Source organism: Physeter macrocephalus, chromosome 9, assembly GCF_002837175.3.
Source record: "Physeter macrocephalus isolate SW-GA chromosome 9, ASM283717v5, whole genome shotgun sequence".
Classification (NCBI taxonomy): Eukaryota; Metazoa; Chordata; class Mammalia; order Artiodactyla; family Physeteridae; genus Physeter; species Physeter macrocephalus.
The window spans coordinates 23,638,143-23,710,231 of record NC_041222.1 but is presented as its reverse complement, the minus strand read 5'-3'; the positions used below and the strand labels follow the sequence as shown (position 1 = coordinate 23,710,231).

The 72,089-nt window shown below is 42.5% G+C and overlaps 2 protein-coding genes across 8 annotated transcripts in view; both read left to right on the top strand.

Annotated features, from left to right (window-relative positions):
- Window positions 1-18,650: 18,650 nt before the first annotated feature.
- MSANTD3 (Myb/SANT DNA binding domain containing 3) lies at window positions 18,651-44,698 on the top strand. 4 transcript variants are annotated; one of them, XM_024126480.3, is made up of 3 exons: window positions 18,651-18,775; window positions 34,026-34,476; window positions 43,528-44,698. In XM_024126480.3, exons 2-3 carry the CDS (start codon window positions 34,059-34,061, stop codon window positions 43,935-43,937), a joined length of 828 nt encoding a protein of 275 aa, XP_023982248.1. In that variant the 5' UTR covers window positions 18,651-18,775; window positions 34,026-34,058; the 3' UTR covers window positions 43,938-44,698. The 4 variants fall into 4 exon arrangements, with proteins under 4 accessions (XP_023982248.1, XP_028349553.1, XP_028349552.1 ...); XM_028493752.1 differs by lacking the exon at window positions 18,651-18,775 and adding an exon at window positions 18,867-18,955; XM_028493751.2 differs by lacking the exon at window positions 18,651-18,775 and adding an exon at window positions 20,054-20,165.
- Window positions 44,699-64,742: 20,044 nt separating this feature from the next.
- TMEFF1 (transmembrane protein with EGF like and two follistatin like domains 1) overlaps window positions 64,743-72,089 on the top strand; it is a 98,162-nt gene continuing 90,815 nt past the window's right edge. For 3 of the 4 annotated variants that reach the window (XM_028493749.2, XM_028493750.1, XM_055087067.1), the window contains exon 1: window positions 65,127-65,371. In XM_028493749.2, the coding sequence (XP_028349550.1) occupies window positions 65,173-65,371 (199 nt within the window). In that variant the 5' untranslated portion in view covers window positions 65,127-65,172. Of the gene's footprint in view, window positions 65,372-72,089 lie in introns of all 4 variants that reach the window. The other variant, XM_024126479.2, reaches the window with a different exon arrangement.

Sequence of the window (72,089 nt, the reverse complement as noted above, 5' to 3'; positions counted from 1 at the left end):
GAGCTCCCTCTAGCACTAGTGGGTATGGAAGCATTTTACATTAGACTGTGGTGATGGTTGCTCAGCAGTATAAAATTACTAAAGTTTATCCAACCGTACACTTACAATGGATGGATTGCATGGTCTGTAAATTATATCTCAATAAAGCTCTTAGAAGTTAAAAAGAAGAGAGGATTATGAATAGCTCTGGGGGCCAATCTATAGTGTCTACCACAGGTTTTTTTCCATAAATGGAATTATATTTTATGTATTTTTGGCAAATTGTTCTTTTCATATAATAGGTACCAGAAGAGATCTTGCTGAATAACACACATATTTCATCAATTTTAAACATACAATTTTTCACATTTTAATGTGAACATCTCTTACAACTGACTCTACACAGGTGTCAAAAGCTTAGAATGGGTGTCAGTGGCTTGGTAGAAAATCCTAGAAACTATAATAGAGGAACACTTTTTAAAGAAATGCTGATCAAAACTACAATGAGCTATTACCTCACATTGGTCAGAATGGTCAATGTCAAAAAGTCTACGTTTAATAAATGCTGGAGAGGGTGTGGAGAAACGGGAACTCTCCTACACTATTTGTGGGAATGTAAATTGGTGCAGCCACTATGGAAAACAGTCTGGAAGTTTCTTAAAAAACTAAAAATAGGGTTACCATATGATCCAGCAATCCCACTCCTGGGCATATATCTGGAAACGTCAAAAACTCTAATGTGAAAAGATACATGCATCCCAATGTTCATAGTAGCACTATTTACAATAGACAAGATATAGAAGCTGCTGGGCATATATCTGGAAATGTCGAAAACTCTAATTTGAAAAGATACATGCATCCCAATGTTCATAGTAGCACTATTTACAATAGACAAGATATAGAAGCAAACTAAGTGTCCATAAACAGATGAACGGATAAAGAAGATGTGGGATATATATACACACAAAGGAATACTACTCAGCCATAAAAAATGAAATATTGCCATTTGCAGCAACATGGATGGACCTAAAGATGATCATACTAAGTGAAGTAAGCCAGATAAGAAAAATAAATATCATATGATATCACTTATATGTGGAATCTAAAAAAATGATACTAATGAACTTATTAACGAAACAGAAATAGACTCACACACTTAGAAAACAAACGTATGATTACCAAAGGGGAAAGGAGGGAGGGGTAAATTAGGAGTTTGGGATTAACAGATACACACTACTATGTGTAAAATAGATAACCAACAAGGACCTACTGTATAGAACAAGGAACTATATTCAATATCCTGATAAACCATAATGGAAAAGAATATGAAAAAGAATATGTATATATATATGTATAACTCAATCATGTTGCTGTACAGCAGAAATTAACACAGTATTGTCAGTCAACTATACTTCAATAAAATAAGTTTTAAAAAAAGACGGTCTTACAATTTTTTTTTAGAAGGACAATACCATTTATAACAGCTCCAAGAAAATAAATACTTAGCTATAAATCTAACAAAACTTATATAGGATCTGTATGCTGAAACTACAAAATGTGATAAAAGAAACCAAAGATGTAAATAAATGAAGAGATATGTCATGTTCACGGATTAGTAGACTCACTATCATAAACATGTGAATTCTCCCCCGGGTCTTAGAATTGATGTCATAGTAGATTTAATGTAACACATTATTACTTAGTATGGTTACTTTATAGCTTTTTAAACACCGTTTATCAACATGAATGTTCCAGTAACTCCCTCATATGTGCCTTTTGGTGCACATGTGTAAGTATTACTCTAGAATAGATACATAGGAGTGGAACTTCCAGATTGAAAGGATTGCATAGTTAAAATTCTAACTCTTAGGTACTGGTCTCCAAAAAGGTTATATCAATATAAACGTGCACTAACAATGGACTGAGGTATCCATTTTGTCACACGATGGGTGTTTTTGATTAATACATTTTTGCTAATCTGGTCCTGAAAAATGGTATCTCATTGTTTTAATTTGTTTGTCCTTTAACTTTGCTTATGATCTCATGCAGAAGACAATTTTTACATAGTTATTGTCAGTCTTTTGTATTTGCATAAAGTATTAATCAAGATTATAAACAAATTTCTTATATTTGCATTTAGTAGTTGTATAAATCCTTATTGTTAAGCTCTATAATCCATACAGAATTTATTTTTGTCTTAGTGTATGGTAAGAATTTTATTTCTATTCTAAATGGATAGATAGCTGTTTCAATACCATTTATGGACTTGTAAAGCCTTTCCCCCTGGTGCTTAATATTTCTATTTATGTTTGAACTCTATTTTGTTCCTTTGTTAAAATTGTCCATTTCTTCACAGAAATGTACATTTTAAATTACGTATCTTTAACATCTTGTAGAGCAAACTCCACCAATTTGTTCTTTGCAAAAGTCTCTGGACTATTCTTGAGCAAGTCTCCTTTCAGACAAACATTAGAATCAGCTAGTCAAATTCCATGTAAAATGCTGTTGGAAATTCAACTGGTGTATATTGATCCCTCCTCTCCTATCTCTCTACACTCTCTCTGCATGACTTTATCCATTCCCAAGGCTTTAAATATGCTCTGAAGATTATGATTACATGTACAGAATTTTAGGAAAGGCAAGTTTAATAGGGGTATAAATGTGAAAATAAGCCTATAACGTTTCTAGGAGCAAACATAGGGAAATGCCTCTTCATGACCCTGGGGTAGGCAAATAAATATTTCTTACAATGCAATTAACTAACTGGACAAGAAATAATTGATGACTTGGACTTCATGAAAATTAAAAATTTCTTCATGCTAAATGGTACTTTAAAGAAGTGAAACAGCAAGCTACAGACTAGAAGAATATGTTCACAATAAATACATCAAAGGACAGGTTAGTAGAATACATAAAGAACTTTCACAAATCAGTTATAAAAATGCAACACAATTTTTTAAATGGGCAAAAGATTTGAATAGAGACTTTACAAAATAAGATATCTGAATGACTACTAAACTTATAAAAACATGCTCAACAAGTTGAGATCATAATGAGATACCACCCCATACACACCAAAATGGCTAAAATTTGAGTGGTAATTCTAAGTATTTGTTAAGACGTGGGGTAGTGGAAGAGAGCCTAAAATATAACAACCACTTTGAAAAATTGCTTGGTAGTTTCCTACAATGTGAAATGTGCAGCATAATAGAGACATACCTATGATAAAGAATTTCCTCTGCTAGGCATATCCCTGAAAGAAATGAGTGCAAAAGAGGACTTGTACAGGAATGTTCATAACAGTTTTATTCATAATAGCCCAAACTGGAAACAACCCAACTGTCTATCAACAGAGGAATGGACAAAGAAATTGTGGTATATTCATACAGTAGAATACTACACAGCAATATAAAGGAATGAAAAATGGACATACGTAACAGTACAAACTGTATGATTCCATTTACGGGAAATTCAAGAACAGACAAAACCAAGCTATGAAATCAGAAGAGTGGTTATGTTGTGCCATGGCAGGGGCTCAGGGGAGGGAGGTTTCAGGGCATGGAAAGACAGGAAGGCTCATGAGGGAATTTTCTGAGGTAAAGGACTATTGACTGAAAGAAAATTGTACAACGTAAGAGTTGTGAGCTAAGTTTCATGTAGGTTCTTACTGAAAACACTAGCCTGGGAGACAGTCTTTCAGTAGCTCTGAAAAACTGCTCTGAAGAGATAGCTGGCAGGCCAGTTTATATATGATTTTTGGCTGGGGAATGCATGCAGTCTACTATACACCTTGGCAACAGATTACTGCTAGTCACCCAGAACAGATATATATCGAGTTAATGATTTTGGTGCTTTTCTATGTATGGGAACATGCAAGAAGCCTCATTCATTAAAATTCTTTCTGAGATACATCTAACTATCTAAAGGCCTGTTTGTCCAGAGCATAGAGCATCCTGTTATAATTTTAATTTCCTCTGTCTAAAGCACAGAGTGCACTGTCGGTCAACGACTGCAGCGGGTTAATCTTTGCACAACTGGGTGATAAGCAACGCTGTCTTTCTTTGTTTATAGGACATTTCTTTATCTTGATCTAGACAATGGTTGCACAAGTATATATGCTTGTCAAAATTCATTAAACTTTACACTTAAACCTGTTCATTTTTTTCGTATATAAAGTATGCTTCACCAAAGCACTGTTAGGATAAAGAGTTGGAAAAAGGTGACAATAGATGTTTGTGTGATTTCTGAAGGGGAGTACAAGACATGTTAATGGGCTCTAAAAGTTGATAGCATTCATTCCTTTTTAAATTTAATTTTACTCTGAAACTTTTTGATTTCCTTTTACTGTGTTCTAGCACTAGGACTCATTCCACCCGATTAGTTCCACTTCCAGAACAAAAATAGAACTGAGACAAGGAGAGAGAAGAAAAAATTGTACATGATGTACTATGATAAAGATAGAAATAGACTTAATTACTTAACACAAAGCCTGTAATAGAATTAACTAAGTTGTGAGTAGTGACAAATACAGGAAAAGAAGTATTTCTCCAGAGGGAAGGAAGGATGTCTTGGAGGAAGTCTTTAGAGAGAGGGTGACCTGAGAGCACTAATTAGCTGTATATGACCTCAGGGAAGTCACTTAATCTCTCTGGGGATGATTCCATTTTATACATTTTCTTATATGCTAAATGATAAAATTGAACTAACTGAGCTCAGAGCATCATGCTATTAAAGAACAATATAATGATTAATATTTCTGAGTCATTCAGAAAAGGCTAATTTCTATTCTCTGTATTTAGTTTCCTAAGGCAGAGAAACACGTAAAACATGATTTGTAATAATAAGTTATAATTGACATATTGAATACCTACTCTGTGCCAAGTAATAGGCACGTATCCTAGGCAATATACTTTGTCTTATTTAACTTTCATTTTAATTAATTAGTAATTTTATAATTTGTATTGGATCAAGTAAAATGTTTTAAAATAACATCTATATTTCATCATCATAATAATGTAGCATTATTACAGACAATGGGAAAAAATAGAAAATCATAAAGAAAAAATCCTGTCACTCTGAAAGCAACTATTACTATTTGGGAACATATCTGTTGAATCTTTTATACACACACATTTGTTTTAGTTTGTTTTCTTTGGTTTTATAAAACTGAGATCAAATTCAATATATGCTTTGCATCTTGTTTCTATTTTTTTTTTTTTTTTTTTGTGGTACGCTGGCCTCCCTCTGCTGCGGCCTCTCCCGTTGCGGAGCACAGGCTCCGGACGCGCAGGCTCAGCGGCCATGGCTCACGGGCCCAGCCCCTCCGCGGCACGTGGGATCCTCCCAGACCGGGGCGCGAACCCGGTTCGCCTGCATCGGCAGGCGGACGCGCAACCACTGCGCCACCAGGGAAGCCCTTGTTTCTATTTTTTGAAAACATGATTTTTCAATAACCAATAGCATTCCATTTTGTAACTATAATAGATTAGATAATCTCTTACTGTTGACCAGAGGAAAAGTTTTGACACCAATGATGTAAATTTTAGTTACTTGAAAAATCCCCAGGGGCAATGTCTCTAACAGGATCCCTGGGGGAAACAGATGGCACACTTTGAGAGAGTAATTTGAGGAGTGCTTAACACAAGATCTGTTTACAAAAGAGTGGGCAGGGATTAAAGAAGCCACAAGTAATAATGTAGTATGTGACCCCACTGCTGATGGCACCCATTGGCCTGAAGTGGCAAGAGGAGGGAGGAGGGGTAGTTAAGGGAACCTGGAAACCAAGAAAGCTCAGAGGAAACCTCTGCCTGACAGAAGCTTAGTAAGTACATGGTCAAGGGAGCAGCCAGTCTGCAGGGACCCCAAAGGAGGAGGCAAGGGGATAAAAGCCAAGACACCCCCTGGCTCTGAGCTCCTGCCTATGTGCCCCACTCAGACTGTTCTCCCCAATCAGAAGCCATAAGGCCAGGGAGACTTTGGTGTGGCCCACACAGGTTGGCCCCCTTTGGTATAACGCATGGTAAAGAAAAGTGAAGAGTGCATCTGGAAGAGCAAATGCAATTCCAAACACATGCACTTTCTTGATTTAATCATGCTTACTTGCCAGAATTTATCCTTGTAATGACCTGGTCTGGGAATCAGAGAAGTTTTCTCTTGAGAAGTGATGTTGAATCTGAGATCTAAAGGATGTGCAGGTGTTTAGAATGTGATGAGTTCAAAGAAGACATTCAAATGGTTAATAGGTATCTTAAAAGGTGCTCAACATCACTAAGCATCAGGGAAATGAAAATCAAAACCACAATGAGATATCACCTCACGCATGTTAGGATGGCTATAATCAAAAAGACAAGAGATAACAAATGTTGGTGTGGATGTGGACATAATATAAGCTGTTGGTGGGAATGTAAATTGGTATAGCCATTATGGAAAACAATATGGAATTTCCTCAAAAAGTTAAAAATAGAAGTACCATATGATCCAGCAATCCCACTCCTTTGGTATATATCTGAAGGAAACAAAATCGGTATCTCAGAAAGATATATGTATACCCATGTTCATTGCAGCATCATTCACAAGAGCCAAGATATGGAAACAATCTAAGTGTCATTGATGGATGAATGGGTAAAGAAAATGTGGTCTATGTAGACAATGAAATAATATTCAGGTATGAAAAAGAAGAAAATTTTGTCATTTGTGACAACATGGATGAACCTGGAGGTCATTATGCTAAATAAATAAGCCAGAGAAAGACAAATACTGTATGGTATCATTTGTATGTAGAATCTTAAAAAAAACAAAAGCCAATTTCATAGAAACAGAGAATAGAATGGTGGTTGCCAGGGGTTGGGGTGAAGGGGAAATGAGGAGATATAGATCAATGAGCACAAACTTTTGGTTATAAGAAGATTAAGTTCTGAGAATGTAATGTGAAGCATGTTGACTATAGTTAATAATATGGTATTATATACTTGAAAATTGCTGAGAGAGTACGCCTTAATCATTCTTACCAGAAAAAAGAGAGTTAATTGTGTGAGGGGATGGATGTGTTAATTATCTTGATCTTGGTAATCATTCCAATCATTTGATACAATGTATCAAATCATCTCATTGTACACTGTAAGTATATATAAATATATTTGTCAATTATTCCTTGATAATACTGGGAAAATTTTTTAACTAAAAAATAATGTTATAAGTAAGGAAAAGAACACTCTAAGCAGAGGGAATAGCATGTGCAAAGTCCCTGAGGTGGAAGCATATTCAAGGAACTAAAAGAAGGCCAGTGGGTGTAACAGAAAGACAAAGGAGAGAACAGAGTCAAAGAGAGTAAAGATTTTGGCAGGACCACATTGTAGGTTGCACTAAGGATTTTGGTTTTTATCCTTAAAACAAAGGTAAGCCAGTGCTCGGAATCCAATGACAGATTACATTTTATGTCTCAAGCAAATCACTCTACTCTGTGGAGAATGGATTAGCAGGAAGGGAAAAATGAAAGGGATGTGGGTATACCAGTAATTCATATGAAAGCTTGAACTAAGGTAGTGGGTGGACATGGTGAGACAGAGAAAAGTTTGAGAAATTTTAGGGTCATGAAACTGACAAGACATATATATGGGATATAACAGTGTAGAGGTGATGGCAGTGACAAGGAATGTACTAGAGTACTTGTAAGGCTGAATGGAAGAAAAGCTGTTTTGGAGCTGGGAAATTACAAAATGATTAATAATAATTAATCACATGTTAATTATTAGAGGAAGGTGGAAGGCATAGAGAGGAAGACTTGGGAGGGAGGGATCTTTATTTTATTCCACTCTCCGCTCCACCCCGCCCCCCCCATACACTTTTTCTTTCTTTAAACATTGTGAGCTTCCTGAGGGAGGGCCCACACTTTCCCAAGTATTATGCACACTGGGTCTATCATTACCTAGTTCCTTTGAACCACAGAGATAATCCTAGGGGTGAGCATGAGGATTAATCGTCTGCCTCCTACAGACCCACCCCTTAGCTACTTGCTCCTCTTTTGAGTGCCCCGTTTCCTCATCTTATATTATGGTGGAGTGTTCTAACCCCGCTACAGTGTAAGCAGGGCTGACAGAACCTTGACATAGAGGCGGGTGGGGTAAGTACAAGTGTCTGGGAGAACAGACGGAGCATGGAATGACAAGCCTAGAGACAACCTGGGGGCCATTTCCCAGGTAAGTGCAGACCTGAACCCTGATCTGGGCCGGCTTTTCCTCCTACAGTATTAGGAATTCTCCTGTGTAGATGTTGGAGTGTGGGGGTGAGGTTCAAGGAACCCCGCTCTCGCACTTTCTCTAGTATCTATCAAGTGGGGGAGCCCCGGGGGGACAGTCTTCATGCCAAGTGGGTACCCGCACTCAGTAGCCACTAACACATATTTCTGGAATAAATGGATGGGTAGATGAAATACTTGTGCAATGGAAACTTCTTGTGGCTCCTCCCCGGCGAGAAGTATGATCCGGATAATCCCCGCCATCATTCGCAAATCCAAGGCTCGCGTCACTCTGCCCCATTCCACGGAGGCCCCACCCACCTCTGGGCGCGGCCCCGCTCGGCGCGCTCCCTCGGCTTGTCTCGGCTCCATAGCACTCGGGGACACGCTGGGCAGTAGTCAAGTTCCGGGCCACAGTGCGCTTGCGCAGAAGGTGCTACGGGCTAGTGAAGGGGCGGAGCCTGCGGAGCTCAGGCGGCGGTGATATGGGAAACACGGAAAGGATCGGAATGGCAGTCAACTCTGGCTAAGTGGGGCAGCTTAGTGAGTGCTTGAAGGGTACGCAAAGAGAACCTGTTGGGGACTGACCTGAGTTTACACTTTTACTGATTTTGCCTTTTTTTCAATTAAGCTTGGTGGTCAAGAGGTGGTGCTTTGCAGGTCGCAATCTGTTCTGACACCGCGTGCCTCTCTGTGGCTTTGGGCAAGTTACCTGCCCAAGCTTCAGGGTCTATCTCTGTGAAATGGAACTCACAGGACTTTTGTGAAGATGATATTAGACAGTGTGTGTAAAGTGCTTAGCACAGTGCCTGGCACAAAGGAAATGCCCAATAAGTGGTAAGTGCCATTACTGTCATGAACGTTAATAGCATACGAATCATCATAATGTGTTTTTTTTGTGTGCCAGGATCTTTTGTATGCGACTGTTATGCTGGTAGTCTTTGGGAAATATCAGAGAACATGAGCAGTAACAGGAAATTAAAGACTGGAAAATGTGCTGATTTTAGAAATGAGAAAAAAGTAGATCTTGAAAAATGGACTCTGGTAATCTGCTTTTACTGAGCACCAATCAAACCCATGATGGATCATATCAAAGGTAGTTTATGAGGGGAATTCCCTGGCGGTCCAGTGCTTAGGGCGCCGCGCTTTCACTGCTAGAGGACACAGGTTCGATTCCTGGTTGGGGAAATAAGATCTCCGCAAGACAAGCGGCCAAAAACAGACAAAAAAAGGTAGTTGGAGAGCCTTTAGAAAAGGAACTAGTATGCACTATGAAGCAGTCTAAACTCTCTAAGAACAAATAAAGCAAAGCCAGCTTAACCTTTTTGAATGGATAGTAAACTGATAGCTCAGTGGAAAAACTTTTTGTCTTTTCTGGACCTAAAGTCATTTGAACAAAGGTCTCAGCCAGAGATGCCACCCCATTGTAAGCGCCTTTCTTGTCAGCGAGTCTCTTTCCATTTCTGACATAAATCTTACAAAAATAATTATTTTAGCTACATAGGTAATATGTGAATACCTTTACGTCGTAAAAAATCAAAAAACTAAAAATGAAGGGAAATTCCCCCAACATCCCCTCCCAATTCTATTCCCAACTCCATTCAATAGTTTACTGTGCATTTTGTTCAGATACTTAAAAATCTAGCCCTACCCTGACTTGTAGCAGTTAGGACTTTATTCTGCCAACTGAATACCCCAAAAAAGGAAGCAGTTTATTAGTCTCATTTGAAAGGAAGCCCAGGGGTAGGAGCGCAGAGCCAGCAGGCTCTTTCTGTCTTGGTTTCACCATCCACAGGTTTGTCCTCATGGTCACAAGGTGATTGCTGCTTCTCTAAAGGTGAGTCCACATATTAGCAGGAAAGGACAAAAGTCATCTTGTGAAGTTTTATATTTTAATTCAAGAAAGGAAGCCTGCCAGAACATCTGCCTACAAGTCACTGGCCATACTGTATCACATGACCCCTCTATCAACAAGGGAGTCTAGGGAAGTAATTTACTTTCCAAGTATCTAAACTATAGAATGGCACAGTAAAAGCGAGTTGTGAATATCTTTTGGGTAACCGAACTTTCAGTGTCTGCCACAGAAATATAGTTTCCATAAATGAACTCACACTATATATTTTTTGCAACTTGCTAGTTTTCCTTGGCGATATGAATGAATTAGAACTTTCCATGGTGGTCTGTGTGAAACTTCCTTGGTTGCTTTAGCTGCTGCATAATACCCTTGTTTCATTATTCTAAGGCACATTTTTTCATTCACATCTTATTCTCTCTAAAATGAGTATGCATCTTAAAATTGCTGTCAGCTAGGCAGCAGTAGTGATGTAGTTGTCATCACCTGCTGGAGATGCTTCAAAACTTGCAGAATGGATGTTAGCAGCCTGAAATATTGATGATCCTGAGTCTAAACATGATTCAGATGGTTCAGACTCTGAGAAGAAGATTTATATATGCTTTAATCAATTTATTTGATTAATACTTTCATTTTAATGTATGCATGAGGATGATATGGAGTTAAAAGCCCATGTCTTAAATTTCATGTGGCCTTCTGAATAAGTATAAAATAAAAATTATAAATGATAAGAAAGCTTTCTTTGTTTATTTTTTAAAATTTATTTTATTTATTTATTTTTGGCTGCATTGGGTCTTCGTTGCTGTGCGTGGGCTTTCTCTAGTTGCAGTGAGCGGGAGCTGCTCTTCGTCGCAGTGCGCGGGCTTCTTATTACGGTGGCTTCTCTTTGCTGCGGAGCACGGGCTCTAGGCGTGCAGTCTTCAGTAGTTGTGGCATTTGGGCTCAGTAGTTGTGGCGCACGGGCTTAGTTGCTATGTGGCCTGTGGGATCTTCCAGGACCAGGGCTTGAACCTGTGTCCCCTGCATTGGCAGGTGGATTCTTAACCACTGTGCCACCAGGGAAGTCCCTGTGTCATAGTTTTATTAGAAGCATTTTTCTTTTTCAATGATACATAAAATAATGATGTCTATAATTGATGACATCCTGAAGTCAATGAAATATGATGTACTACACTATGGCTATTCCGTAGTTTAATCATTTTCTTATAAATAGGTGTTAAGTTTTTCACTTTTTTTTTCCAATAATGCTTCAGTAAACCCCTTTTCATGCCTTTTTTTCCATATGTGCAAATAGTATTTCTCAAGATTCCTAGAATTTCATATTTAAAAATTCTAATAGCTACTGTCCTCCCCCAAATCCATAATTCCAGTCTAATACTGGGAAAAACTGAGGAACATCCTATAAGATACCTGACTGATACTCCTCAAAATTGTCAAGGTCGGGACTTCCCTGGTGGCGCAGTAGTTGAGAATCTGCCTGCTAATGCAGGGGACACAGTTTCGATCCCTGGTCCGGGAAGATCCCACATGCCACGGAGCAGCTAAGCCCGTGCACCACAACCACTGAGCCTGTGCTCTAGAGCCTGCATGCCACAACTACTGACGCCCACGCACCTAGAGCCTGTGCTCCGCAACAAGAGAAGCCACCGCAGTGAGAAGCCAGCGCACCACAACAAAGAGTAGCCCCTGCTCGCTGCAACTAGAGAAAGCCCGTGTTCAGCAATGAAGACCCAACACAGCCAAATAAATAAACAAATTTATTTTAAAAAATATTGTCAAGGTCACAGTGAACTAAAGATAGTACAGCGTTGCTATATACCTCCACACTCTGTTTCTCATATTGTTAACATCTCACTTAAGTATGGAACCTTTGTCACAATTAATGAACCAATACTGATACATTATTATTAACTAAAGCTTATACTGTATTCAGATTTCTTTAGTTTTTGCCTAATGTCCTTTTTCTGTTGCAGGGTCCCATCCACAATAGCACATTATTATATTTAGTCATCATGTCCCCTTATGATCCTTTTGTCTGTAAAACTTTCCAGACTTTCCTTGTTTTTGATGTCCTTGTCATTTTAAGGAGTACTAGTTAGGTATTCTGTCCCCCAGTTGGGATTTACCTGGTGTTTTTCTCATTATTAGACTGGAGTTTTGGGTTTGGGGGAGGAAAACCACAGAGGTAAAGTGCCCTTCTTATCACCTCATTTCAAGCCTATCAACATGACTTATCACTATTGATATTAATCTTGATCAGCTGGCTGAGGTAGTGTTTGGTTTATCTACTATAAAGTTACTCTTCCTTTTCTCCCTTTACATACTGTACTCATTGGAAGAGTCACTATGCACAGCCCCCACTTAAGGAATGGGGAGTTATGCCGGAATTCTTTGGCGTGGCAAATTTATCTATTCTCCCTCATTTACTTATTTATTCAATCATATATGTATGGACTTATGATATTTATTTTATACTTTGGGTTCTAATTCAATACTACTTTATTTATATTATTGCTCAAATTGTAACAACTATGGCCAATGGTGCTTTTTCAATTGGCTCCTGTGTCTCTTTGACACATCCCCATAACTGTGTGTGAATGTGTGTGTGTGTGTGTGTGTGTGTGTGTGTGTGTGTTGGACCACTGGGGAAGTCCCCTCCCTCCTTCCCTCCCTCCCTCCCTCCCTCCCTCCCCTCCCTCCCCTCCCTCCTTTCTTTCTTTCCCTCCCCCTCCCCCTCTCCCTCTTCCTCTCCATCTCTCTTCCTTTGTCTCCTCTCTATACCTTCCTTTATTTTCCATTATCAAAGCTGCAATGAACATGCCTCTTTGTAGTCACAGGCAAATGCTTTTCTAGGAGAGGACCTAGAAGTGGAATTGCTGAGTTAGAAATTTGATAGTGAAAAAAAGAGAGTAGTAGCAACTAATATTGAAGCTACAATTAGGGATCTAAACCAAGCTCTTCATTTTTCAGACACTAAACCTCTTCCCCAAGATTTCACAGCCTATTAGTGGCAAAGTAGGTCTAGAAATGTAGAACAGGGACTTCCCTCGTGGTCCAGTGGTAAAGAATACGCCTTACAATGCAGGGGACACGGGTTCGATCCCTGGTCAGGGAATTAAGATCCCACATGCTACGGGGCAACTAAGCCCGTGCGCCACAATTACTGAGCCCATGTGCCTCAACTAGAGAGCCTGCGTGCCGCAAACTACAGAGCCCACGTGCTCTGGAACCCACGTGCTGCAACTACAGAGCTCAGGCACCCTGGAGCTTGCGCGCCACAACTAGAGAAGAGAAAAACCCGCCTGCCACAACTAGAGAGAAGCCTGCGCACTGCCACGAAAGAGCCCGCATGGCACAACTAAGACCCAACACAGCCAATAAATAAATAAATAAATAAATAATAAATCTTAAAAAAAAAAAAGAAATGTAGAACAGTTTCAAGCAGCTGTATGAAAAGTAACACAGGCTTGTAGCAGTGTCTTCAGACATTTAAAAGGGGTTTGACCTCATGCAACTGTGGCAGCTGGTGGAACAGTCTATGTAGGCTGCTGTTGCCTCAAGTTTAGTGTTGAGCCTGAAGTTGCTGTAGGTCAGCCAGATTGGCAGTTGGGAAGGAAAGCTGGATGTGGACAAGATCAAGGACAAACTAGAACCTTCCAGGGCAAATTTGGGCCCACAAAGAACACTGGGACCCTTGAGGACAAACTGGCACCTGCCTCTTGCCCCAGCTGAGGTCGTGACTGTGACCTTGTAAGAGACCCCAAGGCAGAACTGTTTAGATAAGCTGCTTCCTGACCCACAGAAACTGTGAGATAATACATGTTCATTGGTTTAAGCCTCTCAATTCTGGTAACTGGTTACATCACAGCGGGTAACTAATAAACCTAGATACTGATAGCGTGTTCACCAAAACCGCCTCGACATCAAATTGCCGTGGCACCAGCAGTTCCAGTGGCCAGTAGCTTGCAAATCCAGCCACTTTAAAAAAGACAAGGTGGGTCTCATGGAAAGGTAGAGTATAGGCATTTGAAATCCATGAGTTCTGGAATTTTCATGCAGCCTGGATTTCATTCTGGCCCTGATAGCCCATCACTTTCTGACCTGGCACTCTTCTAGGTTGCTCCCTCAGCCATAGATTTTGGTCTCCTAACGACTCCACCTGTACGCTCTTGTTCAGCACTCCCAGCTCCTCACCCCTCATTCCTTCCCTGGAAAGATGGATCCTGTAAGTTGAGACATTTTTGTTTTTCTCCATGCCCATGTCTTACAAAAGATATTTGGATCTATCTAGCCATCTGAAGAATAGTCTGCCCTTCTCCAATTTAGGGAAGGGGATGTTCAGATAAAAAATCAACTCTATGTACTTAGTGGTAAGCATCACTGCCAGCCTCTGAAGCTTCCTAAAAACTATCCTCCTACTTGTCTGGTGTTTGAGGTTATGTGTGAAGAGAAATGTGCAAAGAGACAGATTGTCTAGCAGCCAGAGATTGCCTAACAGGATAGCTGTATCTTGGTGGGGTCACCAGAGATTAAGGGCTATCCAGTCTTCTATTATGTGATAATAACATTTATATAGGAACTACTAACGTGATTTATATATGTAACTCATTTAATCCTCTCAACAATTCTGTGATGTAGGTATTCTGCTTTATAAGATCACTCACCATCTTACGGTGACTAAGATTTTTCAGGAAAGTCTCAATTTCAAAAGTCTTGGTCTGTTGTCATTAGCTATCAAAATGCTTTAGAAGTTCTGAGATTTCAGTATTTGAACTATACCTCAGACTGTCTCTACCATTAGAGAGTGGATTGCAAATACTTTTTTTTTGTTGTTTTTTGGCCACAACACGCGGCATGAGGGATCTTAGTTCCTGGACCAGGGATGGAACCCACACCCGCTGTAGTGGAAAGGTGGAATCTTAACCACTGGACCGCCAGGGAAGTCCCTGCAAATACTTTTTATACTATTTATTCTGACATTTGGTTCAGAAAGTATGGTCATATTAATAGAATGATTTCAGTGCATCTACCCACCCATGCCAGCTTCTGGTGAATACCCCTACTCCCAGTCTCTGCTGTGTGGGGTGGTTATTTTTGTACCAGATGATACCTCCCTTCCATCTCATAACAGCTGACTGAGTTAAAGCAGACTTCTAGTCCAAAAGCAATCAATTCATAGGCTACCAGCCTGCATCCTCTCTTGAAGTGATGAGCTGGGCCAATCACATTTTTTTTGGGTAAATATGAACCAAGAGGCGAGCAGGAGGTTTCTACCCTACAGGCTGGGGAGTCCACGATGGCTCCGTGCAGGTGAGTAGGCAGAGGAGGCTGTGAGGTAGGGAAGAAGGAGCATATAGCCAGAGGGAGACGGAGGTGTAACAGGACAGAGAGGGAGACGGAGGGACAAAGAAAGGCAGAGGCAGAGACATAGAAAGATACACTGACCTCAAATGAGAGTGAGAGAAATTGGTTCCTAGTGGCTCTTAGGCTTCTGTGAGGTCCTACATAACTTGGATTGTTCCTGTATTTCAAATTCACCTAAAATTCAATAAACACCTTTCCCTTTAGCGAGTTTGAAGGAATCTCTTCCTTGCCACTGAACAAGCCTGATGAAAGTTGTCTCTAATGTCCATACTTAATTCAATTTTAGGGATACTGGATCTGAGCAGTCAAAATGGTTGGATAAACTAAACCTCAGTGTATTAAGAGAACTATACTTTCTCAAAACTGTGGAGTATTCAGGTTGGATGATCAGTGCATTTTCCCTCCCTTAAGAAAACTTATGTAGAAACCAACTCCTATGTCAAGTCTGCTTGGTGAGACTGGATCTGAGCAAAGGAGAAACTGTTTGCAGAGTTATTCTCAACAAGCTATCAGAGTGCAATGCATCACTCACCTCCATCACTGGAATGGCCCTCCTGCTCTTGAGGAAGGGACACGTCACACAGATGGGTTCTCTTGAAAGGCTTCCTTTTATGAGACTCTGTGTAGGCTCCACCCTTCTATTGACTCTTTCTACAGAGAAGTTATAGCAACTTTATTATTAATAAATAATAGGTAACATTTATTGAGTGTTTTCTTTGTAACTTGCACTGTACTAAGCCTTTTATAAATACCTTACTGAATCCTCAAACAACCCTGTTAAGTAGGTAGTGTTATGTCACTTTACAGATAAGACTCAGGAGGGTTAAGAAGCTTGTCCAAGGGCAGGGAACAAGGAGGGAAATAAGGGAACAAGGAGACAGCTGGGAGGGCAGTGACCACATTACACACATTACGAGATGCCCTTGTCACATTAGTTTTGGAGATAGTTTACTCTCTTGATTTGAGGAGGAGACACATGATTAGATAGGAGTTTCTGTTTCCTTAGCAGCATTTCTGCGTGTGGCTCATGTCAATCATCATTATTTTAAATATTATTATTTTAAACAATAATAACAATACTGACAACATGCAGTAATAATAATGATACTGATCATGTATTAAAGTCAAGACTAGAAGCTTTCATCACCCTGCCAGGTAAGTATCGTTATTCTCACCTTAGAAATGAAAAACCTGAGATTCTAAGTGGTTAACTTAGTTCACAAAGTATAAGCAGTAAAGTCAGGATTCAGGCCCCTGTCTGTCTGTTAAATTCATTGCTTTCTTTTCCCTTACTGTACCACCTGTCAATCAAATTTCCAATCTGAATTGACTATTTTCACACCCCAGTAGTTTTCCCTTGGCTGTTTCCTCATTTTAGAAGGAAATCTTCATAGACGTCTAACATGGCACTAGGGTAGAAAACTCGAAGTGGAAATGGTGTACTGCCTTGGGTTCTAGTGAGGTGAGTGTCATAAAGTTTGTTTGCCAATAGTAACTCTCTCGGGATGGTCTTAGTTTCCAAGTTCTCTGGACAATGTCAAAGCTTCTTGGACATCAGACAAATTATTCTTAAAATAATGAACAAGGAGCAGTATTAACTGTAAGTTATAGTAAAGGGTCTTGATTTTTATTGGTGCTTCTGACCCCTAGAAGTGTTTGGGTGTTTCTTTGTAGCCAAAAGACCTGGCTCAGCCTCTCAGCCTCTGAGCCAAGTGGGTCTCTGGGTCATGGGAGCTGGGAGGGTGGCAGTAGCCTCACATATAGTCAAGACATTTTTACAAAATGAAAAAATAGCGAGTGTTGGTGAGGTGGTGGAGAATTTGGAACCCTCATACATTGCTGGTGGGAATGTAAAATCATTCTTTTAGCCACTATGGAAAATCTTTTTGGCAGTTCCTGAAAAAGTTAAAGATAGAATTACCATATGAGCCAGCAAGCCCACTCCTAAGTATATACCCCAAAGAACTGAAAACAGATATACAGACAAATACGTTTACAGGAATGTTCAGAGCAGCACTATTCACAGTAGTCAAAGGGTGGAAATAACACAAATATCCATCAATGGATACATGTACAAACGCACTGTGGTATACATACAATTATTTAGCCATGAAGAGGAATGAAGTACTGATACATGCTACAATCTGGATGAACCTTGAAAACATCATGCTTAGTGAAAGAAGCCAGACACAAAAGACTACATATTGTATGATTCCATTGATATGAAATGTCTAGAATAGCCAAATCCAGAGAGACAGAAAATAAATTAGTGGTTACCCTTGGTTGGGGAGAGGGGGGGATAGAGAGTGACTGCTTAATGGGTAGGGGGTTTCCTTTTGGGGTGATAAATGTTTCAGAACTAGATAGAGATGGTGTGGTTCCTTAACGTTGTGAATGTAATAAACGCCACTGGGTTGTTGACTTTAAAGTGGTTATTTTTATGTTATGTGAATTTCACTTCGATTAGAACAAGAGAAAGTTCAGCAGCCCTCTGCGCCCTTCTGAGCTTGGAATCTTCCCAATGGATACAGGGCAAAAGAAACACCTAGCCCCCATCCTTGTGGAGGCACGATAAAAGGTACCTTGTCCTAGAGTTGCATCTGTCGTGCATTCATTCATCCGCGCACAAATTCCCACTTAACTCAGCGCACAGTGTCTGCACCAGGTCCTGGGGTGCAGAGGGTACAGTCTCTGCCCTTGAGGTGCGCAGCCTAGGGGGAGACATCCCGCAAATTAAAAAACAAAACAAAACACAACTCCGTGGTGAACCCAGCCAAGGAGGGTTGTCTACTCAAGTAGCAGGGTGTCCCGAAGGAAAAGGGGCCTTTCTCAGGGGGTTTGGACTGGGCTAATTCGCGTCCATGGCCGCCAAATACCTTGCGACAAATACATTCTTTTGTTGTTCATGGAAATGAAACAGTTTTTCAAGTCCTTCAGGAGCTCGTCCGCAAAGGTGGGAGAGGAAACTCAATCAGCACAAGAATGTCAGCCAGGAGGAAGATGGGTGGATAGGCGGGGAACCCCCTGCGCCCCGCCCCGAACCTCGGGGGAGGCCGGCGACCAGGGCTGGGGGAGGTGGGGACTGCGCGGGGCCGCGCTCCCGCCCTCCTCGGCGCCTGCGGACCCGCAGGCGGCGGGCGGCCCGCGAGGGGGCGGCGGCTCCCGGGCTTTGTGGCCGCTGCGCGCGCGGTGGGACCTGACCGGCCGGGGGCGCGCCGCCGCCGCCCGGCGCTCCGGAGCCCGCGGCCCTCCCGGCCGCCCAGCCTGCGAGAGGAGACGAGGCCGCCCGCGCTCGCATCCCGCCGGCCCCTCCCCTGATCGCCGTGGCCGCTGCGCCGCCGCTGCAGGTAGGAGGCTGGCCCGCCGGGCGGGCCGCAGCGAGGCGGGGGCGCGGGCGAGGGTCAGGCGGGAGGCGCGGGCCAGACGTGCGGGGGCCGCGCGGCCGGCAGGGCGGGCTTCCGGCCCAGGCGCCACGACCCCTGCCCCGCAGGCCCGGCTGCCACCTCCGCGCGCCGCGATGGGACTCGGTGAGTGGGGCCGGCCTGCGGCGTACAAAGCCCCACGGCGCGGACCTCGGGGAGATTCAGCGTCGCACCCGGGGTCGGGGGACTCTGGACTCCGGGAGTGGAGGAGCCGCTTGGGAGGAATCCAGATGACTCGCAGTGCCGGGGTCTCCCCATCCCGGGGTCCCCACTGTATGCCGGGCACTGTGCTCGCGCTTTTCCATACTCGTCTCCTTTAAGACCCCTTGTGTCCCTTACAGGGGTTTAATGGGAGGGGTCTCTCACACAGAGGCTGAGGGCCGAACATCACATCGGTGCCCTCCTGACCTTGGGAAATTTCCTTTGCTCCGAGCCTTGGCTCCTGCTTCTGTAAATGGGGGTGAGATGGGGGGGAGGGATGGTGGCAGGGGAGTGCGTGGTGTAATGCCTACCCCCAGGTGCTATTGTGAGAGATAATGTACGTAAATGATCATAGCTAAATATTGAGCACTTTCTATATACCAGGCCCTAGGTACCAAACAGTTGGCATGAGTTATCTAATTAAGTCATCACACTGGCGCTGTGATGTAGCTACTGTAAATTGCACGAGTAATTTTTATTTAGGAGTAGGAAATAGAGAAGAATCTAGTCTCCCTGTTCTGATTCAGGATATTGGGTGATTCTTAGGTATGGTAACATTTAAGATCACAGATGTACCTGCAGTGTCAGGAGAGTGGTTATAGGATATATTTGTTACACATTTAAAACGGGGAGGTAGGATAATATCAGGGCCAGGGGTGTGCATTTTAGTATGTCAGATAGGTCAATTGTGTTACCAAGGAAATTGTTGAATATTAATTCAAAAACATAGTTCCTGAGTTAGGACTGAGGACTGCTAGGGGAGTTTGGGGCCAGAGAGACAAAGGGTGGACGGGGAGGAGAAGGGAGGATTCCGAAGCTCTGGAAGAGGATATGAAGGAAGGGACCAGGGTCTACCACCCCAGAAGTTTTCTGGACCAGGATTCCATCCTGCACTTAGAGACCAGGCATCCTGTCTGGGAGGAGAGAGGGGGAGGGATCCTGAGGTGAGATCAGTGAATTGTCTCTTCTTATTCCCAGGACACCCCAAAAGTATTCAGACGGGTTGAGAGCCAGGTGACGGGGCCTCCTAAAATGTCATGGTCGCTTCTCATGATTCTTGAAATTCTTTTACTATGTTTGAGGCGATTGGGATGCTCAACAACCCTGAAGATTGGTAAGATGCTTAAAATATCAGTACAAAGACTGAACTGATGTAATGAAGGAGTGTGTTTGAATACAGTTCCCTTGGTTAGAGAAGCAGTGGGCCTGAGGAGATTATTTTGGGGTTCAGTTTGAAATGGGGAGGACTGGAAGGCTTTGGACCCTGAAGAAGGAAGAGAAAGGCAGGAAGACCCAGGCACTGCACCCAGGGGCAGGGGGTAGGAGAGCTGAGGACCCACAACACCATCTGAAGAACACCCACCCGGCCCGCTAGTGCTCAGCTACCCAGAAGGCACCCCTTCCTCTCCCGACTGTGACCGTGTCTTACTTGAGTGTTGTTTAAGGTCGGGGCTGAACTCAGGCTGACTTTTCTCCTGAGTGAGCAGGAAAGGCTTCTTAGAGAAGGGTTGTTTTAAAACCAGGACTTGAAGGAGGGGGTGTTTGGGCACATAGTGATGGTGAAAGTAGGGAGCCGTGTGCCTAGTAAAAAAGAGCAGTTGCTTTGCAGAGACAGACAGTGGGAGGTTCGAATCCTAGGTCTGCTATTTCTCCGCCATGTAATTTTTTGGTGAGGATTAAAGAATGTTTTTTCAAATGCCTGGTAGGGAACTCAACAAGCACTAGGACCTTTTTCCCTGTCCATGGTGACAGTTGTTTAATTCTTGTCTGCTGAGCACCAGTCTTATGCTGAGTCATACGCTTCATGCCGGGGAGAGAGATGAGTCAGAAATTATGTGTTTCCCTTAGGAATTTCCCAGCCTAGTGAGGGAGATGGACACAATGAGCAAATCACAGAAAATATGGGAAGTACAATCATATGCAACTGGCAGTGAGCTCAGAGAAGAGTAACTCATTCATTCTGGATAGAATACTCAGGGCTAATCTATCTCTTTAACAAGATTTAACAAGATGAGACGTTATCATAGAGGTTTTGAATGCTACACAAATTCCTAACTTCTATCTTTTTTACCTCTGCCTTGTCTTTGCCCTGATATCCTCTCTCTTAAAAAAATATCTAGTTGCAGTGTGTACGTAGTTTGTAAGCTGCCTCAAACTCATTTTAGGAGGAAGCTGTTATAAATAAAATAAACATAATAGCCTGGGTATTAGTTGAGGAAGGCTTCACAAAAATTTCATGAGAGTTGGACCTTGAGGGTTAAAGATGAGCCCTTGGTGGATCTTGGCGTAAAGAATTCCAGCCAGAGGAGACCCCATGTCTAGAGGCATGAGAACACAGTAGGTTCAATGGCACGAAGGTGAGTTTGGTCTGGTCGGGTTGAAACATACATGGAAAGGGTGGTTTGGGGTGGGGTGGAGGGGGCACTGTAATTGGGGCCAAATCTGGAAAGGCCTTGAATGCCTTGTGAGCAGTTTGGACTTTATTGCTTAGGTAGTGGGGGAGATGTCAGAGGTTTACATGCAGGACTGTGGCATCATCACTATGTTTAAGAAAGATCCCTCTGGTGGCTGTGTGGAAGAGGAGCTGGAAATTTGGGAGATCATTTTGGGAGACTAGGGCTGACCTTGGACATAGGCAATGAGGATGGGAGCAGAGAGAAGAGATTTTGAGGTAAAATGTATAGTAGTGGTAAATGTGATGAGTGGTTCCATGTGATTGAAGAGCACGCTGAGGTTTCTGCTTTGAGCCAAGTTAGTGTGGCTGAAATTATCAGAAATCAGGAGGTCTGTGGGTAGAGGAATAATTCGTTTGCTTTTGGAGATTTCTGAGGTACCCATAATGGACAGCTAGATAGAGGTGGCTAGGAGACAATTGGAAATGTGTGTGGTGCTGAGGAGAGAAGATGGGGCTGGAGAGAGGTTCTCCCTGACACCCCTACTTTCTTTTGAACAAACACCTGAGAGTCAACTGTGTGCTCAAGATACAAGTAAAATGTAGTTCCGTGCCTCAGGAGCTCAGATAGAGGAGCCCCTCGAGGGTATGGATAGATTGCAGTACAGAGTAATTCTGAGGGCTGCAGGAAAAGATAAATACTTGAGACCCTGGGCCCAGAGATTTGAGAACCGTTGATGCTGAAGTGGTGGGCCTAGAGGAGAGAGTCCTCACAGACAAGAAGTGGGCTGGGGACTTCCCTGGCTGTCCAGTGGTTAAGACTTTGCTTTCTGATGCAGGCGGCACGGGTTCGATCCCAGGTCAGGGAGCTAAGATCCCACATGCCTCGTGGCCAAAAAACAAAAACATAAAAAAACAGAAGCGATGTTGTTAACAAATTCAATAAAGACTTTAAAAATGGTCCACATCAAAAATATCTTTTAAAAAAGCAGCAGGCTGGAGGAGGAACACCTTCATAAGGGGACTTTCTGTATTGTAAAAGCACTTTCTGTGGAGGGTGCTTTAATAATGACTCCAAGGGAATTTCAGGGAGACTGGGATGGGGGTGGGGAGATGGTTTAGGAAGGAGCAGTGGGGGAGGGGAAGGAAGGGGTCAGGACCTTTAAGAACCTGCCTCTGGTTCACAGAGGGAACTGTGCTGGAGGGGGGACGGGAGGGGGGATCTCTTGCCTTAAACACAAGGCTGGTTCTGCTCACAGTCACCCTCAGACACAGATGGTAAAAATAAACACTTCCCAGTTACTTGGCTGCCTGGAGTGGGTGGCGAAGGGAAAGGGGAGGGAGAGCACTGGAGGAAGCAAGTTTAGTGCTAGGTTTAGACTGGAAGCTCCCCTAAAGGAAAGAAGGAAGACGGAGAGGGCACAGGTGAGTGACCATCCTGAGTAGACAGGTCTGAACGCGTGAGAGCAGATACACGGCCAGGTGTGCACGGGGACAGTAATGTCTGACTGTTCCTACCTCTGTGTCAAATGAAATCACGAAGGCATCATAGCTGTAGAAATTTGTTGTATCATGTTGTAAAAAATTTGGCATACAACAGTATTTACAAGAAGAAGCCAGGAAATGATTTTTGTTATGAGAAATCCTTTATAGAAGAAGAAATTTAAGATAGTAGAACATCTAGATATAATTAGTAAAAAATGCGAATGGTGAGAAGGTTAGTTTCAACGTATATTCCACAAATATTTATAGAGTACCTACTGTGTACCAGGTGGTCTTCAAGGAGCTGGGGCTACAGTAGTGAAAGAGAGATCCCATCACCTGCTTTAGATGTTTCACTTGGAGCTACTTAACCTATAGAGTTAAACCTGGGCGTGGGCCTTAAATCCTCTGAAGTGCTGAGATCACTATATTCTGTGGCAATGTTCTCTTTCTTTGGCTAGTAGCTCCACTAGCCTCATAAATAATCAGAAAATACCATCTATGCGTCTTTGGCAGAGAACTGTGGAAATTAGGTTGCAGAAAAACCATTGTAGCAGCAGTGCTAGTATGGACTGCTAGCACCGGATGGGGCTTTAGAGAACACCCATTGCAGCTTTATTTTTTAGAGATGAGGAATCAACAGGGAGGAAAGGGGACTTGCCTGACGTCACAGAGTGAGTGTCAGAGTTGAGAGCAGTGCCCTCGAGTTTTCAATTGGGATAGTGGGGAAGGCTTGAGGGTACCTAGCAAAAGGGCATCTTGATGACGGGAGGGTTCCAGAGAAGAGATGTGGGGGGAGGGGTTGAAAACAAATAATGAAGCTTTGCTTTTAGGCCCTCCTCTGTTACTGGGACCCCAGGAACCCCCGTAGTTTGCTCTAAGCCTAAGTTTCCTCATCTGTAAAATGAGAGGATTGGACTGAAGTCCTTTTTTAGTTATAACATGTTAGGATCTATGTTGTTTCCAAAAAAAGTTGTTTGGAGGATACAGAGTCAGGAGACAGAGTTAACAGACCGGGATAGGAAATAGGCTCTCATCTCTTTAGAGCAAACTCATCACCCATAACCTGTGGCCCGGCCTCCCTTCAGAGATTGGCTGCCACATTTTCTGCAGCTTACTCACCAATTCTGTATTTGTTCCTTCTTTCAGTCTTTCCAAAGTGGCCCTGCTTTGTTCTAATGCTAATTCTATTTCCAGTCTATTCTGATAGGAATTAAGGTCTTTATTCTAAATCCCACCCAATCCTGGAGTAACACCCCTGGGCACATCTCTGTCATTGTGCTTATCACACTGCCTTGTCACCAGCCCATCCACAGTACACTGTGTTGTGATATGTCTTCACTGGACTGTGGTCTCCTGGATCTTAAGGAATAACCCTCCCTCCGGTGTCTGCGCATGTAGGTGCTCTAGGTGCTTGTTTAATCCTCCTGTATCCTCTTGGCCTCTACTTTCTCTTGATCCCCCACCGTAGTGCGGACACACACACGTCCTGGTCATTTCTCACTTTGAAACAGTCCCTGGCATGCACCGCCTCCTTTCCATTAACATCACCATCACTCAGAATCCAGGTCCTTTCTTATCAATTATTTATCTGAATGATCTCCTTCAGCTCTCTCTGTTCATATCCTATACATTCTTAAAGATCTAGCTCAAATGTCCTCTTGTTCATGAAGAGTGCAAATTAACCTCTTCTCTCCTCTGAGCACCCAGGGTGCTTTGTCCTCTGTTATGGTGTCCATTTCATTGTACCTCTCCTTTTGGTTGTCAGTTTCTGCATGCCAATGCTCCTTCAGCTTGTCTTTGTATCTCCCACATACTCGAGGACAGTACTGAGGCTTTGGTAGGAGTCCATTACATATTTGTTGAATTGTGTGTCTATGAATAAAAGAGCCAATAAGTATTTGAGTATATACTGTATTTAGACCACTATTCTACTTTTGGAAGCAGTTCAGTATGGGTGAGAGGGGTGCAAAGAACTAAAATTTATTGAAGATCTAGTCTGTGCTTCTTTACTCCCATTGCAGGACACTTGTGTAGAGAGAATAAAGCAGAGTAGGGAGTATTAACCCTGTTTTACAGAGGAAGCATTAGAGGTTAATTGACTTGCCCAAAGTCACACAGCTAGGTGAGTGCTGAATTCAGGATTTGAGCCCAGGTTCTCTGCATCCACTGTCTTGGTTATTTCACTTCACTTTAAGAGCAGTAGTGCATTAATATCCTAATATCTGTCTGAAGTCTCAGTGTCACAGATTTTTAGTCATGGTTCCCATCCTGAGTATTGACTTCAAAGAACTCCCTTTTCTACAAACAGCAGTAGAAGTAAAATGTGGCCAACTTTCTCTGGGCTTTGCTCAAATTTTAGACTTAGTTTGACCCTTGGTGGACTTAAAATATTATTAGATGGTGTGTTAAGTCAGCTTGGCCTGCCATAATAAAAGAACACAGACTGGGAGGCTTAAACAACAGAAATTTATTTCTCACAGTTCTGGAAGCTAGGAAGTCCAGATCAAGCCCTCATTCTGAGGGCTCTTCTCTTGGCTTGTAGGTGGCTGCCATCTCTCTGTGTGCTCACATGGCCTCTTTGTAAGCCTTGGGGTTAGTGGGGGGAAGGGCAAGCTCTCTGTTGTCTTTTCTTCTAAGGACACTAATCCTCTTGAACCAGGGCCCCATCCTTAGGACCACATTTAATCTTACTTCCTTCCTTAAAAGCCTAATCTCCAAATACAGTCAACCTGGGAGTTAGGGTTGCAGCAAATGAATTTTTGGGCGGGGGGAGGATACAAACATTCAGTCCCCTAACAGATGGATTTTTAAGGTGCATATTAAATGTACTTATTACAATCTTCTGGTGGTTTAGTCAATGTTAGTGTTTTGGGAATTGTGCTGATTATTTCCTCTTTGTTCTTTTATGGTATTGGAATCCTGCTATTTTATTTAGTCTTGTCTATGGGTCTTTGCTTAGCCCAAGAGGAACTTCCATTGCATTTGGATTTTGCTATTTTATTTGACAATTTTTACTTTAATGAAGCTTTTTGGTGTACTGATTGTTTTACCATGTATGATACTCATTCTGTGCATGGTAGACAGTTTTATGACTATATCAAAATACATTCATTCATTAAATTTTGCTGAGGCCCCACTGTGGGGTCTCTGGGCTGCTTGTTGTCCTACAACCACGCCTAAGAATGGGTAGCACTCTGTCTAGAAGAACAGCAGACAAAAAAAGATGATCCATACAGAGGGGAGTTGGGGGGAAGGGAAGGGCAGTTTCTAATAAAGGCTAATGTAGCAGAGAAGGCTTGTTGTGTTGTCATCTATAACCAGTTATGGACGTTCCTAAGCAGTTTTAAGCTATAATGTGCTTTCTAGCCTCGAAGTTTCTGTTAATAAGCTTCTCTTGGAGATCTCTTTCTTTGGGAAGTGTTTGTTTACTTAGGACTGTCAGTCAGGTGCTCAAGCAGAATGTCAGCATCCAGTTCCCCTGAGGTGTGGACCATTTTAAAGCTCCATATTATTGCTACAGTTACATTTCAAACATACATTCTTAGCAGATCAACAGTGGAAATTATTTCAGAACCCTAGTTAGAGTGAGAGGGGTGCACCTGGGTTGGGGTGGGGAGCTGTGGACCCTAGGTTTGAGACCTAGAATGGGGGAGGTGATGGGAGTGGGGAAGGGAGGGGAGGAGCCAACAAATGGAGACGACGGAAGCAGGCACAGCTCTTCCTAGGTTGTCCCTGCTGACAATCAGACTGCTAATTGATATGTAATTTGAGCTGGGGCACTAGAGGCTGTCACTAGATCTGAAAGAAGAGGGCTAAGCAGATCAGAGAGCAGCCTGGGCATGGAGTCAGACCTGGGTTTGAATCCTAGTGCTGCTACTATTTGTGTGATCACTGGCAAGTTACTGAGCCTCACTTTTCTGATCCGGGAAATAGGAATAATAATTGGTTTAGTGGGGATAAACAGCCTGCTGCAGGAGGCTTTTGGGGATCCATGGGGGACCTTTGGGGTACACTATCTCACACCAGAATCCCTTTATAGCCCGGCAGGATGCAACCACATGGCTGAGGGAGGCCTGCTGTTCTACAAAATTAAGCAAAGTAAATTGGTAACTTGGATTTACTTAGCTAGTGATTAAATAATAGTTTAATTAATAGGCTATTAATGGTCCCCAGGTGTTGGTAATTCTGAGTATTTGCTTTTGAGAGCCGTTGTGTAATTTCTTCTGGTATTTCTGATACTTTCATAAAGTTTTGTGGGTTTTTTTTTTTTTTTTTTTTTTCACAGCCAAATAAATAAACAAATTTATTTTAAAAAATATTGTCAAGGTCACAGTGAACGAAAGATAGTACAGCGTTGCTATATACCTCCACACTCTGTTTCTCATATTGTTAACATCTCACTTAAGTATGGAACCTTTGTCACAATTAATGAACCAATACTGATACATTATTATTAACTAAAGCTTATACTGTATTCAGATTTCTTTAGTTTTTGCCTAATGTCCTTTTTCTGTTGCAGGGTCCCATCCACAATAGCACATTATTATATTTAGTCATCATGTCCCCTTATGATCCTTTTGTCTGTAAAACTTTCCAGACTTTCCTTGTTTTTGATGTCCTTGTCATTTTAAGGAGTACTAGTTAGGTATTCTGTCCCCCAGTTGGGATTTACCTGGTGTTTTTCTCATTATTAGACTGGAGTTTTGGGTTTGGGGGAGGAAAACCACAGAGGTAAAGTGCCCTTCTTATCACCTCATTTCAAGCCTATCAACATGACTTATCACTATTGATATTAATCTTGATCAGCTGGCTGAGGTAGTGTTTGGTTTATCTACTATAAAGTTACTCTTCCTTTTCTCCCTTTACATACTGTACTCATTGGAAGAGTCACTATGCACAGCCCCCACTTAAGGAATGGGGAGTTATGCCGGAATTCTTTGGCGTGGCAAATTTATCTATTCTCCCTCATTTACTTATTTATTCAATCATATATGTATGGACTTATGATATTTATTTTATACTTTGGGTTCTAATTCAATACTACTTTATTTATATTATTGCTCAAATTGTAACAACTATGGCCAATGGTGCTTTTTCAATTGGCTCCTGTGTCTCTTTGACACATCCCCATAACTGTGTGTGAATGTGTGTGTGTGTGTGTGTGTGTGTGTGGGTGGGGGTTTTAACAGTGTAACAAATGATGCTCTCAGGGGCTATTTTTGGGAAGATTAAATGATAGTGCATATTAAGCAGTTAGTATTGTGTCAGACTCACAGTAAAGGCTCAATAAAAATTATCTGCTATTGTAATTATTGCTCTTATTAGAGACTCAACTGGCCACACTTAGGTTAAGATACTTATGAATTTAGACTCCCCCCAGCCCACCACCACCTGGTGGCAGTTAGTGGTACTGCACACATTGTGAGGAAGAATTATTAAATTGCTTGGAACTAATTCCATGTAGTTTCATTTCCACTAAGTATCAAAGGGACTTTGTTCAGGCAGAGTATGGCTTATTTGCCGAGAGCTGCAATTCATATATCACTAAACAATGAAGGGACATTTTTTCACCTCCACAGTTGGCATAGATTTTAAAAATGTTAACAGCAGAAGTCAATGAAGTGGGCATGTCAATTAGTACAACATTTCTGGAGGGCAGATGGTGATGGAACAAAAGTCTTGAGTGTTTTTATATTTTGTGGCAACCATTCCTCTTCTAGGAATTTATCTTGAAATAAGGATAGAAAAAAATATTTATTTAAAAAGAAAAAATATATAATGTATAAAATAGCATTACGTTTAATAGAATGAAACAGGGAACAATCCCTTTTTCATTTGTGAATCAGATTCCCAATCCTTATAGCAGTGATTCTTAAAAAGAGTGGGTAGACATCTTCTGGGGGCAGATGAATTGGGATGGGCTTCAGATCAGAATCTGCTCTGGGGGCTGTGTAGTTTAAGAACATTCAGGATACATATTGATTTCATAATAAAAGCTATAGAACATAAAGTTGAACGTAGTCATCTTGGCAGAGAGAGATCATATAGAAGAGATATATTATAGGGAGGGTATGTTAATACATTTCAGTTTGGGAACACTGATTTATAGGAAATAGGAGTATTGATGAAGGCAAAAATTAATTTGGGAACTTTGGGGAAGAAGGGGCCTGGATTGGATCATTGTAGGAACATTAGAGCAACGTGACTGAAGCGTAGGCCTGATAATTTAGGGGTACAGGGACACATCTCCAAAGATAAATTCCCCCTCATTTCTTTTTGCCCAAGACCTGAGGGCCAAACCACCTTTGACTTGTCTAAATCTCTCGATTTCTGATACTGATGTGTCCATGATGAATGTGAGGTACCTTGTATCTGGAGACACTGATCACACTAACTTCAACTTTTGGGAGGAGGTGGTACATAGTGGGGGACTCTGACCAGGCTCTGTTGCCCCCATGTAAAGCCTACATTCTTTGGCCTCTATTTCAAGGCTCTCTGATCTGGCTGAGTCCCCTCCAGCCTCAGATCTAACAGATTTCAGTTATTTACAACTATAGTAATCCCTCCCCAGGCATAGTAGGTGAAGAGCTGACTTGTAATGGTGTGATTTTAAATCAGTGTACCATAAACTTAAAAGTCACAGGCTCCCCCCACCCCCCAGCTTTGTATTGTGGAACTTTTCAAACGTGCACAAAGATCAAGAGAATTTTTTTTTTTTTTTTTTTTTTTTTTATCTTCTGGCACTACAAAATTCTCCAGACTCATCTTGTATATTTCCTACCCTATTAATAGAACCAACCATTTCTCCAAGAAACCCTGGTTCCTTTTATTGGAAAATGGTATTAGAATCTAAGATCTAGGCACTCTGAGCATAGAATTCAATTTTTACCTAGTTAAATGTATCAATCGTGCCTTGTATAGCTTTGCTTTTTGTATCTTATATAGGAAAGTATTATCTTTTTTGATAAAACGAATAAGATCTGTATATTATTATTATTTTTTAAAATTTATTTTTGGCTGCGTTGGATCTTCATTGCTGCATGCGGGCTTTTTCTAGTTGCAGTGAGCGGGGGCTACTCTTCATTGTGGTGTGCGGTCTTCTTATTGCGGTGGCTTCTCTTGTTGCCAAGCATGGGCTCTTAGCACGCGGGCTCTAGAGCACAGTCTCAGTAGTTGTGGCGCACGGGCTTAGTTGCTCCACGGCATGTGGGATCTTCCAGGACCAGGGCTTGAACCCGTGTTCCCTGCATTGGCAGGCGGATTCTTAACCACTGCGCCACCAGGGAAGCCCTCTGTATATTATTTTAATACTTGTACAATTTTCTTTTACATGTAGCTTTAAAATTCATCTGGAATTTTTAAAATATGATGTAGAGTAGAAATGTTATTTCTTTGTAAATGGATAGCTAAGTATCTCAACCCCATTTGTGGACTAATCAATCCTTTCCATATAGTTTATACATATGATATTCCCACATGTCCAAGAATATGTTTGGGCTTTATTTTAGTCCTTGGATTTAGTTATCTATTCCTGTATAGCAACATGCAGGTTTAATTTATATGAGTTTATAGAATATTTTGTTATCTGGTAAGACAAGTCCCATCTCTGATCAAAAAAGTAAAATAAAACTTTCTTCACTATTCTTGAACATTTTCTCTTGCAGATGAATTTTAGAATCAACTTGTCAAATTCCATGAAAAATGCTTTGGGGATTTTAATTGGTATGCACTGGACCCTTCTTTCTTATCTGGCTACAGAAGTGGTTCTCAAACCACTGGCTGTAAGAATTAACTCTAAGAACTAAGAAGAAATGTGAGAGCATAGAGCCTGTAGAGAGAAACAGGACTTTTTTTTTTTTTTTTTTTGTGGTATTCGGGCCTCCCTCTGCCGTGGCCTCTCCCATTGCGGAGCACAGGCTCCGGACGCGCAGGCTCAGCGGCCGTGGCTTACGGGCCCAGCCACTCCGCGGCATGTGGGATCCTTCCGGACCGGGGCATGAACCCGTGTCCCCTGCATCGGCAGGCGGACTCTCAACCACTATGCCACCAGGGAAGCCCAAGAGAATAACTTAATTAATCTTTGTGTACCCATCACCCTTTTTCAAATGTCCCATTTTTGGCCAGTGGGACTCCTTTCAAGTTAGTTTCTAATTCTTTCAATACAGGTTGGTCAGGGTTTTTTTGTTTGTTTTTTGGTTGTTGTTGTTTTAATTAATTAATTTATTTATTTTTGGCTGTGTTGGGTCTTCGTTGCTGTGTGTGGGCCTTCTCCAGTTGCGGTGAGCGGGGGCTACTCTTCATTACGGTGCGGTGGCCTATCCCGCTGCAGAGCATGGGCTCCAGGCACATGGGCCTCAGTAGTTGTGGCTCACGGGCTCTAGAGTGCGGGCCCAGCACTTGTGGTGCATGGGCCCAGTTGCTCTGCAGTATGTGGGATCCTCCCGGACCAGGGCTCGAACCTGTGTCCCGTGCATTGGCAGGCGGATTCCCAACCACTGTGCCACCAGGGAAGCCCGGTTGGTCAGTTTTAAATGGACTATATCATCAGTATCTTGATGCTTGCCTGTTATTCTGAAAAATCAGAGGCTTAGAGAATATAAGGAGGACTGGGCGTGTCGGCCCTTTCCACAAAGGGGACATGCAACGCTTGCTTTATTGCTGCATTCTCTGTTGCTTAGCAACATTCTTCCCATAATGTAACTGAGAGATTAATTTTGTAGGAAGTTTCCTGTGATCAAAAGATGTGGAAAACTGTGCGGTCATAAAACACACATAGGTTCAGTGGAATAAGACATTTATTAAGCATTTATTGTGTGAAAGATGCTGGCTCAGCACTGGGGAGGATGGCAAGATGACCTAGGGAGTCATGGTTGAGTAATTTGGAGTCACCCAAGGTGAGAGCTCAAGAGATAGTTGTGAAATGATACTTAGAATACCAGGCTATTCAAACTCACAGAAGCAGAGAGTAGAACAGTGCTTACTGGGGGCTGGAGATGGTGGGGTGGGGGAAACGGGGAGATGTTGGTCAAAGGGTACAAAGTGCAGTTATGTAGGATGAATAAGTCTAGACATCTAGTGTACAGGAGTGATGACTGTAGCTAATAATACTGTATTGAATATTGGAAATATGATGAGACTAGATTTTAGGCGCTCTCGTCATGCATATAAAAGGTAACTATGTGAGGAGATATGTTATTTAGCTTATTTGTAGTAATCATTTCACTATGTATGTTAAATATATACAATTTTTATTAAAAACATAAAAAGGTATGTAGACTGTAATAACGATAAAGGAGAAAATGTAATGTCATTTCAAAATTTTAAAATAATATAAAATTGGTAACTTTTACTATAATATGTGAACAAAGACTTTAAATGAATATGCATTAAAAAATGGCTATTACTTGGTGTGTTTAAAAAAAAGATTACCAAACTATTAGGGCAGTCCAGGTTCTTAACTTCTGAAGTCACCATCTTTGTGATCTTGTACAATCCATTTCACCTTACTGGCCCTTAGTTTAGTTCCCTCAGTTGAAAAGAGGGATAAGGAAAATGTGGTATATAGGTACACAAAGGAATATTATTCAACCACAAAAAAGAAGGATAGCCTGCCATATACGACAGCAGGGATGGACGTTAAGGGTGTTATGCTAAGTGAAATAAGTCAGACAGAAAGACAAATACTGTATGATCTCACATGTATGTGGAATCTAAAAAAAAAAAAAGAAGAAGAAGGAAAAAGAAAAAGAACTCATAGATATCGAACAGATTGGTAGTTGCAAGAGATGGGGAGCTGGGGGGGGCAAAATGGGTGAAGGTGGTTAAAAGGTACAAATTTCCAGTTATAATGTAAGTAAGTCCTGGGATGTAGTATACAGCATGGCAACTATAGTTAATAGTATTATATTGTATATTTGAAAGTTGCTAAGAGAATAGATCTTAAAAGAAAAAAATTGTAACTGTGTGGTGATGGATGTTAACTAGATTTGTTGTGGTGATCACTTCCATATGTGTATGTATATATATATAAATAAATAAAATCGTTATGTTGTCTACCTGAAACTAATGTAATGTTATATGTCGACTATATCTCAATTTTTAAAATCCATTAATTGGTAAATGGATATAGACTGTGCTACATCTATAAAATGGAATACCATTTGGTAATAACAAGGAATGAAGTATTGATACATGCTACAACATAGACAGACCTTGAAAACATTACGCTAAGTGAAAGAAACAAGTCACAAAAGACCTCATATTAAATTATTCCATTTATATGAAATGTCCAGGAAAAAAATAAAAAAAAAGAATAGAGAGGCACTGGACTCAAGCTCTAAAGTGTCCAGGCCCTTACACTTCTGAAATTATATTAATTATTTACACAGAACTGTATACTTTTAAAAGAGGCCCGCCATTGTAAAGCAATTATACTCCAATAAAGATGTTTAAAAAACAGAAAAGTAAATAAAATAAAATAAAAGTGGCCCTTAGACCTTAAGGATCACAGACTCCAAGCCCTCATTTTAAAGGATAAAGAAACTGAGGTTCTTCTAAGAGCATGGACCTAACGAAGGTCACAGACATAGTGATGGAAATGTCAGATCTACTGGGGTGATTTCTGGATGATTCTGAAATCTTGGTAGTATTTACATTATCTGTTGTATTAGATCACACAGTGGCTTCTCTTGTCTTCAGCTGTGACAAAACTTTGAGAGACCTGTTTAGTTTAAAAGCTGCCTAACATTATGAATTTGGGGAATTATCTGTTCCTTAATATTAAGCAGAAATAAATGAACACATTAGAGTTCCACACAGATGTTCAACTTTTTTTTTTTTTTTGCTATTCTGTACCAGATAATCACAAAATGGTCAAGACCTACAGCAAAAGTCCTACCTGAAAATCTGCTTTTAGGTAAAAACCCCATTCCTTGTAATCTTCTGAATGTTATCTTGAGAATACCACAATTCAACATGAGTGGAAAAGAAAGTACCGTATTTCAGACCAGGGAATCAAGTCAGGGATAGAGCTTGAGTGATTCGCTGACTTGTTTATTGCTGGAGTTGGTACTGATTGTTTCAAACTTCCTGTTCCAGGATAGCTAACAGCCAGGAGAAACGTAGTGGAAAATGCAAAACAACGAAATCATAAAACCTGCCAAATACTTCTCAGAATTGGAAAAGAGCATCCTGCTGGCTTTAGTAGAAAAGTACAAGTATGTGCTGGAGTGTAAGAAAAGCGACGCGAGAACTATTGCCCTCAAGCAGCGTACCTGGCAGGCGCTCGCCCATGAATACAACTCGCAGCCCAGCGTGTCGCTGCGGGATTTCAAACAGCTGAAGAAGTGCTGGGAGAACATCAAGGCTCGGACCAAAAAGATTATGGCCCATGAAAGGAGAGAGAAAGTGAAACGGAGCGTCAGCCCCCTTCTGAGCACCCACGTCCTGGGGAAGGAGAAGATCGCCAACATGCTGCCCGAGCAGCTGTACTTCCTGCAGAGCCCTCCCGAGGAGGAGCCCGAGTACCATGCTGATGCGGCCACCCAAGGTATCGGCGCCTGACGCCTGCTTGCATGTTCTCCTTGGGTACCTGTTTGACTTTGCGATTTTCAAGTCCTTCATTTTGAGGGAATTTAGAAAAAAGAAACTTTCATATCAAACTTGACTTTCTCAATACAAAATTTCCCAATTAGATAGGACATTCAAGTCGTACATAAAAACAGAAGCTCTTATCTCCTTGTGTCTCTCTTAGAGAGATCTCACTTATCTCTGTTATTACTTAAGAAGGAAAAATAAGGGGCTACATCAATATAGTTATTAATGAAGTATCTTAGTTGCTTATGTCAATCTCTCTCAAATATATTAAAGAGAACTGGAGGATTTATATTCATTCACTCTATCGTATTTTTTTTCAAAAAATAGTTTTTGAGGACCTATTATGTGCAAAGCTCTGCATTAAGTTACTCTAAATGCCACATTAAGAAAGTGAACTATTTCAAACTTAGGAAAAGTACAGAGACTAATATAGCAAACACCCATTTAGCAGTCACCCAGATTAAAAACCAGCATTTCTACCCATTATAATATTGTGATCTATAGTTTTGGTTTGTGCACTCTAGGAAACTTGAGAAATTCTGGAAAAAAATCAGTTTTAATATACATCCACTGAAAAGAGAAAAATGTCATACATAATTCTTGGGGAAGGAAAAGAATGTCATATAATCAAGGCTGTAGTGATAGTGTGTTATGGCTTTAAAAAGTTGGAATTAAGGGGCTTATTGAAATGTCTCCAGGCAACGGCAGGGTGAGGATGCATATAGATAAATTGCCAATAATTCCTGCCTCTTTTAAGATAGGAATGACCAGTTTAATATAAAGATTGATTGCAGTTTGCAGAAAATATACTTGAAGCAGAGGAAGATTTCTGGGAAGGCCAGAGGGCTGTTCATAAGGTGCTCCAAGCACCCAGGAAGCAAGCATTTGCCTAGGAAAATCCGATTCTTGGCTTGCAGGATGAGAAATTCACTTATTAGTGTCCCCAGAGTAAATTGACCTCTGAGGGACTGGTTAATTAAAAGTCACAAGAAATTGTCTAAAACCAAGAATGTTATCGATATAGAGTGGAAAAGATAATAACCAAGTGAACAGAATACATGTTTTTGATTAGCACTTTTTTTTTTCCCATTGGCAGATCATCCTGGGAAGCTAAATTATGATCAAATGTTTGTTTTCTGATCATTTGGCCAAGGTTAAGTCTAGGGAGCCAGTTGGGCAACCATAGTGGTGAATGTCAAGAAACTCATGTATTATTTCTCAGGGTAGGAACCCTGTGTCTGAGTTCTGATTCTTGAGCTCCTCAGCCAGGGCAGCTCCCAGAAGAGAGTGTTGATATGGATACTGCCAGCTCTCTCTCACCCCTCCTTGTTGCTGCTTCTGTGGTGGAGGGGGCCCGCTGCTAATTGAGTGTCCTTGCTTTGGAGATGTTTATAGCTTCAGCCTGTTCCTCACCATTATGCTGGCCTTGGAGCGACTGCGTGTCTGTGAGGCAGTGAAAGGAATGGTGCTGGGGGAGGGAGGGAGGTGAATCAGCAGGGCTGCTTTTCAAATTGCTCATATTCCCTGGGAGATGTTGCTGAGGAAGATGCTGGTGTGTACTGCATGCAGTTTACTTGGCAAATCTGTGATCTGGATGATTGTGTATTGATTTCATAGATTTATTTTAACGGGACAGTCTTATTTCCCCATTTTCAAATTCTAGGGTAGGATCTATCTAGAAAGTCCATTCCACAGATTTTTTTCTCTTGCTTTTTAGAGGAAAGAATGTAGTTCATTTACTCATAAAAACAATTTCTAAATTTCCAGCAAGAAAGCAATAAATATGGATTCTCAGTGTCCTTCCTGTAGTGACATTTGCTAGAGACTCACTTGTAAAAGAGATTTATTTTAAATTGGATGTTTGTACATATATGACACATGAGACTTCTCTTTGTTGGTGATTATTAAAGTACAGCCATATGCTGCCTGGTTCCTGTTTCCAGGTCAAATCTGGAGGGCGGTGGAGAAGCATGCTGCTTTGTCAGTTGGGAACTGTGTTCAAAGTATCTGTAAACTCTAGTAGTTAAGGTACTGGAACGCTTTCCATACATTTAAACAGCTTTGAGGTTACCTCACTCATTTTGCATTTCAACTTAGTTTTAAGAAAGAAAAAGAAAGCTGGAATTGTTAATCATCCCTTCTGGGTCTTTCTGGGGAAGAGATTGAAAACCTGCTATAGGGTTATGGCTCACATTCCACTGTGTGTATTTTGACACATGGACTCTGTGTGTGTGTGTGTGTGTGTGTGTGTGTGTGTGTGTTCAGTTATTATCTCTACTAACTTTGTCTCTACTATCTCTTTGTCTCTACTGTGCTGTACAGTACAGTAGCCACAAGCCACAAGTGCTGGTAAGCACTTGAAATGTGGGGAGACTGAATTGAGATGTGCTATAAATGTACACACTGTATCTCAAAGATTTAGTACCACAAAAGAATGTAGCGGGGGCTTCCCTGGTGGCGCAGTAGTTGCGCGTCCGCCTGCCGATGCAGGGTGTAGCTATAAAATATCTTACTAATAACGTTTATGTTGATTAAATGTTGAAATGATAATACTTTAGATATATTGGATCAAAAATATATTACTAAAATTAATTTTACCTCTTTTTACTTCTTATGTGCCTATGAGAAAAATTTTTAATTACATATGTATCTCATATTATATTTCTATCGGCCAGCTCTGTCCAAACACCTTACAGAGTGCCTGTGACAGAATTAGGTGCTGAAAGATTTGTTGGAACTTGTTAAGCAGGAAGGAGCCTGGCAGATTCCACTAGAGGCCTCCCTCCAACTGTTTCTTGTGTGAGATGGCTTCAGCTGTGTCATCTTTTTTTTTTTTTTTTTTTCCAGATTCTTCAATAATCTAATGTTCTATGCCCTTAAGGGTGTTAGACCTTAAGGTATCCAGGTCTGGTTATGTCCCAGTGATAACAGAGGGCCTGTTGCATGATGTAAGCCAAATACACAGTAAAATCCAGAAATTCCAAGTGCTTGTTCATTTGAACCTATTTGGCTTCTCTCCTTTGTAACAGGGGTTTGATTTTCCCAATAATGAATGACTTAAAATAAGGTGCTTAAAAATTCCACACTGAGTCTCAAGATAGTGAACAAACACTATTTTAAAATGCCCTCTGAGCCTCAGTTTCCCCTTCTGAAAAACGAAGGAGTTGGGCTTGAGTTAGTTTTGCAGACCATACCACGGATGGGTGAACTAGTTGTCACAATCCCCAGCAGTGAGGAGGTGAGGGGAACCCAGCTGCAAATGTGGATGTGAGAGAGCCTGCGCTTCCGGAGCCTGTGCTCCACAACGGGAGAGGCCACAGCAGTGAGAGGCCCGCGTACCGCAAAAAAATAAATAAAATAAAATGCCCTCTGAGCCTCAGTTTCCCCTTCTGTAAAACGAAGGAGTTGGGTTTGAGTTAGTTTTACAGACCATACCACGTATGGGTGAACTAAATTTGCTGTCACAATCCCCAGCAGTGAGGAAGTGAGGGGAACCCAGCTGCAAATGTGGATGTGAGAGTGGGGTGGAGGGTTGAGCCAGGGCAGCAAATGGCTGGAAAACTGGCCTTCAAGAGGTCAATGTCAGCTTTGAACTTTCAAGCCTCAAAAGTATGTCTTTGTCTTTTGATCTGATGATTTGGTCTAATATGATTGTCTCTCATTCCAGTGTATGTACTCACTGTAGATTTATGTACAGAACTAAATATCCCATTTATTCATGTATAAACCATAATAAAACCAGTCAGATATTTCCCCTCACCAGCAGATCTTGCATTGGAAAAGGAAAACAAATATACAAATTTCAGCAACCTCAGAAATTTCATTAAACCTGCATAGAGGCCTAGTTCATTTTAGAGTTCAGTTATACGTTCAAGGAATCAGTTCCTATCATAAAGACAGCTACCATAATGTCTGTGCCATGCAAAATTATCCCCATTTATTGTGGTTCAACTGCAGACTCTACTGCCTCTGGTGAAGGCACTCAGCAAGTTCTTTTCACAAATAACACCCTTCAGGACGCCCCCTTCCTGTTTTACACAGCATTGTCTCAGAACTTGTGGCCAAAGTAATTCAAAAGCAAGCCAGCAACAAACAGGGACTCCTGAGGCCAGTGGTACTAAACTCACAGGCCAGAAGGGGACCCTGTGACCTCTCCAGGAGCTGCCCATTCATAAGCTGACAAAATGTAACCTCTAAATACAAAATTCCAATTATCAAAAACAGCTGTGTCATCTTGATCACCATCCCCTGCATGCATATTCTTAGCTTTGTCAATGACTTGCTCGAAATGTACATCTGTAGTTGAACACGGTAGTCTTAAAATTTAACACTTAGGAATGTATTTGTAAAAAAACAGTATTTTCCCTTTAAATATATTAAAACAATTTATACCCTGTAGATTTATGATCTGTGATAATTTGCCTTTGACACTTATCTTCCATTATCTTTGGGGAAGAGGTTTGCGGAACAAACTAAGGGAGCCAACAAAATTTGCTAGGAGTGGTCGGGAGGGAAGGATGGCCAAATGTCAAATACACTTAGGAAAACTAAGCTTTCAGTAGTACTCAAATATCTTGAGAAAACTTACACTTAATTCATATGCTATTATTTCTCTACTATAAAGCTATAATCCAGTAACACAGACATAGGTATGCAAAGCTATATTAAATAATGCAAACATTTCTTAATAATTTCCATTATTATCACTGTTTAGACCAATCCTATTCTTTTGGGGTGGGAACTCCAGTAGAGGGGACTGACTTATATTTCCAGTCACGGCACACTAGCATCATTGGTCTGGAAAAGCCCTTTTTTTGTGTGTTACTTATACATTTATTACTTTTTTATCCCCATTCATCACTTTCATTATTTTCTTCTGCACCTTAATCATTCTAAGGTGCTTGTGTATTCTCTCACATGTTCTTGAAAGCATGCGTCGGTGTTGTGTGTGCCTATATGTTAAATTTACATGGATTAAAAATTGTGCAGTAGATACCATTCCTTTTCCTTTTGCTGCTTTTCACTTAGAATGTTTTAAATATCTATTCCCATTGCAGCGTGTAAGTCTAATTTGTTTCTTTTAGTTGATGGATAATATTCCGTAGTATGCATCCCCCACATCTTATTTATCTGTGTTCCCAGTCTGTCCTGTTTCCTTTGTTCTGCTAAGAAGAGCTGAGCTTTGGCCTGTACACAGTTTCCTTCCCATCCTTTTACTGCCTTAGTAGGTTTTCCCGATGAGCTTAAACATACTCAGATTGCCCAAGTGGAAGAATACCCCCTTTGACTGTGTTCTCTGCTCCCAGGAAAGCTTTCAGGCCTTCCTATCCATTTTGCACAAGATCGAATTGTTTTCTACTTCAGGTGGCTTTGTTTTACCTGGGAGAGAGATTACATGGTGTGTGTTTGCAGCAGGTTGCCATGCCCAGGGTAGTCTTTCTCTAATTAAGAGGAGATTCTCCCCATCTGAACACTAGCTTCCATTCATTGGAGCTAATATTTGTGTGAAAGTTAATTATTCCATTGAGCTTCTCTAGTTGTTTTTTTAAAAAAATTATTTATTTATTTTTGGCTGTGTTGGGTCTTCGTTTCTGTGCGAGGGCTTTCTCTAGTTGTGGCAAGCGGGGGCCACTCTTCATCGTGGCGCGCGGGCCTCTCACTATCGCGGCCTCTCTTGTTGCGAGGCACAGGCTCCAGACGCGCAGGCTCAGTAGTTGTGGCTCACGGGCCTAGTTGCTCCGCGGCATGTGGGATCCTCCCAGACCAGGGCTCGAACCCGTGTCCCCTGCCTTGGCAGACAGACTCTCAAACACTGCGCCACCAGGGAGGCCCTAGCTTCTCTAGTTTTAAGCCCCAACTTCTGCCAGAGGCTTAAGAGGCCTGGCTTTTTAAATTTAAAATGCGTTTGTTAGCACACATTTAAACTAAAAAAATTAGTTTTAAAGTAGAGTCATTTCTCTGCTCCTGGACATAAACATGCTGTCTTCACGTTCACAACTCTAGAGAGAAATTTGGAGATCAGAATTTAGGATATACACCCATATTCTTAATAATAGATGGTTTTGTAGTTGATACAACTTGGAGATTGCATTTTAAGACACATAAGTAATCAGCTGAGCAAGTGACACAGTGAGAGGCCAGGTGTTGTAGTAGCTGAGCTTGGATTTTGGAGTTGTGCAGACCTGGATTGGAGTCCTGGTTCTTTGAACTAGCCAAATGACTTTAGATGTTGTGTTTGGCTTTTTATACTAATACCTCCCTCAGAGGGTTGCTGTAAGGATTAAATGAGATAATGCTGCAAAGCACTAGCCTAATGCCTGGTTAGCTACTCAGAAAATGGTAGCTGCTGTCGTCATCGTCATCACCATCACCATCATCAAAAGGCCAATAATTACTGAGATAACAATGAGCATTTGGAAATTGGGAGAGATGAGTAGCATTGTCAGGGCATGAACTTTAAAGGCTCAGAGGAGTATTCAGAACTATCCTCTGGAATGAAATCAAAGAGAAAAGAGGCTAAAGGTACCAAAAAACGTCTAATGTGTCCAGTCTTCTTTGAAGAAGTTTCAGATCTGAGACTAGAAAGGAAACGGATGAGGTAATCCTCTTTGCATCTGATCCCATCTGAGGGATCCTATTCTCCGGGCCAAGCCTTTCCTGTTCTTTTGTCCTGTGCCTCAGCTCTCCACTCAGAACACTGTTCTTTCTACACAGTTGTGCTGTGTTGAGAGGGATGTGACCTACTGCAGCCAATTCATCCTGCGCACGTTTCTTATATGCCTAGCAGTGTGTCAGGCCCTGTTCTGGGTCCTCCAGGAGGATGAACTAGAGGCAGTCTCTGTCTTCAAAGTAATCAGAGACCTGAAGGGGAGGTAGTTAAACCGCCAGTTTTAACAAGTGCTCTGCCAGAGGTAGGCTTAGGAACCAGTGGGAGCATGAAGGAAGGACATCTAATTGAGGCTATAGCCGCTGGATTTGGGAAAGATTCCTAGGGAGACATTTTCATTATCTCTGGATGACAGAGAAGTCCTTTTAACCGTCTCTTTCGAAAGTAAGGTTTTTACCTTTTCTTTTATCTTAATTAGGGACTAGTTATTGTTGTTACCTAACCCCTTGGAGTGAAATAATCTAAATAAACAGTAGCCATTTTCCTTTTATTAACAGACTATTATGAGTTAGGTTTCCCCCAGTAGCCATTAATATTCCCAGCATCCCATCTTCTGGAATAATGGAGTGGATGTAATAATGTAATCAGCTCTGTTAATAAATTGATATTATTTTTCTCCAAGGAGATGATTCTCATTATTGGAAATATAAAGCTTCCCAAGAAGGCATTGGAGTCGCAGCTAGAAGATTCCATGGGTTAGTGGGGTTAGTGGTTTCCTTATTGAAGCTTCCTAATTGATACTTGTATCATTGCCCAATAAAAATACAAGTGCAAACATGGCACCACCAAATGTGTCATCCTTTTATATCCATAAGCTCTTTCCCCCTTTTGTTCAAAGCTTCAGCCCATAAATATTCACTAGGCATCCACTAGGTACCAAGCAAAATAATTGGTGCCCAAGGATAAAAGAAATGATTAAGGCATGGTCCCCAAGTAATACTAGAATGTGTTAAGTGCTGTAACAGAAGAGTATGTACAGAGAAAGGAGAGGGCTGAGGTTTCACAGCAAATGGCATTGATCCTGAATGAAGTAGGGGTTAGGAGGGAGGTTGAAAGGGGAAACTGGAGTAAGAGTGTGTGTTTGAGTAAGGGAGTGGGGACAAATAGTGAGCCCAACTTTAGCTGAAGGAGCAGTGAGACAGAATTATGGGAAAAAATGAAGATTGTGGTAGGATTGGAGGGTACACAGGGTATTTTGAAGAGTAAGGCAAGGAAGGTCGGAGCCAGATTATGAGGGTTACTTAGGGTGGATTGAAAACAGAGCCAAAGATAGGAACCCCAGGGGAACATTTAAGTGTGAGTCCTGACAGGAGGCTTAAAGAGCAATCAGAGAGGAGGGTGTAGAAAACTTAGGAGAGAGCAATGGTTCAGAAGCTAATAGAGGAAAGAAATGTCAAGAAGGGGCTTCCCTGGTGGCGCAGTGGTTGAGAGTCCGCCTGCCGATGCAGGCGACACGGGTTCGTGCCCCGGTCCGGGAAGATCCCACATACCGCGGAGCGGCCGGGCCCGTGAGCCATGGCCGCTGAGCCTGCGCGTCCGGAGCCTGTGCTCCGCAACGGGAGAGGCCACGATAGTGAGAGGCCCGCGTACCGCCACGACAGTGAGAGGCCCGCGTACCGCAAAAAAAAAAAAAAAGAAAAAAAGAAATGTCAAGAAGGATTGTCAAGTGCTAGGGAGAAGTTACATATGAGGGACGTTGTCTTTGGGATCTGAATATTGACCCCCAGATGGCGGTGCTAGAGGCAACAGCCAGATGTAGGAGACTGAAGAGAAGTCTGAGGAAGTTAAGCCAGGGAGTGTAGGCTCACCTTTCAAGGAAGAACCTTTGTTAAGATGGCTATCCTGGGTAAGGGTTAAGATCTGTGACCAGGACCCACAGCAAAGGTGCCCTTGTGGAGACTGAACTTCAGTGTTCGTGGCTGAATGAGAATTGGAGAGGGAGATAGACTGAGGGAGAACTTAGTCTGAAAACCCACTGCTGGCCTCATACTGTGGTCTTCTGCTCCCTGGGAGTCGTGCACATGTCATGTTAGGATTTATATCCACATAACCAGGTCTCCAATTCTTGATAAGCACAATCTCTGACCACTGTTCCCATAGTTCGAAGTGCCAGAAATGACGTAATGAAACCCTTTATCATTACTTCTTCAGGGAAAATTGCTTTTGATTTATGGGTTTTTGAGAAGTCAAGTGGGGCAGGGATACCTGTGAACATGCAGACCAGAGCAGATGCTACTTCAGATCATCCCGTCGTGGGGGACCCTGTCATTTGAAATAGGATTGATTTACTCTCTGCCTGTAAAATCTTTGAACATGTTTTCTGCTACTGTTTTTCAGAATCATTTGCTGTTTCAAATAGAGAACTGTGCGATGATGAGAAAGAGTTCATACATTTCCCAGTATGTGAGGGGACCTCTCAACCTGAACCCTCGTGTTCAGCTGTCAGAATAACAGCCAATAAAAACTACAGGAGCAAAACCTCTCAGGAAGGTGCTTTAAAAAAGATGCATGAGGAAGAACACCATCAACAAATGTCCATCTTACAACTGCAGCTGATACAGATGAATGAGGTGCATGTGGCCAAAATCCAGCAGCTAGAGCGAGAGTGTGAGATGGCAGAGGAGGAACACAGGATAAAAATGGAAGTTCTCAATAAAAAGAAGATGTATTGGGAAAGAAAACTGCAAACTTTTACCAAGGAATGGCCTGTTTCCTCATTTAACCGGCCCTTTCCCAATTCACCCTAAGATGGTGGGGTGTGGCTCCCTTGTAATTAATCTGTGTTGGCAAAGAAGGTCTGGAACACGAACTTGCAGTCGGTAGCCTGTCACAGAGCTACAACTAGGAAGATGAGAGTGGTAGTAGTCACTTATTTAAGAATACATTCAGGTAAACAGCTGCACCCTATGTACCCCTGAAGTGGCAAAGAAGCTGTTCGAGTCTTCTGAAAATTATCACTATGAGTGCTATCATTCTGAATGTAATGTCTCTTAATTAGAATTCATACAAGAACCATGTGTGAGTGTTGTTGTTGTATTTTTTTAATCAAATGCAAGTGTGACTATAAAGGAGTGTGGCTGGGTTTTGTGGGGTTTTTTTTCTTTTTTTAAATAGACGTCAGACCTTGTCTATCCAGATGAATGCCCTCCCATTGAAAGTGGCCGTCCTGGGAGGACACACGTTTCTCCAGTGGTGATGCTGTCGCTCAGAATTTGCTAGAGGTCTTTCGGAGCCTCCACAAGAGCTACAGCACACTTTTCATTTTTTCAATGTCATCTTTGGAGTGTGGATTTTCTGGTTTTAAACAGCCGAACATAATGGAAGGCTGTTTTCTAATGTGGCTCATAGGCTGCCTTTTAAGGCCTTCCTTTCCCCAAAGAGGAGTTCCAAATAATGTCTCCAGCAGGTGTAGCTTTGTTGGAACTAAGGATGTGACTACTTTGAGGGAGAAACGTTCGTTTAGAGCTCTACATTCTGTCATGCTTGTTTTATTAAAAGACAAGACTTGTGATTTTATAGTCACACTGTGTATGGTTTTTAAAGGTGCTGCCCGCCCCCACTGTGCTACAGTTTTTGCCTTCCTGCTGTAGTTTCCTACCGACTTTGTACTACTGAGTAAATGGTTGCCCTTGTTTTTCATCTTTAGCCACCTAAGGAAAGGCCCTTCCCTCGCCATGCTCCTGGTGCTAGCTAATAGTGATGCTACATAGTCTGCATAGTATGCAGTTAGTATTGAGCTTTTTCAGAATCCATTACCAATATATTTGGAAACGTGGATTGATAAATGGATATTTTGACTGAGCTGTGATATAACTTCTCCTGTAGCCTAGTGTGAAAAACAGCCTTGGGAGTTGGGCATAACAGTAGCTGGAAGAAGCAAAGTGACAGTTAAGTGCCAAGGCAGGTCAGCAATTTCTGAGAATGAAAGTTCAAGGCCATGTGGTGGGGAAGGAGGAGTATGTGTGACAGAGGCTATATAGGGAGTGTAGGAAGAGGAGTCAGGGCTTGAATTCTGAGCTCGGCTCTGTCTCACGTGCTGTGTGACCTTAAGTTACTCCATTTAGTCTTTGGCCCTGGTGTTTCCTGTCTACAAAACAGGAGAGTTGGTCTAGATGATGGTTAGAATCTGCTACAACTCCTTGACTGTGATGTGATCTGCATAGTCTTGGATGAGTACTGCTAACATCATAATTAGTCCGGAGGACGTGGGTCAACAGGGAGAGTTTACTGCAGTGGCTAAGCTTCCTTCTTTCATAATTTTGGAATTTGGGTCCTGGGGTCTGTAAGTTCAGCAAAGTACATGTATACTAATATATGCACTGCATAAAACTTAAGTGGATATCAATTTATTTTATACACTGATCATATTTTAAATATCTTAGAGGAACTGGTTATTTGAAGGAACCCTGCGAAGACTAGTCTTCTTTCAGAGGAAGGATGCTTTTGTAAGGATTTGTGTTCTTCGTTTAGTTTTTACCAAATGGACCCTTTAGAGAAGCGGCATCTGGAAAAAGTCCCAAGCTTAACCGATTTATGGGAGACATTAGGGCAGAGAGTGGCAGGTCCTCAACACAGATGATGTGGACTGAGAAAAGTCTGCCTTTGCTTCACCTATTGAGCCATCTGGAAATCTCCTTAATATGCAGATTCGGTGGGGGGGGGGCGCCTGAGATTGTGCATTTCTCACAAGCTCCCAGGTTATGCCAGTTCTGCTTGTCTGGTCACCACAATTCTGTGTAGCAAGGTTTTAGAGGACCCTGTGAAGCTTTTACCTATTCTCAAAAAAAAAAAAAGATTGGGTTAGGTACATTTTTGTGTACAGCATTGTGCCGGATATTATTCCTCTCTCAGAATTTACCACCTAATCACACAAATAACAATGTAGAACGACCCAAAAAATGCTCACACACATAATGGAACTATAAAAGCATCCAACTAATTCCTAACTGAACAAATAAAGGATAATTAAATCAGCAGGCTAAAGCACCTTGTTCTACTGTTAATGGTATTTATGAGTTTATAACAGTTTTCAACCTTGAATATGCATTAGAAACAGTATTTTATAAAAAATTAGTCCCGCTGGGTCCCACTCCCAGAGGATTCTCATTCAGTTTACCTGGGTTGAGGCCTGGTCCTCTATATTTTTTGGAAGCTTTACGGGGGGTGATGATGCCCAATTGGGATTGAGAACCACTGGCGTAGAGTTCACAAGTGTGTCTCATTTGGTCCTTAGTCCTGTGAAGTCCTGCAGAAGTGAGGAAATGATGCTCAGAGAAGAAACACCTGCACCAGGCTGAAAGCTAGTGAACAGCAAAGCAGAACCTCAGTCCTAGGTCTCTCGACTCGAAAACAAATAGCCCCTCCTGCCTTCCCCCACCCCATCCCTCAAAGCTATATCGTGGATTTGCTTTATCCCGAGAGCCAGATCACATCTACAGGATGCTTGTAATGCCTCCACTCATGAACAGGTACATCCCAATTCATTCCACTTTTGAGTAGTTCCTTACCTGAGGTGGAAATGCAATAATCATTTCTTGGTAGGTGCTGTAGAGAATTGACCGATAAATACTAAGACACAGTTCACCATCCCCTGACCTGCCAAATCATGGACACAGCCCAGTAGGGGACGTAAGGCTTGTATACAGCTACCATGTACTTGATCAGGCACGTCTTCTAGAGCATTTGAAGCTCAGCAGAGAGTGAAGAAGCCTGAAGGAAAGCCTGGAGGAGGTGGCATTTGAGCTAAATCTTTAGAGTTGGTATTTTGGTAGGTGCAGATTCAGCAAGGAGAGGAACTTCACTAGATGCAAGGTCCTGTTGAAGATTCAAGATGGTGAGACACATAATTGGGAGGACATGGGGGAATTTCCAAATTAGGCAGTAACATGATCAAAACTGTGCTCCAGGAGGAAGATTAGAAGATGGAATTGAGTTTAGAGAAGACTGGAGTCCCGGAGATGAGGTAGGAGGGTTTGGTTAGGATGAGATGATAGGAGCACCTAGTAAAAAACAAGGGAGACCAACGTGAAGGGCATTGCCGAAGCGGAATCAGTCAGGCTTGGCAGCACATTGCTTTTGTTGGAGGGGATGGGTAAAGTTTTAAAGCTAGATGCCGGAAAGAAATAGAGAACGGATGCATTTCTGGCTGACGTGTCCTAGGAGAAGCCTAGACATGAACTAGTGCAGTTGCTCCCACCGACTCAGCCTCAAACACCAGCACCTCCTCCCGTCTCCTCTTTGGCTGTCACCTCTTTGCTCTGACTTCTGCCTCTTCAGCCTCCTGTGCTGCCTCTTGCACCTGTTCATCTGACGTTTTAACCCCTCCCTGCTGGGTCCTTGTCCCCCGACTCAATTTGGTGCTCTCTCTGCCATCAGTACCTCCACTGCAGCTGGTGGTGCAGCAGTCACCATCTCTTATAATGGTTTCACACTTGAAAGAGCAGGAAAGACTATAGTTGACGCTTAACAACCGGGGGGGGCTAGGGGTGCCCACCACCCCCAGCTGTGGAAAATCCGCTTATAACTTTAAAGTCAGCCCTCTGTATCTGCAGTTCCGCATCTGGGGATTCAGTCAACTGCGGATGGTGTGCTGTAGTACCCATTTATTGAAAAAAAAAATCTGAGTATAAGTGGACCAGCACAGTTGAAACCCATGTTGTTCAAGGGTCAACTGGATTTCTTTTTTTATTTTTTTAACTATTTATTTATTTAATTTATTTTGGCTGCGCTGTGCCAGGTCTTAATTGCAAATTGCAACATGCGGGATCTTATTTTTTATTTTTATTTTTTTTACTTGTGGCACGCGGGCTTCTTAGTTGCGGCATGCATGTGGGATCTAGTTCCCCGACGAGGGATCGAACCCAGGCCCCCTGCATTGGGAGCGTGGAATCTTACCCACTGGACCACCAGGAAAGTCCCTCAACTGGATTTCTTTATCTTGAGCTTCAGTTCTTTTCTAGCTGGCATCCACAAATTTCAGGGTATTTTTTAAGTGTCCCATGTTGTGTAAAGGTACACTGGCTGAGAGGGGATGTTAATTCCCATGTATCCCTATTACAGCCTGTTTCCAAAAATCAAACATAGAATCCTACCTTATTATGCATTAAAAATTAGCAAATATTTTAGGAACTTTTCAGGGAGAATCTTAAAATGCATTGGCTTTTTTCTTTTTTTTTTTTAAGAAGAAAGAGAACAGAAGAAGAGAGGTATGGTGGGGCAGTGCATTTGAGTTGTCAACAGCTTCTGCAGTGTCAGGTCAATTACATCAACGCTTGGTCTGGACCAAGGGAAAGGAATGGTTCTGCCTCCTGGGAATGTCAGAAGGACCTGATAATTACATTTGGCAAAGCCAAGAAGAGTGGCTCTGTAATGTCATTGCTAAGAATTACCCTTTTATTAGTATCTCTGGATGTCTGAGCTGTTCAAGTGGAATGACACTTCTTTTCTGCTGTGGCTTTCCTTTCTGTTGGGCTGTTTCCCAGCTGGTCCTTTTGTTCTTCTTGCCCTTTTCTCTTCTATCTTCTGCCTTCCCAGCCCTGTTTCTCCAACCCCTCCTTCTGCACCCACAGCAGTTTCCACTGTCCCCCCTTTTACAGTTGGAGTCATGTGAGAATGTGTGTAAGGGAGATACTTGCCCCAAACCAGCATATTCAACATGTGGTATCAACAAGGTGAAGTGTAGCCTTGGACTAGACAAAATATCGACCATCTGCTTCCTTGCTGCATCCGCTACTTTTGTGTTGGTGGGACTCGGAAGTCACGGAAAAGGTCACCAGTGATTCACGTCTGCAACATATTCTTTTCTGATTGTGCCGTATATTATGCCCTTCAATACAACTTACTAATCTCTGCCTCAGTTTTTCCATCTGTGAAAGTGGTGTAATACTTATCTACCTCCCTTGAATGTTGTAAAGATTAGTCTATGTTAGTAAAGCACTTTTGAAATAAAGAGTGATGTAAAGCATTTTAATATTATTGTTGTCATTGTGATACGGATGCCCCCCTGTAGAGATGCTGCTCTGTAGGGGAAGTACCCCATGGATACCATGGTTTAGGAACACCCAGTACAGAAAACTTCCATAACAGATACAAGAGTGATTTCTTGGTGTGTGTGAAAGTTTTCAACATAGTATTTCCTTAAACAGCCCTTTGGTTCATTTAGGATGAGATTTGATTATAGAAGAGTGATTTATGTAAGATATTTAAGAAACATACCTATTGAACCTTTATTACCCAGTATAATAGGGTTTGCAAGCTGATTATTAACCTAACAGTGCAGTTTGTCAACATTAGGTGGAAAACTTCCATTTCTACATTATCCAGATGCCCAGATTGTGCGTGAAGGTTTTTTTTTTTACTGTTGACACTGATTAGAGTGGACAGAATGGGGATCCTGCTACTTCTGAGTGAGGGGATCACAGCTCCAGTTCCACTTGCAAAATATTCTCACAGCACCTCTAGTGTGGGGGGAAAAGACTCACCATGTATGTTCATCAGAGTAGGGGGTTCTCTAGCCATAAACTTGGGCTCCCTTTCTTAACTCCCAATAACTGCTAAGAGATTTAATTAGGTTCTGGTCTGAATTTTCTCTTTTGTGGGTTTGTTGGAGGGAAAAAAGTCCAAACCCTGTTATTTAAGAAATTGGTTATTTTTATTTTTTTATTTTTATTTTTTATTTTTTTGAAATTGGTTATTTTTAATCAAAAGGACACCTGTTACAGTGGAACTACTGTAAATAGTAGCAGAAGTTAAGGTTCCGGTTCCTTTTTGTCTCATCATCTGGTTTAGCTTCCAGAGTAACCAAGAAGGAAACTCAAACTGGTGCTCTGCTGGTGAGGTGCATGTGGTTCTAGATTTTTATCCTTGAGTCTCAAAGAGTTTTTGGATGGGCTGGGGTTACACTTTCTGCAGGAATGGAAGGTGGTCACTCTAGTCACTCAGCCTTTGGGAAATCTGGGGGGCTGCTGGGGCCCATCTTCTCTCATGTGGTCACACTGAGCCCAAGGCTGCAGGGGCAGGAGCTGCCCAGGGGAACCTCTTCTCATGATGACGGCAGAAGTACAAGAGGGCAAGCCCACCTGTGGAAGCACATTTCAAGTTTCAGCGTCATATCTGCTAATATCTCCTTGGCCAAGGCAAGTCACGTGGCTGAGCCAAAGGTCAAGGGGAGGGAAGTAGACTCCTCTTAAGAAGGTGAGGGGAGGGTGTGAAAAATTTGAACAATAATCTCATTTACCACAGTGTCACAAGTGGGGAGGCAACCAGTGGAATACCAAGGAGTTGAGATTATATTATTAATTGAGGAACAGAGAATCTAGGGGGGAACTGCATCCCTGTTCCTTCCTCTCTTCCTTTTCTTGGAGGGGGAGGCTTTAAAATAGTGATAATAATAGAATATATGTCATAGGGATGTTGGATTAAATGAGCAATATGTATTTAGTTACATGTATTTAGAACAGAGCCTGGCACACAAACACTGTAAGTTTTAGCCATTATTTTTTTCTCTTAAGGTCATATGGTTTCTAAATGGGCCAGGGATATTTGAACCCAAGTGGCCTGGCTCTGGAGCTCATGCTTTTAAGAATCAGAATGCACAGTGTTTCTATTCGGAGCCTGAGTTCACATCTTTGCCTTGCAAAGAATGTGGCCTCCTGAATATTAGATCATCATCTGTAAAATACTTTCCAAGATTGCTATAATGATTACATGAGAATATACATATGAAAGGGCCACGTAAACTATAAAATCACCCCCCCCCCCAAATCCCTAAACCTTTCTTCTGATATTCTGTGTTACAGGACAGTCCAAGACGCTCTTCTCCCATTACAAAACTTCACCTTAATCTCTTCCTCCAGCCTCCCCACTCTGTGACAATCCCTGAACTCACTTATCATCTTGGTTTCAGAACCAGGCTCTGTGAAATTACTTCTGTTGATCCCTCAAACTGGAGTGCTCTCAGCCTCTCTACAACCCCCTCCCATCACCTGTGCTGCTGAAGTGTCACCCATCCTTCAAGGTCAAGTGACACCAGGACACACGCCTGTAACCTGGGCTCTGGTCCCAGCTTTGCTGGTAACTCATCACTCTCTGGATTAGTATAATTTCCTTGTTCATAAATTAAGGATGTTGGAGGAGAGGATGTCTACATTCCCTTCCCCTGTTCTAATTAGTCTAGTTCTGAAGTTAAACTAATCTTTTCAATTTACTGCTTGTAACACAAGTTTTCAATGTAGCATTCTCCTTAAAAGATAATGTGTACATAAATGGAATTCTAATCATGCATCCAAGTGGATCAGCCCCAAGGTTGAAAGTGCTATTTGTGAAAGTTATTGATATTAGCATAATGATTGTACTTAAACTCTTTCTAAAACAATCTAAATATAGGCAACACAAGAATTTCTATATAATGGGCACAGAAAGGTTGTTGCTTCCCAAAATGTAATTTTCCCAACAAGTTGTAACTGGCTGCTATTTACTTTAGCTCTTTTAAATTGCCCATTTCTATAGATTATAGAATACTTCTATTTTACAGATTGCCCTATTCTAAGGCAATAATGTGCCCAGAATATGTAGATTTTTGTATTTGCTTTTAAAACTTTATCAGTTGATTTCAGTAGGTGATATCTGTTGTAAATATCCAGGGCTGCCTGAAAACCTACTTCAAATGGAAGAAAGTTAGCATTTATTGAATATTTTCTATGGGTGCTAAGAACATTCATATATCATTTCATTTTATTCTTAAAATACTCTGTAGGAGTAGGTAATATTATCCATATCTTTTATTTTTTATTTTTTTCGGTATGCGGGCCTCTCACCCTTGTGGCCTCTACCGTTGCGGAGCACAGGCTCCGGACGTGCAGGCTCAGCGGCCATGGCTCACGGGCCTAGCCGCTCCGCGGCACGTGGGATCCTCCCGGACCGGGGCACGAACCCGCGTCCCCTGCATCGGCAGGCGGACTCTCAACCACTGCGCCACCAGGGAAGCCCCTATCCATATTTTAAAGATAATGAAATGAAGCTTGGAGAGGTTAAGTGTCTTATTCAAAATCACATACCCAAAGTTTTGGAGATGGTTGTACAACAATGTGGATAAAATTAATGTCACTGAACTTTACACTTAAAAACAGTTAGAAGGGTAAATTTTATGGTATTTCACCACAGTAAGAAAAAAATCACATACCTAGCTTAACTAGATTAGATCCCGAGTTAGTATGCTTTGATTAGTCTGCTTATGGCTGGTTATGATTATCAACATCTGCTAGGACTGATGAGCCAGAAACAAAGAGAAGCAGAGGGTAGAGCTAAGTGAGGTTAAAGGTATCAGCAACGGCAAAGGTGGTACCCAATTCTGTCTGACAGCAAGCTGAGAATCAGTGACCAAGGCAAAAAAGAGAGGTCACCCATCAGTCTTGCCATTTAGTGCTTCTCAAATGTTAACGTGGATAAGAATCACCTGGGCATCTTGTTAAAAATGCAGATTCTGATTCAGTAAGTCTGGGCTAGGGCCAAATTTTGCATTCCTAATAAGCTTCCAGGTACCAGTGATACTGATGATCCATGGACCAAACACTGAGTAGCAAGGATTTTAGATCACAGGAACTTCCAGGGCAGCTCTCTAAGTGTTTCAGATCCCTTGCATCAGAGAATCTGGGGTGCTTTCCCAAAGTAAGTTCTGCGCCCCTGCCCAGACCTACTGAAATCAGAATCTCTTAGGGCAAGACTGGGAATTTAAACTTCTTACAAGCTTCCCTGTTGCTTGTTAGGTGTAATAAAGTTGAAGAACCACTGCTAATAGGACATCACCATAGTATGATAACAAAAATCACTTTATTTCCATTCCCATTTCCAGTTTATAAAGTCTTTTTATATCCTGTTTCTCCTGTGCCTGTACAGCAGGATAATGAAGGTGATACAATTAGCCCCACTTTGCTGATGAGGAAACGGACACCTCTGGTGGTTAAGTGCTAGACCCAAAGGTCTTCAACTCCCAGAAAGTTTTCTTTTTATTATTTCATGGCTCTCTCTCCCACTTTACCATATCTTCACTTATAGTCCTACATAAATTAGAAGTTCTTTTATGTCTAAAAAGCTTTGCAGAGCAATTTTCTTTCTATGATGCTTTTAAAGATTTCAATCTAATTTAGCATATTAAGCACAGTTTATGCTTAGAAGCATGAAGCTATCCAAGGTCATGGCAAAAAAAATGTTTGGGGCTTCCCTGGTGGCACAGTGGTTGAGAGTCCGCCTGCCGATGCAGGGATACGGGTTCGTGCCCCGGTCTGGGAAGATCCCACATGCCGCGGAGCGGCTGGGCCCGTCGTGAGCCATGGCCGCTGAGCCTGCGCGTCCGGAGCCTGTGCTCCGCAACGGGAGAGGCCACGACAGTGACAGGCCCACGTACCGCAAAAAAAAAAAAATAAAGTTTGAAGTAATGAAATAGATTGCATGGAATTTTAAAAAAATCCTTTTTTTACCCTTCACCTAGATTCACCAATTGTTAACAGTTTGCTTTTCTCTCTTTGAACCACCTGAAAGTTGCAGACTTTGACACTTCACCCCTAAATTCTTCAGCATGCATATACTAAGAATAAGAACATTTTCCTACATCCACAATCCCATTATCACACTGGAGAAAATTAATATTAACTCAGTAATATCTTCTATATGTAGTCTACATTCAAATTTATCCAGTTGTCTTAAGAATGTCTTTTATTGCTGTTTATTTTCTCAGATCCAGTCAAGGTTTATTGCCTTTGGTTGTTTTGTGTCTTTAGTCTAATTTAATCTAGAAGAAATCTCTCTCCTTTGTTGTTTTTCATGACATTAAACTTCTTTTAAAGTCCAGGCCTCGTCAATGTGCCCCACATTCTGGATTTATTTGATTACTTCCTCATGATTAGATTCAGGTTAAACTTCTTTGGCAAGACTATCTTATAGATAACTTGTCGTACCTCTGTTTACATAGTTTCAGGAGCCACATGGTCGAAAGCTGCCCCACCATTGGTGAGGCTAAATTTGGTCACCTGGAGAAGGCAGCATCTGCTAGATCTCTCCATTATAAAGTTACTTCCTTTCACTCATAGTTAATTAGTTATATGTGGGGTGATAGTTTAAGTCTCTCTGAATATCCTGTCCCTAGCCACCTTTCACCCCATGGTTTTAGCCTCCATCAATGATCATTACTCAAATCAATTATTTCATGGGGATTTCAAAATGGTGATTAAACCAATCTTGACCATTTGCCAGCATTTATACAGAAAGAAGGTATGCCAGATTGGAGAAAATCTGAATTTAGATAACCTCAAATCGCGCCTGGCTACTCAGAAAGCATAGGGTGCACTTTGCTCCAACTTTCATAAGAGGCCATCTCCCTTAGAACTCCGGAGCCAGAGGTAAGTAGTAGGAGGTGTTGTTTTCTTTTTCCAATGCTAATAAATGCCCACCTGAAAGAAAAGGTTCCTGATTTCCTTCTAAGCACGCCTACTCCAGGGTCCCTCTCCTGTCTGCCTCTGGTGCTGTCGATCTCTCCTGAGCGCTACTGGGGAAAATCATGTGCTTTCTCTTCCTTTATCATCAATGACCACTTCACAATTTTCTCTTCCTTCTCAAATCTGACCCCAAATTGCTGTGTAGTAGGGACTTGGGGCAGTAATCCAATTGAAAGGGAGGGGTCAGGGTACTTGATCTGAAGTGGTATCTGTTGTATATATTGCATGTCAGAAGTCAGTTTAAAGAGAAAGTAACTTTTTACATAAGATTGAGAGACTGCAACTGCTCACAGCAAAGATGGTAATGAAGATTGGGGTGGAAAGGCTAAGAGGGAGTTGATGGAGATTACAGGGGGCCAAAGCTGCCTTCAGGTACCTTTTGAGGCAGCCACTCCCCCACCCACTATCCCCACTCCACCCTGCCCCCCTTTCTCTTTGGAGAAAGAGACCCTGAAGCCAAGATCCAGGATGTTCCTCAGTGTCTCAATACCATAGCTACAACCCCCAACCCTACCCCCATATCAGCCTCCACTCTTCCCTCTTGTTTCAAAGAAGAAAGTGTCTTCCCTCAAAAGTCAGTCCCTCCATCCATGCTTTGAATTCCACGCCTCCTTGTCTTCTCAAGAATCTTACACATCTGATTATCCTTTTTCCTGCGTTGTATAGTCAACTCCCCCATCCCAGGATCTTTTCCCTCATTGTTTAAATATTTTACAGTCCATCTCAAAAAGTCCCTCCTCCACCCAGTCACCTCTAACTTTGTTTCTCTTCTTCTCTTCACAGCCAAGCTGTCCAAATGTTCTGTCTCCACTTCCTACTTCCTACTCATGCCTCAGGAGGCTCCAATCTGGATCCTGCCCCTACCACTTTACCAAATGGCTCTTCAAGTGACTCTATCCATTGGACACTATTCAGTACTCGTCTTGCTTGACCTTTTAGCAGCATTTGATCAGTTAGCCATGTCCTCCTTCTTGAAACATTTTTGTTCCTTGGTCTCTGTGACCCTGTTCTTTCCCTGGTTTTCCTCCTAATTTTCTGGCAGTTCTTTCACATTTCCCTCCATTGGAATTCCTCAGGGATTCAGGCTAGACCCTCTTCTAATTTTATAGTACAGTTGACCTTTGAACAATACGGGGGTTAGGGGGACCAACCCTCCTCACGGTTGAAAATCTGAGTATAACTTTACGGTTGGCCCTCCAAATCCACAGCTCTGCGTTGGAGGAGTCAACCAACCTCATAGGGTGTAGTACTGTATTTATTGAAAAAATTGAGTGGACCCTTGCAGTTCAAATCCATGTTGTTCGAGGGTCAACTGTATCTCATATACTTTTAAGCTGTCACACCCACTTCTATGACTTCAATTAATTTTTTCTCTGATGACTCCCACACTTACATGTCCATTGTAAATCTCTTATGAGCACCAGACTTATACATCCAACTGCTACTGGATGTCTTGTTACAGATGCCTCAGTGGCCCCTCAAACTCAGTGTGCCTACAACTGAGCTCCTCATCCTCTCTCCAAACTGGCTTTTTCTCCAGAGGTGGCTGTTTTAGTAAACACCCTTGAACCCAGGGATAACCATAGCTTGATACGTTCTCCCTCAGTTCCCACATCTAGTCAGTCATCAAATTCTGTTGATTTTACCTCTTTAACCTAATCCATTTACTTATCCCCATCTTCCCTAGTTCAAGCCACCATCATCACTTACCTAGACCACTAATAGCTCTCCCATGATTTTCTTGGGTACATTTTGCCTTTCCAATCCATTCTGCACACTACAGCCCAAGCTATTTTTCAACAGTGTCATTGAGATACAATTAACATACCTTACAGGTCATGCATATAACCAAGTAATCTTTTTTTTTTCAATTGAAGTATAGTTGACTTACAGTGTTTCATAACCAAGTAATCTTTGAAAAACATAAATCTGAGCAGGTTATTCCCCATTCATAATCTTTGGATCAAATCTGAACCCTTATTCTGGCTTAAAAGGCCCTGTGTGGTCTGGTCTCTAACTTCATCCTTTGTGTCATCTGACTCCTCATTCTCCAGGCTTCAACCATAGCTGCCTTTTCTCTGTTTCTTAAACTTGCCCTATTCTTTATCATTCTTACATGTTGAACTTTCCTCATAGAATACTGTTCCCTTTCTACCCCCCTCTAACTCTTCACCAGTTTCCCAGGTTTGGCTTAATATCACGTCTTAGGGGAAGCTTTCCTTGATACTAGTACCCAACCCCTAGGAGTTAGGGGTCTCTGTCTGATGCTTTTACACCTCCTTTGCAAAATTCTTCATAATTGTAATTGATTGTTTAAAGTCTGACTTCCTGTTAGACAACAGGACAGGGACTGACTGTGTCTATCTGATTCACCTCTGCATCCTCACTGCCTAACACGGTTGCCTGGCACATAATGGGCAATATCTATATATTGTTGGATGAATGCAGCTACTGTCACTGCTTTCCATGCCCTGCCCTGACCCCTGCTCCCATTGTTGTTGAAGTCACCACTATCAGAGCTGCCCAGAGTCTCACCACTATTGTTCTGCTTTGAGAGAAACAGCTTTAGAATGTGATCTTGCTGTTTCACCTTTACAACTCCCTTAATTAGGAACCCAGATTAAGTGCCAAGTCTAACTATGTTGACCCTGATGCTGAGTCCCAAGGCCATCAGACTGTAGGGAATAATTTTCAACTGGTTACCAAGGGAGAAGAGTTAGAAAACCACCAACTCAATTCAAGTTCACATGTACATGTTCTGATGAGTTGCTGTATACAGTAATGTGTGCATGGATACACGCATTTAAATGTGCATGTACAAACACAGGGTCCAGCTGTCACACTCAAATATGCAGACATACACACTCTCCCAGAGGCAACCTTATATATACTCATTCCCTACATATGCACACAGAGAGTAAAAGGACATATGCTTGGCACTTATGCATATGTACAGAGGCAAGCTGATATACTCATTACATATATATACACATAGGCAAATGACATATGCTCAGTACATATGTGTACATACAGAGTCAAGCTGACATACTTAAACATACACAGTGGTAAAATAGAATTATTTAGCTCCATTTGACTCACTCTAATTACTCCGTGTACTTAACTCCTTGCTTTATCTCTCTTTCATGATTCTTAGCCCAATGGATGCCATTTTCAAGTTCCCAAGCTCTTGCCTGTAACCTCGTGTCTCTTCCCTTTGACCTACCTGGCTAACTGTCACAACTTTCCCCTCCAGTAGCTTGGCTGCCCCTGCCAGTCACCAGGCTGCCCTCCTGCAGGTCTCTCTAGTAGCCAGCCAGGTCAGATGAGCTCTTTTGACTGCTGACTTTAACTCTTAAGGTGACCGTAGGCTTTGGAGTCAGACAGACCTCGATTTGAGTCCCAGTCCCTACTGCCCACTAGCTGTGTAACCTTGGACAAATAATTAACTGCTCCAAACCTCAGTTTTCTCATCTACAGAATGAGGATAATATTATAATAGCACCCTCCCCATTAGGCTTCTGGGTGCATTACATTAGATAATACAAGTGGCGCTCTTAGCCTAGCATATAAATGCAGTTAATGGCTCTTGCCACTCATAACAGCTAACATTTATTTGCTTATTATGCCACTACCACCTCTAGCCAATTACTTATTGAATACTTACAATGTACTAAGCATTGTTCAAAGCACTTTACCTATGCAAACCCATTTTATCCTTACAACAACCCTATGAAGTAAGTAAAAATTCTGTTTCCATGTTACAGATTATGAAACTGAGGTCCAGAGAATTGAAGTAACTTATCCAAGGTCATTAAACTAGCAAATGGCAGAGTTAAGATGCAAAACCAGATGCTTTGGTTCCAGAGCTTACACTCTTAATTACTATGCTATACCTCTTACTACAATTTATGTGTGATTGTCTTTGTCAGAGAAGCTGTTTCTTTGGTACAATCCTTTATGAGTTAAACCCTTGGAGAAATTTTTGAATTGCAGCTGAAAATTTCCATTTGCTGAAAGATGGAGAAAATCTTCATTCTGTACTCAGCTCAATACCGAACAACTGAATGACAAGAAGACCTGCAGGCAAAACCCAGAGATGCCTCTTCAGTCTCTCTACCCACTCACAGGGACTGTTTGGGTGAGAAGCCTTTCAAATCGACAGAATTATAGTGCTGAAGTCTCTTCTCCTCAGGCAGAGTAAGGTTACTCTTTGAATTCCCATAGCACTTTTTTGTTCAGATGTCTGTAACCCTGGCCTCCTTGGCTTCTGCCCATCTACAGAATTGAGGACCATTAAGGCCATGTGGGTAACAAGAATGGTGCCTTCAACTGGAGTTGTAATTACAAGTAATGTAATCACAATAATCCCTGCATGTAATCACAAGAAGCCCCAACAAAAGTCTCCTGACGCGCTGGCAGGGGGCTCAGGATGACTTGTGCACACCCCTTGGTGGGTGCAGTATTCGTGGTGCCCATCTTTGCTCCATCTTGTATCGGTGATGATGCTTCTCCACCTGTTCATGCTTGTGACGTGGTGGGCCTTTGGAGTCAGATGGGGCCAGGTGACTCCAACTTCCTAGCTTTGTGGTTTAGGTAGGTTACTTAACCTCATGAGCCTCGGTTTCCTCATCTATAAAATGGAACTAATACCTACCAACAGGGTAGGTGGGAAAATCAGTGACAACAAATAGGAAGTGCCTGGCAGTACCTGGGACGTAGCAGGTCTTCAGTGAATTATAGTTACTATTGTCATGGCTCAACCCAACAATTATTCTCTTCCACCAATATTATTATGGGGTCTCTCCGACTAGACTATAAGTTCTGTGAGAAGCAGAGACTTTGTTTTGTTCACTGTTGTTTCTCAGCATCTAGAACAGTGCATAGTCCATAGTAGGTGCTCAGTAAATATTTGTTGAATGAAGTTTAAAGCCGGTTGATCTTGTTCTCTGTCCCCACTATGCTGGCCAGCATTCAGACCCTCTTGTTCACAGGCCCTTTGCTCTGATGTTCCCTCTGCCTGGAACAATCCTTCTTCACCTAGTTAACTCCTACTCATCCTCCTGATCTTAGCACAAGTATCACTCTTTCAGATTTTGACCTTCCTTTTCATAGCCTCTGTCAACATTGTTGCAATTTTACTTTTATTCGTATAACTGTTTGATTAATATTTGACAGTAAACTTCATAAGGACAGGGACCAGATCTGTTGTACCCATCACTGTATTTTCAGGGACTAGGAGTAGACTTTCAGTATAAATTTGCTGAATGAATGAATGACTTTATCCACTCTTTCCATTTTTTTGTTTGTTTGTTTTTTTTGGTTGTTACTGTTGTTTTTGAGGCTTGTGGGATCTCAGTTCCCCCACCAGGGATTGAACCCAGGCCATGGCAGTAAAAGCCCGAAATCCTAACCACTAGGCCACTAGGGAACTTCCCACTTTTTTCATTTTTTTAAAAAGACCCCCCTCTCTAGGAAGTGGGGTCCAATTTCTTGAGTTGGGTCAGAGGTCAGTCCCAGGCTTGCACTGGGGCTGCACCATAAATCATTCCAGTGTTTCTGGACTGAACTCAAGTACTGTGATCCTCTCCTACCAGGGCCAATTTGTCAGTCCCAGAGTTCTCATTACTGCTTATCAGGGCTTCATTATGCAGCTAGACCCTCCAGTAGGAGGTCCAGCGAGACCAGAATTTTGGCTGGGTTGGGAGTGTGAAGTAGGATTTGGCATTTACTCCTCCTCTCTGCCCCCACTCTATGTCTGTTTAGTGTTTATCACACTGAGTTGTAATGATTAATTTTTAGATGTATGCCCTCCCCCTCTCCCAACAAGGAAGGACTATCTCTTTCCCCCAGAGGCTATTGTGATGCCTAGCACGCAGCTGATGCTCACAAAGATTTCCTGAAGGAATGCAATGTTTTCCATGAATGAAGCTTTACTGGGGACAAAAACCAACTCACAGGAGAGGGCACTACCTCTGGCTTTTTTTTTTTTAAACCTGAGCCAATAAATCTCTTTTAGTTTAAGTTAATTCGGGTTGTTTGTTTTCTATAACTTGGAACTGAAAACATTCTGACAGAGCATAACTAATGGTGTTCAAGTATGGGATCTCTGATAGATTATTGTTAAAAAATGTTCATTCCATAGTCACTCCTTCTTACCTCCATAAAAAGAATAGACTTCTCTACCCCTTTGTCTTTGGGCTCAATTATGAGACTTGCTTTAGCCAGTGGGATGTTAGCAGACATGTACAAACAGGGGTGTGAAAAGTGCTTGCACAATTGGGCATGCCCCTTGTACCACTACCACCTCCATAAAAAGAGGTTCCCCCAGGTAGCTTCTGCCCTTTCAGCTGGGACCCCAAAGCGAATACTCCTGGAGAAGATCAGAACTCAACCTGTACACAGGAGCCAAGACAAGCTGAACCTGCAGTTTAGAGCAGAGCCACCCAGCCAAGCCTATAGTCAACCCCCAGCCCTATGAGAAATGAATGTTTACTATAGCACATTGCTGACATTTTGTGGTTGTTTGTTATGGAGCAATAACTGACTAATAAGGTTAGGCCAGGGGTTTCCAAACTGGCAGTGCATGTGAATTACTTAGAGAACTTTAAAATAAATAAGGGATACTTGAGCTTCCCCCAGAATGTCTGGAGTGGTATTCAGAAATCTATATTCTTTTAAAACTCTCTGGGTGGTTTTATGTAGTGAGTCCCCCACTCTTTTGTTATCTGACATTTTGGGGTCACCAATATTAAAGCATGTGATGGGGGTTCTTTTAAATGACCACTAAGATTTTTTTAATTTGGGAGGTTGGGATTGACATATATACACGAATACGTATAAAGCAGATAACTAAGAACCTGCTTATAAAAAAATAAAATAAAATTCAAATAAAAAAGAATTTTATTGAGTTACAGTTGATTTACAATATGAGTTTCAGGTGTACCACATATGGATTCAAAATTTTTATAGATTATACTCCATTTAAAGTTGTTATAAAATGTTGGCTATATTCCCTGTGCTGTACAATATATCCTTGTAGCTTATTTATTTTATACATGGTAGTTGGTACCTCTTAAGATCTTTTTTCATCTCTGAGACTGGATGATTGAAGTCAGAGAACTCCTGTTTCTGAAGTACAATCCTTTTCCGTTTGAAAACTTTTGAGAAATCTGTGTTGAATTTTTCTTAGTTGATGTGTAGAAAGATGCAGAAGTAAATTAGCTGTGATTTATGGCCATAGGAGTTTTGTTTTTTATTTAAGGATTGTCTCCTCTTAGTATTTCTGCCTGGGCTACGGTTAGCAGTCAAGTGAAAATTAAAAGCAGAAGACTGGGGCCTCCTTGGTGGTGCACTGGTTGAGAATCCGCCTGCCGATGCAGGGAACGCGGGTTCGTGCCCCGGTCTGGGAAGATCCCACATTCCGCGGAGTGGCTGGGCCCATGAGCCATGGCCGCTGAGCCTGTGCGTCCGGAGCCTGTGCTCCGCAACGGGAGAGGCCACAACAGTGAGAGGCCCGCGTACCGCAAAAAAAAAAAAAAAAAAAAAAAAGCAGAAGGCTGGGGCTGGGAGAGTCAAAACACATGGCAGGAAAAAAATCACTGGTGAGGTCAAGTTTAGGGGAGAAGCTGCTGAAGGAGTGGTCTGAGAGGAGCCTTTAGCTGTGGCTTAGCAATTAGGAACCTGAGATCACACCTGATGCAGAAGCCAGTTGAATTTTAGCTGAATAATTGCCGTGCCACTGCCCAGTTTAGAGGTTTGAGGCAATCTTAATAAAATGTTACAAATGTGAATTTATATAAAAAGCATGATAAAAGTATAATTTAAAAGAAAATAGCTTTTTAAAGTTATAACAATAAAAATTTTCATTGACAAAAATTCGAACAATATAGAAAAGTATAAAGAACAGGAATCTTTTATTCATAAGCCCACCTTTCAGAGATAACCACTGCTAATATATTGCTGTGTATTCTTCTGAACTTTTTTCCTATGGATGTGTACACACACATGCCTATTTCAGAAAAATAGGATTTTCTTTTTTTTTTTTAAGCCGCTCCGCTGCATGTGGGATCTTCCCGGTCCGGGGAACGAACCCGTGTCCCCTGCATTGGCAGGCGGACTCTCAACCACTACGCCACCAGGGAAGCCCCAGGATTTTCTTATACATACTCATTAGTATCATTTTTTTCCATGTCAGTAAACACTAACCAATCATCACTGTTAAAACTGCATAATACTCCATCGTACAAAGAGGTACCATACCGGGACTTCCCTGGCGGCGCAGTGGTTAAGAATCCGCCTGCCAAGGCAGGGGACATGAGTTTGATCCCTGGTCCGGGAAGATCCCACATGCCGCAGAACAACTAAGCCCGTGCGCCACAACTACCGAGCCTGCGAGCCACAGCTATTGAGCCCGTGCGCCTAGAGCCCATGCTCTGCAACAAGAGAAGCCACCGTAATGAGAAGCCCGTGCACCGCAACGAAGAGGAGGCCCGCTTGCCGCAACTAGAGAAAGCCCTCGCGTAGCAACGAAGGCCCAACGGAGCCAAATATAAAGAAATAATTTAAAAAAAAAAAAAAAAAAAAGGTACCATACTTTAGTTCCCACAGATGGATATTTAGATTACATTTACTATTATAAAAAGGCTGTGGTGGATATCCACACACAGACATTTTGTGTACTTAAATTTAAAAAAAAAAAAAAAAAAAGAGGTACCATACTTTAGTTCCCACAGATGGATATTTAGATTACATTTACTATTATAAAAAGGCTGTGGTGGATATCCACACACAGACATTTTGTGTACTTGTCCAGTTATTTCTTTAGGCAAAATTCCAATATGTGGAATTGCTAGATTAAAGGATAAGCATTTTAAAGGTTTTGATACATAGTCGAATTGCCCTCCTCAAACATATAAATTAATAGTGCTAGGTTTTGTCATTTCTTTTAACTCTTGTTAGTCATCAACAGGAAAAAAAAGTTTTGTAGGTTTAATCTGCCTTTTACTAGTAGTGGGTTTAAGTATCTTTTCGTATATTTATTGTCTGTATTTTATGTGAATAAGACATTAGCTTTCCATTTTTCTACTGTATCAACTTTTTCTTCCTGATTTATATTAAGCATATTGTCTCCTATTTATATTGAAGACATTATCCCTAATGTGGCTTTGCTTGTAGTGGCTTTCCACACATTAAAAAATTTTATGAGTCAAATTTATCAGTTTTTCAATGAGATTTTAAAATTCCTTCTGAGGTGAGAGGCATCATAATAGAATGAATAAAGTAGAGGAATTTCAAACAATTCAGTCCATACTCTGCTGCCTGTGGCTGGGTCTCATTTCGCACAATGTGGTAGGAAGAGCACTGGATTGGGAGTCAGATCACTTTACCTCTCTGGGTCTCAACTTCCTCCTCTGTAGAATGGGGATGAGAATGAAAAATCCCTTGCAGGCTGTAAAAAAGAACTGGAGGGGATTCATGGAAAGTACGTTGTCCAGGTCTCGTATGTAGCAAATACTATCTAAATATTAGCTATTATTAGGGGGAGAGGGCAGTATAGAATTTTAAAAACTATTTTAAATTCAGTTGGCGTTTGTGGGAATAGGGTGGGGATGAGGATCCGAGTACTTTAGCCATTTATCCCCATCTCTAAGAACTACAAAGCTGGAGTCAGAACTTGAGTTCCAATTCTGGGGTCCTGCCTGTTTCCTCGTAGGTGACCTTGTACAAGTCACCTTCACTTCTCCGCGGCTCAGGTTCTTCACCTAGAAAATAGCTATATCATAGACCACCTGCCCTTTTCCCACCCCGACTGCTGGGCCAAAGAAACCCTTCAAAAATGCTCACAAAGGGCGGCAAAAACGTCTGTTAGGGTAATGCTTTCGGAGCCTCCTCGGCGCCCGCCAGGCCCCCGTGGCCGGACCGAAAGACGACAGCACCTCCTGCCCCCCGCGCTCCCTCCCCGCCGCAGGAACAATAGCTCCCCCGGAGGCGGCGCCGGCCGCGGGCGGGGGCGGAGCTGCCGGCGCGAGCGCTGGGGGTGTGCGCGGGGCGGGGTCGCAGCCACCCCTCCCGCCGGCGGCTCTGTCACGCTCCCCTCACCGGGCGGGCCGGGGTCTTTGTGACGCGGCGGCGACGGCTGCGGACACAAAGGGAAGGCAAGCAGGCGAGCGAGGGGCTGGGCCTGCCCCCGCCCCGCGACCCCCGCCCCACGACCCCCTCCCGCCGCGCGCGCGCCCGCTCGTCCCCCGGCCTCGGTCTCCCCGGCGCGGGCTCGAACCCTCGCGCGCACCCGTCCCGACCCTCAGACTCCGTCCCGAGCGCGGCGGGCCAGGGCCTGGCGGGCGCTGCGTGTGGGGCGGGGATGCTGGGGGGCTGCTCCCGGGCGCAGCGGCGCGGCTGTTAGTTGGCGCCGAGGCAGCGGCTGGGCTCCCCGCGCGCGGCTGGATGCCCGGGGCCTGCGCTTCCCTGCGCTTCCCGCCGTCCAGGGGCGCCAGTCATGGGCGCCGCGGCCGCTGAGGCGCCGCTCCGGCTGCCGGCCGCGCCCCCGCTCGCCTTCTGCTGCTACACGTCGGTGCTTCTGCTTTTCGCTTTCTCTCTTCCCGGGAGCCGCGCGTCCAACCAGCCCCCGGGTGGCGGCGGCGGCGGCGGCGGCGGGGACTGTCCCGGCGGCAAAGGCAAGAGCATCAACTGCTCAGGTAGGACTGGCCGGAACGCGCCCCTGCGGCCCCTCCCTCCCTCCGCTCCCGCCTCCCTGCAGGTCCCCGCGACCTGGCTGGGCCGGGCCCGGGCGTGGGGGTCCAGGGAGCTGGGCCGAGGGTGGGCGAGGGCGCGGGGCAGGGCGCAAGCGCGCGGTGCGGGCTTGGGGACCGGCGTGGGGCCGGGGAGTGGCTGTGCGTGCGTCCGTGTGTGCCGGGTGGCTGGGCGCGGGCGGCCGGGAGTGTTGGGAGGAGGTGAGGCCCGGCCGGCGAAGGGGAGGCAGCGGCCGGGGCCCCCGGTGTGATCGTGGGTGTACACGCGGGAGCGCGTGTTTGTGTTGTGAAGGCTCAGGGGAGGGAGGGCGGCCCCAGGCAGGGATTTTCTGTGTGTATGTGTGACGGTGAGGGGCCAGGGGAGTGACCGTGCGCTGGGGAGATTCCTTCTTCGGGCACTCGGGTCTCAGAGGGGTCGTGTGGGTAAAGGGAACGGGTGGCCCAGAGGACGCAGATTGACCAAGTAGAGTGACAGTGTGTGTGTGTCTTTTGGGTTGAGAGGTGGGCGCTCGGAGCTTGGAGTGACCCCGGGTCTATGGATATGAGCAGGGAAGGTCCTGGGGCCCGGGAAGTGACCCTCTGCTTTTGTGTGTTGCGCTGGGTGAAGCCAGGAGCTCAGGGATGTGCCGGGGGTATGCACTGAGCAGGAAGGGTGCGGGTCCTGGGGTGAACCTCGTTTGTGTCGATTCAGAGGGAGGTTAGCTAGGGAATCATCCTGTGTAGGATTTGGCTAGTAGAAAGAGGCAGTTAGGTCTCAGGGAGTGCTTCTGTGTAGCAAGGTGTGAGCCGGGTTAAGGTGGTGTGGAAAGAGGGAAGCGGTTCCGAGGGAGTGATCGTGTGCGTGCGTTTGTCTGCTTTGCGGGAGGGCCTGGAGGTTGGCAGCCACGGGAGCACGGGAGTGACCTCTCCCCTCTCTCCAAGGCCGTCTGCACCCCCGCAGCTGCTGGAAACAAAGAGCCTGCTGGGGACGAGACTGTGGAGGAGGGTATCCTGGCCGTGAAGTTCCCTTTTCCTTTCACAACGGGTCCCAGAGGAGCCCTGGGGCAAGGAGAGGCTTCCAGGTCTCATTTAGGGGTGGGTAGGTCCTCCTGGAGCTGGCCTGGCAGATGCTAGTGATCATAAGCCACAGCCTTGCTAACTTGCCCTTTTATCAGTTCTCATTCTCCACTTGTCTTCTTTGAACCAAGGGTGGGAGAAGCAGCATGGGGGTGGGGGAGAGGGGGAAAGAGAGGGTGGACAGGCCACAGGGAATCCGGCTGGTCTGCCTGCCAGACAACCTTTGTACTCAAAGGGCTCTTGAAGGGGCATTGTTTTTGGGGGAGTGAGGAGGGAGCCAGAGGGCCTCAGCACAGGTGCTTATGCTACCCTACATGAAGAAAACCTTTGGCGTGCTCTTAAGGTTTGAAGGTCTAAAAATCTTTCAATAATTTTCATAATGGCATGTTTTATGATGGGGGAGGGGTTAGCATAGTAAACAACAGTGTGTCCATTAAAACTTTTCCATCCGTGAAATAACTTTTACTTTATTTTTCTAATTAAAAAAAAACTTATTTTTGGCTGTGTTGGGTCTTCATTGCTGCGTGTGGGCTTACTCTAGTTGGGGCACATAGGCTTCTCTTGTTGCGGAGCACGGGCTCTAGGTGTACGGGTTAGTGGCTCTAGGTGCCACTACTAAGTGGCACGCGGGCTCAGTAGTTGTGGCTCGCGGGCTCTAGAGCGCAGGCTCAGTAGTTGTGGCGCATGGGCTTAGTTGCTCCACAGCATCTGGGATCTTCCCCGACCAGGGCTCAAACCCGTGTCCCCTGCACTGGCAGGTGGATTCTTAACCACTGCGCCACCAGGGAAGTCCCTATATTTCTAATGTTAAGTGGAATATGGGATAATATTTTAACCATTAATCACACTTTAATGGTTAAAAATAAAAGTCATTTGTATATGAGAGTGCCTTTTTGTAACAAATACTGGTTATCAAGCTAGTAAGTGATCACACCATATCAAAATATTTTATGGGCTAATGTGCTGTGATTATTTGTTCTTGCTGAGCTAATTTGTCCTTAGCAAAATAAAATGTGTATTGACGGATGTTTTTGTATATGCATTCTAACTCTTTATGGATAGTACAAGTTTTTTTTTGTTTGTTTTTGTTTTTTTTGTGGTATGCGGGCTTCTCACTGCCGTGGCCTCTCCCGTTGCGGAGCACGCGCAGGCTCAGTGGCCATGGCTCACGGGCTTAGCTGCTCCGCGGCATGTGGGATCTTCCCGGAGTGGGGCACGAACCCGCGTCTCCTGCATCGGCAGGCGGACTCCCAACCACTGCGCCACCAGGGAAGCCCGGATAGTACAAGTTTTAAGAAAGGACATACAGGGCTGGAAACCCACATGGTGTGGAAAAAAGGGACCGATTTGGGGATTTTGGCCCTTGCTAAGCAACTGTGTGATTTGGAGCAAGTTACTTAATTTTTCTTAGTTTCCTTTTTTTTATTAAAAGAGGGATTTGGATTTAATAATATCTGAGTCTTCTTTCAAGGGTATATTGATATTTTGATATATATAACAGTAAATTAGGCTCATCAAATGTTTCCTAATGCTAAGATATACTTGAATAACTGGGTCTAAAGCTAGAGTTTTAACTAAATGATATTTGTAGATTCTTGTCATAACTCTTTCTAGGATGAAGATCTGGGAATGATTCATATGAAAAATAAAATTTTTAAAAGTAAATTTATTTATTTATTTTTGGCTGCATTGGGTCTTCATTGCTGTGCGTGGGCTTCCTCTAGTCGCGGCGAGAGGGGGCTGCTCTTCATTGAGGTGTGCGGGCTTCTCATTGCAGTGGCTTCTCTTGTTGCGGAGCACGGGCTCTAGGCGCACGGGCTACAGTAGTTGTGGCATATGGGCTCAGTAGGTGTGGCTCACGGGCTCTAGAGCACAGGCTCAGTGGTATGTGGGATCTTCCTGGACCAGGGCTCGAACCCGTGTCCCCTGCACTGGCAGGTGGATTCTTAACCACCGTGCCACCAGGGAAGCCCCGGAAAATAAATTTTTTTAAGTTGATAAATTAGAGAGCTATAATACTCCAGTCTGAACATAGGCATCTATTAATGCAGGTTGAGATTGTGCATAGATTTTTTTAGTAGCTTTCATTACCCAGGTATTTTCCGTTTTCCAAAACTCTTTTACATGTTTGAGTTTTAAAATCTAAATGCTGGCCTTGACTCCCTGTTGATTTTCATTTTGGGTTTTGGACCGTCATTTCAGCCTACTCTGACCTTTCTGAAGCCGGATTCTGTCTGGCTGTGTGAGTTGGGTTACTCACAGCTTTGTGGCCCATGTAAATGTGAAGAGCAGATCTGTGGCTTTATTAAATTAATAGAAGTTGTCTAGATTGTGGAAAAGAACGGAACTATGTGATATTTTACTGCAGACTTCCTTCTAAATCGGTTGATGTTGATACATTAATCAACCAGATGTTCAGCCAGCTATGCATCCTCCTAGTTGCATTTAACAGATTTTTGAGCTTCTGCTGTTCAACATTTTCCCATTTTGTTCACCAGCCTATCATTAAAAGATTCTGTCAGATTGTCTTGTTTGAATCAGTATATATATATATGTCTGTATCATCCATTTTCCATTTTAGTAATCATATCAAAAAGCAAATGTCATATAGTCTGCCTTAATCAAGAGCACATGGTGGCTTTTACTTTTTATTGTGTTCAAAAACTTATTTACCCATTCTAGAGTTTTTCAGTGGATATGTGGCAACTTTACTTATGGATTTTTTTCTGGATTTCCATTTCTCCTTTTTTGAAAATTGAGAATGCATTCTCTCATTTCTGGTCTTCTGGCACCTTGTCAAGATAGCTTAGATAATCAGCAGTCAGATCTTAAGTTTTTTCAGTACCATGGAGTATGATTTGTTTGGATCAGAAAGCAAATTCTTTTGAACTAGCTCTGTATTCCATTACTGTCCACTTTCCATGCCACTTACCTTTAGATGCTAGCTTTGTTTTATCAGAGTTCTACCTTTCCTAGTTTGAAGGTCATGCTCTTTGGAGAAGATTATGTAAACAAAGAAGAAACTGAAAGGATCTGTATTATCCCTGTTATCTCTTGATATTACAACATCTTCCCTAAGCAGTGGGCCCTTTGTTTATCTCTTCTTGTTCTAAACAAGACTTTAAAAAAAAATTGTCCTCTGTCTCAGTTCTCCACTCATTCTGGACTTTATACTTATTGTTTTGATTTTATATCTTTTTATTTGTACTTATTCTTTTAAAAATCTAACTTATCAGAAAGCTCCATGTTCATCCAAAGAGAAAAAAGTTTGGAAATACAGGATTTATGTGAAGAAAAATGAACCTTGAACCCAGGAGACCAGGTAACCTTAGACATGCCCCCCCCCTTTTTTTCATTTATAATGTGGAGATAATGATAATAGTCTTTTTTGGCTCTAGGGTGTTAGAGAAGAAAAAATGAGGCTAAACATGTGAGACATAGATGTCTTAGGAAATGGGGTTAAAGAGAAAGAAAAACATTCAGAGACCAACAAGCCGCATTGGTGAGAGACGTAAGGTGGAGAATTTGAAGTAGGTTTTTAAAATGTCAAGGGAATTAGAAGTGGATCCTCTGGATTGTGGTGGTGGTAAGGATGATATAAATGGATGATATAAACTTCAGATTAAGAGAAGTGCCTTGTTGAGAAATTAAGGAAACACTCCCATTTACCATCACATCAAAAAGAATAAAATACCTAGGAATAAAACTACCTAAGGAGGCAAAAGACCTGTGTTCCAAAAACTGTAAGACGCTGATGAAAGAAATTGAAATGACACAACAGATGGAAAGATATACCGTGTTCTTGGACTGGAAGAATCAATGTTGTTAAAATGACCATACTGGGACTTCCCTGGTGGCACAGTGATTAAGAATCCACCTGCCAATGCAGGAGACATGGGTTCGATCCCTGGTCCGGGAAGATCCCACATGCCGTGGAGCAGCTAAGCCCATACACCACAGCTACTGAGCCTGCACTCTAGAGCCCGTGAGCCACAACTACTGAAGCCCACATGCCTAGAGCACGTGCTCAGCAGCAAGAGAAGCCACCGCAATGAGAAGCACATGCACCGCAACGAAGAGTAGCCCCCACTTGCCACAACTAGAGAAAGCCTGCACACAGAAGCGAAGACCCAACGCAGCCAAAAATAAATAAATTTAAAAAAAATAAACAAAATGACCATACTGTCCAAGGCAATCTACAGATTCAGTGCAGTCCCTATCAAGTTACCAATGGCATTTTTCATAGAAATAGAACAAAAAATTTAAAAATCTGTATGGAAACACAAAAGACCCTGAATAGCCAAAGCAATGTTGAGAAAGAAGAGCGGTGCTGGAGGAATTACGCTCCCTGACTTCAGACTATACTGCAAAGCTACGATAATCAAAACAGTATGACACTGGCACAAAAACAGACATATAGATCAATGGAACAGGATACAAAGCCCAGAAATAAACCTATGCACTTATGGTCAAATAATCTATGACAAAAGCAAGAATATACAATGGAGAAAAGACAGTCTCTTCAATAAGTGGTGCTGGGAAAACTGCACAGCTATGTGTAAAAGAATGAAATTGGAGGGAATTCCCTGGTGGTCATGGTTAGGACTTGGCACTTTCACTGCCGGGGCCCAAGTTTGATCCCTGGTCAGGGAACTAAGATCCTGCAAGCTGTGTGGCATGGCAAAAAATAAACAAACAAACAAATAAATAAAAGAATGAAATTAGAACATTCTCTAACCCCATGTACAAAAGTAAACTAAAAATGGATTAAAGACCTAAATGTAAGACCAGATACTATAAAACTAATAGAGAAAAACATAGGCAGAATAATCTTTGACATAAATTGAAGCAATATTTTTTTGGATCCATCTCCTAGAGTAATGGAAATAGAAACAAAAATAAACAAATGGGACCTAACAGAAGTGCCTTGTTAGTGGCAATTCAGGATTTTGGGGAATAAAAAGTGAATTTTTCCTAATTAGTATAAAATCTTGATCAGGACACTTCTAGATCCCTGGTATGTAATATGTGGGTATTTATTAACTTATTTAGTGAACCTTGACTGAATACCTGCTTAGTATAACCTAATATACTAGATATTAAGGGAATATATGAGAGGTCATCTCTGACTTCAAAGGCCTTATGTTCCAACAGAGGTGGTTAGTTAGCCTCTTATAAATATACACAGGAAATTTCTATTTACTAGACCTGGGTTTTCTCCCTCTTCTCTCCACCCCACTCAAAAGTAAGCATTTATTGAACACTGACAGCATTGGAATTTTTAAAAGGTGTACAGTTAAGTGATTTTTAGTATACCCACAAAGTTGTACAATCATCACCACTATCTAATTCCAGGACATTTCACCCCAAAAAGAAATCCCATACCTATTAACAGTGATTCCATGTTCCTCTTTCCCCCCAGCCCTTAGCAACTACTAATCTTATTTCTGACTTTATGGATCTGCCTGTTTTGGACGTTGCATATAAATGGAATCATACAGTATGTGACCTTTTGTGATTGGCTTCTTTCACTTAGCCTGACATTTTCAGGAGTCATCCATGTTGTAGCATGTATCAGAACTTTATTCCTTTTTATGGTTGAATAATA

What these genes read in the sequence shown, in the direction of transcription:
- MSANTD3 (XM_024126480.3), top strand. Translation starts at nt 34,059, where the DNA reads ATGCAAAACAACGAAATCATAAAACCTGCCAAATACTTCTCAGAATTG. An exon ending in TGCTGATGCGGCCACCCAAG is followed by an intron (nt 34,477 to 43,527) that starts GTATCGGCGCCT and finishes ACTGTTTTTCAG; the next exon opens with AATCATTTGCTGTTTCAAAT.